This window comes from Miscanthus floridulus, chromosome 3 (genome assembly GCF_019320115.1).
Source record: "Miscanthus floridulus cultivar M001 chromosome 3, ASM1932011v1, whole genome shotgun sequence".
In the NCBI taxonomy this organism is placed as follows: Eukaryota; Viridiplantae; Streptophyta; class Magnoliopsida; order Poales; family Poaceae; genus Miscanthus; species Miscanthus floridulus.
In genome coordinates, this window is record NC_089582.1 from 107,752,521 (window position 1) to 107,824,609 (window position 72,089).

The 72,089-nt window shown below is 46.6% G+C and overlaps 1 protein-coding gene and 3 pseudogenes across 1 annotated transcript; 3 read left to right on the plus strand and 1 right to left on the minus strand.

Moving 5' to 3' along the window:
* LOC136544188 (protein MAIN-LIKE 1-like) overlaps positions 1–2,476 on the plus strand; it is a 6,209-nt pseudogene extending 3,733 nt beyond the window's left edge.
* Positions 2,477–5,678: 3,202 nt separating this feature from the next.
* Positions 5,679–8,275, plus strand: LOC136546394 (protein DETOXIFICATION 27-like). Its single transcript, XM_066538379.1, has 8 exons — positions 5,679–5,932; positions 6,102–6,643; positions 6,864–6,950; positions 7,077–7,133; positions 7,224–7,462; positions 7,612–7,730; positions 7,807–7,893; positions 8,027–8,275. The coding sequence occupies exons 1-8, from the start codon at positions 5,681–5,683 to the stop codon at positions 8,057–8,059; spliced, it is 1,416 nt and encodes a 471-aa protein (XP_066394476.1). The 5' UTR covers positions 5,679–5,680; the 3' UTR covers positions 8,060–8,275.
* Positions 8,276–35,726: 27,451 nt separating this feature from the next.
* On the minus strand, positions 35,727–36,706 carry LOC136544189 (uncharacterized; annotated as a pseudogene).
* Positions 36,707–55,115: 18,409 nt separating this feature from the next.
* LOC136544190 (protein DETOXIFICATION 27-like) lies at positions 55,116–59,756 on the plus strand (annotated as a pseudogene).
* The last annotated feature ends 12,333 nt before the right edge of the window (positions 59,757–72,089 follow it).

A 72,089-nucleotide genomic window follows, 5' to 3' on the forward strand; every position in this document is an offset into this window, starting at 1 on the left:
CCACTACCTGCATTGCATAACAAAAAAGAAAGCACAATCAAAATGATTTCAGATAGCAGATAGTTTCAAATACCACACAGTTCTATTTTGTATCCTGTTTCCTGCAGTGAGTATCCACACAATACCTGTTCGGAGTATCCACACAAGAATCTACAGTTGTGGTACATTCTCAACTGTCTTTTTTCCAGGACATTTAAAACGGCAAAGCACTATAAAAATTTAACATGGTTGCTGTTAATAAAAATCTGCAGTTGTGAATGCAGCACAACTGTGTGCATATAGCATCTTGGTTAAAAAAGCTTTCCCCACCAATTACTTGATTAAAAAAATAAAAAAGCTTAAAGCTGTGCCGACTAATATAATTAGAGTAAATCTTGGTTAAAAAAAAGCTTTCCCCACCTGTTACTTGATTAAAAAAATAAAAAAGCTTGAAGTTTATAGTTTGCAATTTCATTTCTGTCACCCTACAGGATCGATCGTCGGAAACAAAAGAAGGAGACGGATTTTAAGACCTTGCACCGTAAGACCACTGGGATCACTTTCATGAGAACTTATATGAGAATGACCGGCCCCACAAGAACGAGAACTTTAGAGCGTACCTATCTTGGTACAGACGGGCAACAAGGACCAAGCTGAAGGTGCAATGGACCCAAACAGACTATGCCAACATTGAGTTCTCCGACGATGAACAAACGTCTTACAACCTTGCTACGAGGGCCGGGACACAGGTGGAGCCTGCGCCGATCCTGGACCGAGTGGTAATGTCAACTATAACCCCATCTTATTTATTTCAGCTGGGAATGCTCTTGAGTCTTCACCTCTATCTGCAACATATTATGTTGGGGCTAATTATCTGAAATACATGTGTGAATTCTTGTACCACACAAACTGAATGATCCATGCCAATGTACCGTACACGTATTTTCATCATGGTTCCATCCTTATATTCTGTGATTCCCATGCCTTTTTACCTAGCTTTACATGGTTAGCTAATTATAGTTTAAGCAAACAAATTTATAAAATGTCACTTAATGCAAGCTGGATTAGCATGCACGCATGATTTACAAGATAGTTGGCTTCAATGCATGGTTAGCTAATTTTGATTAAGTGTTCAATTTATGTACACCTCCACTGCTTGCTCTGTACTGTTCGGTTGTCCATCTACCATTACCCAGCTAATTGCCTGAGCTATCCCCGTCCCTGCAGCTAAGCCTGTAGCAATATAGAACAGGCTTATAGCTAAGCAAGCTCTGAGTTAATCGACACAGTCAAGCAGCATATATATAAAAAAAACAATCTGAGCTCAGTCATGTACTTTTCAGTTTTCATGACTAGTCAGTTCATCGACGGCTTCCTGGGCCTGTACTTGTCAATGAGCCTACAAATCATTTAGATATACATGGGAAAACAAAGTTCTGCGAATTAATTACTGCATGTTTTTCATTATCATATTACTGCATGTTTTTTTTTTCTGAAAACAGATCTGAAGTGATCTGAAGTAGCAGCGATCTTATTTTGCTTAGACACTGGTAGTAACAGTGATCTTATTTTCTTATTGTTGTCAATCAATACACCTCTTCTAGTGAATGTTGACGAGAACAAAATGGTTAGGACTGAGAAGCGGATTATGTGGCTGATTTGGCAAGCTGCTACTTTTCTGAAATTTCAGTCATTGTCAAAGGACACCGGTTACTATTGTTATCTGAAAACTGATTTTGCAAGCTGCTACTTTTCTGAAATTTCAGTCACTGTTATTTGAATTAGTTTGGTGATGACTATATCATTTATCTTAGCATTTCGCTTTTGCATGTGTTATTTCGTTTCTTCTCAGTTTGTATTTTGAAATAGTAATTTCAATATCAAAATTTCAGTAAGATTCTAATTTCAGATTTTAAGCGCATTAATATTTGTTTATTTTTTTGCAGGGCAACGCGCTGAAGCAATCTGTGATTGAGATCGAACGGTTTCTAAGGACAGGCGTGGACGAGCACACACTAGATAGCTTTCCAGGAGTAAGTCGACACTAGCCCTCTTGTTGTTTTATGCTTAAGTAAGTTGTTTGAGCTAGTGGTTTACTACTTAATATCTTTGCATCTTTGCATGACAGAGGCTAGCACGTAGGCCGCGACGTGCTGTAGCTCGTTGTGGTTGTGGTACTAGCGCTGCGATGGACGTACACGGGCCACACGCACGACAATGGGACACACCTGTAGACCTCGGTTCTTCTTCTCACAGAGGTACTAGCGCTACGACTGTGAACACTTTCCAAGGCCACGGAGACGAGGACGACAAGGAAGGTGATGAGGAGGCCAAGGAGCGTTGTTACGATGAGCTTGGCGAGTCTCAGCTCTAGGACCCTCCTTCGACTCACCCTATGCAGGTTGTAGGAACGAGAAGACGTCGTTCGCCTTGCACGTACACTCCAGGCACCGACGCTCTTGGCCACAAGGGCAAGGGTAAGACTAGGAGACAATGACGACGACTTGTAGGTTAAGACTATGGTAACAACTTAGATCCGATGCCACAAATTATTTGGGCTGCATGGACTTTGCTTATTTTGCATGTGTGGAGATTTGGAAAGTATGTAGTTACTTTCCTATAACTAGTTGGGACTGTATGGATATTGTGTATTATTTGGACTATGCAGGACATGTTATGTTGATTGTGATGTTCGATATAGTTGTATTGTGGTCTTTGGATGATTAAATGTTTGGATTATATAATAATATCTCTGCTTGTAACCGTGGATGCTCCTGAAATAAGGGAAACTTTTATGAATTTTTTCCGTGAATCATTAATTATACTACACTGCTACAAAGGCACAAATGTAGTACACAGATTAAATGTTAATTTATTAGAACGTGTATAGTCCAATCGTATCATACAGATGCTATGCAGATGAATCTAGCCTTTTCAGTAACCGTGAACGAATCTAGGCTTTTCAGACAATAGTACACCCATAGGTACGAAGGCATGCAAGGAAGCACAACTCCACTCTATCTCCACCATCCATCTTATTACTGTTTGATCCAAGGGCTGAGGTGAAGAGACACACGGATCGCTGACATGGCACATTGAGAGGCCTCCATTCCTCCTCTCAACCTATAAATAACCCCTCACTTTCTCTCATTCAAACACACAACAAGGAGAAAGAGCACTCCTCAGCATTTTTTCGTTGCAGTACCAATGTCTAGAGGGTCGTCCAGAGGGAGAGGAAAGGGGAAGGGAACTACCATTAGGTGGGAGGGTCCTCTTGGTCCCGATTTCTTTGAGGAAGCTCTTTATGAGAGGTCTCCAGTTGAGAGTAAAAGTGATTTCATCAAAGAGGCACCACTGAGAGGATACGGTGAATGAAAAGAAGAGTGGCCAAAATGCATGCATGGTGAGGACTGTCTAGTGCAGATGTTCACCGAGGGAATAGATGGAGGCCGATGTTTCTTCAAATGCCCGCGAGCATGGGTAATTGCTATTACTATTTGTTTCTTCAATATGTTTCTCTTCTATACAACTTACATGATATACTTATTGCAGTCTTCCTTGTCCGAAGAAAACTGTGGGTTCACTAGGTGGGTCGATCCTCGATCTATTTATCCGCATGCAGAGTACATCTACTACCTACAGGACCGTATCTTCGATCCAGAGAGGGAAGTTAGCAGTGGTTACAAGAACGACGAATAGGAAGATGACAACAATGGTGCTAGTTCACAGGAGGCACTCTACAATGATCCATATTGCACCTACCCTAATCACAGGAACAAGGGTCCTCCACAGCCACCACCACCAACAATAGGAGGATACTTTGGAGAAGGTGCAACACAATTTTCTATATGGCCACACTACTAGGACAAACCAATCTTTTTAACGGGCGACATCCATGTGTTTGTTTTTTTGCTTTAATCATCTAAGGCATGTTAGGGTTAGTCAAAGGAAATATGTACCCTTGTTTGGCACATGTTCTCACATGCCATTTCATGTGCTTGTTGTTTGTTTCAGTTATCTAAGGCATGTTAGGTTTAGTCCATGACCTCTGTACTCTAGTTTGGTACATGTTATCACATGCCATTTCATGTGTTGTGTGCGTTGAATTAGGTAATCCACTATTTTGTTACGTTTTATTTGCACTATGCGATCTCATTTCACTACCTATGTAATATTAAACTCAATATTATGACAACAAATAATGAAACCAACGGCACTATGAAAGGTCCAATAATAGAGCACATTAATCAACATAACAACATTTGAAGTATATGACAACAAACTAAAAGTGCATTACATAACAACACAATGCAAAGCCCAAGATTAGACAACATTGTTCGTGAATATACCATAAAACTAGCAAGTTATGAAGACTACTGAGTGAAACGAGGCCACTTTCCTTTTCTCTGGACATCGGGATTCACATCCATCGCTACCTTTGCTCGCTGCGCATGCTCAAGCTTTCTCTCCCTCTCCTTCCTATGCGAAGCAACACGCCTCCTTTGCTCCTCTTTCTTGTGCTCCTTTTCTAGAGCCTCCTCTCTGCGCCTCTTCTCCATCATCTCTTGTCCTCTGCCTCCCACCATAACAGTTCGGCATCCACTTCTTGTCTTTCGGCTTGATCTCAGTGTCGATCCACTGCTCAAAATCACAGAGTGGTGGAGGGGTCTGCAACAAATGCAATTGTTACAAAACAAATAAATCATGTAAGACTTCATTTGACACAAAATAAATATTAAACAATATTAATTCCTCACCATCTTGTTAATGAGGCGCTGACGAAGTGTAGGCTCAAATGCAAAATTGGCACGCATCCAATATCTCTGCATATGCGTGTCCTCTTTATCGGACTTGGCTACCTTGCAAGGATCGTCGCAAAAGCACATGGGCACTGGAACACCACTAGGTAGAGGCAACGGGTCGAAGGCATTTCCGGTCATCCGGCCATAACTACAATTGAATCAAATTTATTCTAAGAACCGCAAGCAATGAACATTAAACCCTAAACCTAGGGTTTTTCTATTTGTTGCACATAGATGAAAATATAATATAACACGATGATAAGAGATTACCTTTGGTTAATAGCTTTACCATGCCTTGGCATCCTACCGTTACATAATACAAAAAATAAAAAAATCACTTCAAACATTAGGTCATAACGTATCTAGGGTTGCAAAATAGACGTAATATATACCAAATCAATGCGTAAAATTTGATAAGGGGAGAGAGGATACCTTGCTCGCAAAGATGTATGGATCAAATCCAAGTTTCCAAGGTCAAATTCGTCGATTCAAGAGATTGGACGTGTCAGGGAGAGGAAGAAACCGAGAGGGGGAGGAAGAAATGAGAGCAGCGTCGGCAAGGGAAGCTTGGCTGCGGGTTTTGAATCCATGCTCGGCGCCAAGATCTGTGGCGCCGAGCTCGGCGCCATGTGTTCTTGCGCCAAGGTACCTGCTACGTGAACGCCACCTTGGATGCCTTGCTATGCACGGTAGGCACCTTAGTGCCAAAATATGTGGCGCCGAGACGTGTTATCTCAGCACCATGAGTCCTAGCGCCGACCCAGAGTTCAAAGGTGAGTTTAAGTCTCCCAGAGGCTAAGCGTAAATTTTTTTTAAAAAGGGGCCAAATTGTAAAAAATACTGATCCCTCAATTTTGCTCTACTACAGTGCCATTTGTGAAGCATGAATAATCGGAGCGATGTCCTGCTCATCTCCGACTCCGAGCTGCCGGACAGGAGGGGAGGAGGTAGGATCCCCGAACTTGCGAAGGAGGTATGGGGAGAGTCCAAGAAGCTGTGGGTGGTCGCCGGCCCGGCCGCATTTCACGAGGCTGACATTCTATGGCATGACCGTGGTCAGCCAGGCCTTTGCCGGGCACATTGGTGACCTCGAGCTCGCCGCCTTCTCCATCGCCACCACCGTCATCTCCGGTCTCAGCTTTGGTTTCTTTGTAAGTACACTTCTTATCTGCTATCCAATTTGGGTTCGTTTACATACACATGAGTTTAAATCGAGCCAAATTTGAATAAAGAAAATTGGGGAGGAATGGGGCTTGCCGGTGTGGAGGTATGTGTACAATTGTGCAATAGTGGATGAATTCGGATACATTTCGCATGCAGGTTGGCATGGCGAGTGCAATGGAGACGCTCTGCGGCCAAGCCTACGGTGCAAAGCAGTACCACATGATGGGCATCTACCTGCAGCGCTCGTGGCTCATCCTCCTCAGCTTCGCCGTGCTCCTTACTCCGACGTACATCTTCAGCGGGCAGCTGCTCACCGCGTTGGGCCAGCCCGCCGAGCTGTCGCGCCGGGCGGGCGTGGTCAGCCTGTACATGCTCCCGCTGCACTTTGTCTACGCCATCATCCTGCCGCTCAACAAGTTCCTGCAGTGCCAGCGCAAGAACTGGGTCGCCGCGGTCACCACGGCCGCGGCGTTCCCCGTGCACGTCGTCGCCACCTGGCTGTTGGTGCACTACTTCCGGCTCGGGGTCTTTGGAGCCGCGATGGCGCTCACCTTGTCCTGGGCACTCGCAACGGTGGGTCTCCTCTCGTATGCCTTCGGCGGCGGGTGCCCGGAGACGTGGAGGGGATTCTCAGCTTCAGCGTTCGTGGACTTGAAGGACTTCATCAAGTTGTCCGCGGCGTCTGGTGTCATGCTCTGGTAAGACTAATACCCCGTTTCGTGGATGATGTCCACGGACCACAGTCCACATTTTACTTACCTTATGGATGATGTCCACATTTTACTTAGCTTATTACATGCATCGCTCATGACTACATGAAGAGGAGGATTGAGGAAGGTGATCTAGCTGCAAAAACGAATAAGTTGTTTACACAAAAATTTTACATCTTTGTATGGCATTTTTGCTTCTGTTTTGCAGCTTGGAAAATTGGTACTACCGGATCTTGGTTTTCCTGACGGGCTATGTGAAGAAGGCTGAACTGGCTGTCGATGCACTGTCCATCTGGTAGAACCACCATTTTCTGGGATTCTTTTACCATACAGGAAATCTCAAATTGGACAATAAACTAAGGAATATAGTAATCTCATGAAGTCACACTATTCTATTGTTTTCTCCCTCCTTAATGAACAGTATAAGTTATGCTGGATGGGAGATGATGATTCATTTGGGATTCTTAGCAGGCACCGGGTAAGCAACCGAACGGCATAATTATTCTTCTACTTACTCTTTATAGTAGTACTGTCCAGAAAGACTTAACAGTCCTCCTAATGTTACAAGGGTGAGGGTGGCTAATGAGCTCGGTGCAGCCAACGGAATAGGAGCGAGATTTGCGACAATTGTGTTGATGACGACATCCTTTCTGATCAGCCTATTCATTAGTTTGCTCATCCTGATTTTCCATGACAAACTCAGAATGGTCTTCTCGTCGAGTCAGGCGGTGATCGAGGCAGTAGACAACATTTCCTTTCTGCTAGCCCTCACCATCCTCCTCAATGGAATCCAACCTGTGCTCTCTGGTATGCCTGTCCAATCCTCCAAAATACCGCATATGTTGTAAGCTTTGTAATGCAATATGGTGGCCAATTTCTTCACTAGTAGGTCTGCCCGTTGTTATTTTTTTTCCTGAAGAAAACAATAGTGACATCTTTGGTTACTGTAATCGCAGGAGTTGCTGTTGGTTCAGGGTGGCAGGCATTGGTTGCTTATGTCAACATTGGGAGCTATTACTTGATTGGTGTTCCTTTCGGTTTTCTGCTAGGATGGGGCTTGCATTATGGGGTTCAAGTATAAGTTGTCATAATGCACTTCTAGCTTGACATTTGTATGCATTCCGCACTTACTTAGCTTGTCGTTTTTGTAGGGAATTTGGGTCGGAATGATCGTTGGCACAATGGTGCAAACTCTAATACTGGCATATATCATTCTACGGTGTGATTGGAATGAGGAGGTTCGATTTTATTCATAACATTGAGCTACAAAATCTCTTTCCTTTTTGCAAACTGAAAATCATAGATCATTCCATGCTTTTTGCCGGTTTTCTAGACTGTGCCACACGTACTGAATTGTTTTGTTTTCTTCAGGCATTGAAAGCTAGTACCCAAATGCGGAGATGAAGCAACTCCAAGTGAGTTAGCCTTCATCCATATGTGGAAGGAGAAGCAAGAAGTGCGGACATAGCTATAAGAGTATCTCTAAAGTATTTCTTAGCTCACTCTCTACATCATTATTTAGAGAGAGCTATTTAAATAAAAATCACTCTCTGTGTGTCTTTTCACACTCTAACAACTTCTCTATATATGCGTATTCTAGAGTTAGATCCACTCTTCATCTTTGGCTAGAGAGAAATCCGAAATACAGGATGACAATATTTGAAGATCCAACTAAAGAAGATGTTTGGGTATATTTTTTTTACCAAGACCTATATTTCTATCAATAAAGAAGGATATAAAGAGGCTCTCGGAGTTGCTCTCAACTATATTAACTAGATGAATTCTCTGTGCGTTGTCGTGGATCTAGAGGTGACTTTCATATATATCTATTATTACATCTATGATTGTAGATATAATCAAAGGGGTGTCATGGCCTGGTCATGTCAGCTTGATTACTATAAGCATCATGAGCATTACATGCATTTTAAGTTTAAGTTTCAAAACTTGCACTTTTCTAGGTTTTGTTGTCGTCTATCGGATAGTCCAATGGTCACCGTCGGACAGTCCAATGGTCACCGTGAACTCCGGTTTTGGACCTTGTTCAGTCTGCCCAGCATGGCACATATCAGACGATCCGATGGTTCCTACCAAACGGTCTGATTGATCACATGACCTGAGACCATGACGGAAGCTTGCAAGCCCGGCGTGGAAAGGGGAAGCAACGTGTTGGCTTCCTTGGTTAGTCAATAAGATAAAGAGAATGTTTTTGGTCGACTCCAACTATAGTCAACTGAAAAGATGTCATCCCCCAAGTCGTCTCCCACATCGTGACAGGGCCGCGACCTCGACCCACCTCCATGGCCGCACCCTCCCTGGCTGACCACACGGCTCCATCCTAAGGTCGGGTCCGCGCGTAAGGAGGCAGGAGGAGTGCGCCCACCACCAGTCAGTGAGAGAAGGGCAAGTTCCATCGCTAAGTCTAGGTATATGCTAGGCGACTCCGTGGTTGAGGAGGACGAGGTAGTCATCGAGTTTTTTGTCCGGTTATGGGCAATCGACTCTCCGCCGCCGCCAGGCAAGCCTAGGGTTCTACCTGCCGCCAAATCCACTACAGACTCCGGCTAGCTATTCTGGATCCGGAAGGATCTCGTTGAGCGGAAGGATTTTACACCAGCCGACTGCTTTCCGGTGCGTCGATCAGATCGGATCGATAAGCAGCAGGTGAAAGTCAGCTTCGAGGAGATTTGGAGCAAACGGGAAGCAAGGAGGACCAACATAGAGGTGCTTAAGCGATCCATGGAGGAGGGAGGGCGATGGGTGTGGCAACCGGAGCCGCGACACCCGCCTCCATCAAGGCCTCAGAGACCCAACCAGCAGAATCCACCGAGGTATCCTCCTCCACAGCCCCAACAACACCAGGGATGGCAGGATTTGGGTCAGCGAGGTCAGGGTGCTCTTCGCCCCCAACCTCAGCAACCTTGGCAGTAGCCCCCACCTCGACAAGAACCACGTCAACAACCACCGCCCAGGCAGCAACCTCCACCTCAACCTAGGAGAGGAGCTTAGCAGGGGAGAAGTCAAGGTATGGAGAATGTTGACCCCCACAATTTGTCATCTATCCTCGTTATAGGATGCTTACATGCTACAACTATGGAGAGTAGGGTCATTTTGTGGGTAACTCCACAAAACCTAAAATTTGTTTCCTCTATGGGATTCCTGGCCACCACATGAATGTTTTCCCAACTTGGAAGAGTGACCATCCTGTAGCAGCGTATGTTGGCAGTGCTAGTCTAGGGTTAGGTTTTTATCATGTTGAAATTCTAGATGTTCAGTCCACTCAGTGGCTCAATCTGAAGAATTGTGGTGTGGTGAGAGTTAAGTCAGGAATTATCACTATGGCAGAGCTTGAGGTTGAACTATCTGAGATATATGATAAGGATTGGCCATAGCAGATTAGAGAGCTAGAGAAGGGGAACTTTCTGGTGAGATTCCCACCAAACAAGAAGGTTGCAAATATCAAGAATTACCCATCTTTCAATCTAAGGAAAGAGGGGGTTCAGGTTGAGGTGCTTGAATGGATTGGAGATTTAAAGCCTTATGGTGAATTTGCAAGAGGTTTGGATACAGATGCATGAGATTCCTCCTAGGTGGTGCCACTGGAAAGTGTTTGCCCAGATTGTCTCAAGGTTTGGCCTTATGATAGAGGTGGACTGGTCCACTCTCTTCAAATATTTCTATGAAACAGTGAGGGTTAAGGTGGCCTATAAGAATTACACAAAAATCTCCCATGAAAGGCTTTATGAGATGAACAAAAAGCTTCATATAGTGAATTTCACAGTTGAAGCAGAAAATGAGGAACCCAAAGGAAAGCAAAATGATGGTGGAGATGATGGAGGTGATAATGATCACAAGGGTGATGAGGAGGAGGTTGATGATTTATATGACACTGGTGATGATGTTATGCCAAAGAAAGACCCTTCCTCCAGTACCAACTCAAGCATGAAGACTCCAATCACTAAACCAAATAGTACATCTGGTTGTAAGACAGTCAAGGTGATGGTTGAAAGCATCTAGGCCCCTAGTTAGGTTTCGATAATTAATGACAATACGTGATTACTATGACTAACGTGTGTTTTGCAGAGGCAATTAAGTTAGGTCACGGTAATGGAGATCGATTGGGCAATCATGGTGGTCATACCCCTACGATGGAAATCGTTTTAGTTTTCACAGGATGGACGATAAGGTTAAGAATGGACTAGTTCTAAGTGTCGTTTGGAGTTGAAGAGACACTTAGAGTAGTTTAGGACTTTATTTTTTTTTCTTTGGCCATACTATTAAGGGGGGTATGGACGGGTAGCTTGACCTAGGTGAGTCTAGTGAGTTAGGTGTGGTACACACTTGCTAAATCTAGCACTAGGTAGCTCCAAAATAGCCCTTAGATCTAATGGAGCAAACTTAATTCATGTATGATCGAGAGTTGGAAGTGAATGGAGGGTCAAATACTGACCGGACGCTGGCTTCGGTGTGACCGGATGCTGGCTTAGGGTCCGGTCAGTTCATTTGACCGAGGTGTTTTCGTCTGGTGCGACCAGACACTAAGAGGTCAAGTGACTGGACGCTGAGGGCCAGCGTCCGGTCGACTCCAGTAAGGTTCTAGAGAGGGAAAATCTCGACCGGACGCGTCCGATTAGTGCTGATCGGACGTTGGCCAGCGTTCAGTCACACTATAAACACTGGAGTTTGGGGTGAACTGACCGGTGCGTCTGGTCAACATGACTGGAGCGTCCGATCACTCCGTAGAGGCACATAATGGTTCATTTTTCAGCCCATGTTATAAATACTTCCTCCATTCGTGTGTGGGGGTACTTTTGCTCATTTCAACAGCTGAGAAACACCTTTGAGAGTGCCAAGAAGAGCAAGGTCCTAGTGAGGTGATTGAGATTTGAGAATCCCAAAGAGAGCCCTCATTAGTGAGATCAAGAGTAGTAAAGTGTGCATCCATCCTTCTCATTAGGTTTGTCGTGGTCAAGTGAGAGTTCATGCTTGTTACTCTTGGTGATCGCCATCACCTAGACGGCTTGGTGGTGATTGGAGAGCTTGGTGATCATCTGGCAGAGCTTGTGGATGACCCAACTCAAGTTGTGAGCGGTTGTGGGTGATTCACCGCGACGGAGTGTCGAAGAATCAACCCATAGAGAGCACTTGATCCTTGCGTGGATTAAGGGGGAGCTACACCCTTGCGCGGGTGCTCCAACGAGGACTAGTTGGGAGTGGCGACTCTCCGATACCTCGGTAAAACATCGTCGCGTTCCTCCTTCTCTCTTTACTTTGAGCAATTAAATTCTTGTCATTTATATTCCTAGAATTGCCATGCTAGAGTAGGATTAGAACTTAGGGTGCTAAACTTTTGTGCGTTAGATCAATAGAAACACTTTCTAGGCACAAGGGGTTAATTGGGCTAACCGTAGAGTTTAATTATTGCAAAAAAATTTAGAATTAGCCCAATTCACCCCCCCTATTAGGCATCTTGATCCTTTAAATTGGTATCAGAGCCTCATGCTCATGTATTTAGACTTAACCGCCTAGAGCAAGATGTCTCATGAGGATGGACCTCCTCCTATCTTTGAGGAGGATGATTTTCCATATTGGAAAATTCGCATGGAGGCGTACTTAGAAGCTCTAGATGTTGGAATACTTAGAGCCACCTCACAAGGCTTCCCAAAACCTCAGGATGCTGCTAACCTACAAGGCAATGAGTTGAATTATGAAAAATGGAATGCAAAGGCTAGAAACACCATATTTAGAGGCCTTTATAAAGATGTGTTCAACCGGATGAGGAACCACAAAGACGCCCATGCACTATGGTCGGACGTTTGTGCGCTCCATGAGGGAACAAAGAGTGAGCATGAGGAATGCTATCATCTTGTCATGAAAAAGCTTAACTCTTTTGAAATGCTTCCTAAAGAATGTGCTGATCAAATATGTTCACGTTTGAATGTTCTTGTAGAGGAAGACAATGGGCTTGGACTAACTCAAATGCAACCATCCGATGTTGTAAGAAAGATCTTGAGTGTCCTCCCCATTGACAAATATAGGCATATTGTGACCATGCTTCATCAAGGTGATCTTTTCACCGCTACACCGACACAAATTTTGGGAAAGATCAATGCTCATGAGATGTACATGCACATCACACCTCAAGATGGCTCATCCTCTAACAAGAAGAAAGAAAAGGACTTAGCATTCAAAGCTAGTCAAGAGAAGGGCAAAGCAAGGCTTGAGTATGAGAGCTCAAGTGATGATGAAGTTGATGATGCAAGCCTTGCTCTCATGGTGATAAAAACCACCAAGATGCTAAAGAAGCTCAACAAGAGTGGCATCAAGTTTGATGGCAAGAAGAAGTTCTTCACTAGCTCTAGAAGGAAGCCAATCTCCGAGATGGATTGCTACAATTGTGGAGAACTTGGTCATCTAGCTCACCAATGCACAAAGCCCAAGAAAGACAAGTTCAAGAACAAGAATAAGGGCAAGAAAGATGACCCAAGTGATGAAGATGAGAAGAAGAAAGACAAGCCATACAAGAAGAGAGATGGCAAAAAGAAGGACTTCCACAAGAAGAAGAGTGGAAAGGCATACATCATCGGTGATTGGCTCATGGACATTGATTTATCTAGTGGCTCATCCGATGATGATAGTGACAACGAGAAGGTGGCCGCCATTGTTATTGACTCTTCATCATCTTCACCGCCACCATCATCATCCTCTACACACCTATGCCTTATGGCCAAGGGTGAACGCAAGGTATCAAATGATGATGAGAGTAGTGGTGATGAACATGCTAGTAATGATGATCGCGATAGTGATGATGAATATGAATCACCTTCTTATGATGATCTTGTTAAATTGCTAAATAAATACTCCAAGATCATTATAAAGACTAGAGCTAAGAATGACAAGCTAGAAGCTAAAAATGATTCTTTTTTAGCTAAATGTGATATAGCCGAAAAGGCTAGTGTTGAGCTTAGAGAAGCAAATGAAGCTATGTCATCCAAACTCAAAGAGCTCAAATCTTCTAAGAAAGAGCTTAAAGATAAACATGATAAACTTGAGAGGATGCATAAAGAGCTCATCACTAGCCATAATATGCTAAAAGGTGAATATACTACTCTTAAGATTAATCATGATAATCTAGTTATTGCTCAAGAATATTTATTCAATGAGCCACATGACGCTACTAACAATGTTGTTAAGATTGATATAGCTATATCATGTGATGATTTGATCATTGAGAGCATTGAGCAAAGTTCTAGTAGCAAGGGCAAGCAAGTGGTTGAGGCCGATGATTATGATGAGTTTGTCAAGCTCAAGAATGACAATGAAAAGCTCAAGAAAGATCTTGAAGAACTCAAAACCACCAAGTCCATTGTGCTAGAAACTCTTGATCATGATGGTGAGTTGGTGCTTGAGAATGAGAAGCTCAAAGAAGAAAATAAGAAGCTCAAGGAAGAGAAAAATAATGATGCTCTGAAGGAAGAAAATAAGAAGCTTAAGTTGGAGAAAGAGCATCTCAAGATTGGATTGAGCAAGTTCACTAGAGGCAAGTATCTTCAAAGTGAGTTACTAATGAACACCATCATGAAGATGGATAGAAGTGGCATTGGGTACATGGCAAACAAAGAGAAGAAGGCTTAAGCTCAACAACAATAAAAGCCAAAGCCAAAGAAGTGTTTTGAGTGTGGACAAGAAGGCCACTTTGCTCATGAGTGCCAAACTCCACCACCACAACCCTTGCCCAAGTATGCTAGACCTTTTGCCTTCAATGCTCACTACATGCTTAGAAAGAATTCTAGTGGAAAGATGAAAGTCATGTTCTTAGGACCTCCCAACAAGAATAGGCCTAAGAAAATTTGGGTTGCTAAGTCACTTGTTGAGAAGGTGAAGGGCCCTCAACAAGTTTTGGTTCCTAAAGCTTGATCACTTGTGTGTAGGTGAACTACAAGACCGGTGGAAGTCATTGGGTTATTAATAGTAGTTGCACACAACATATGACTGGTAATCCTCGTATGTTCACCTCACTAGATGAAGAAGTAGATGGACAAGAAAGAATCACATTTGGAGATAACTCAAAGGGCAAGGTTAAAGGATTGGGCAAAGTGGCAATATCAAATGATCATTCTATCTCAAATGTGCTATATGTTGCTTCATTGAGCTTCAACTTGCTATCCGTCGAACAATTGTGTGATCTTGGCTTCCAATGCTTGTTTATTGAGAAGGAAGTTGTTGTATCTAAGAAGGATGATGATCATGTGATATTCAAAGGATTTAGATACAACAACCTATATCTAGTGGACTTCACCTCTGAAGATGCAAATTTGAAGACTTGCCTATTCACCAAAACAACACTTGGGTGGCTATGGCATAGAAGACTTGCTCATGTTGGGATGAGCTCACTCAAGAAGCTAATGAAGAATGACTTAGTGAGAGGGTTGAAGGATGTGAAGTTTGAAAAGGACAAGCTTTGTAGTGCATGTCAAGCTAGCAAGCAAGTTGTAAATACTCATCCAACCAAAGCTTTCATGTCAACCACAAGAGTGCTAGATCTCCTTCACATGGACTTATTTGGGCCAACAACATACAAGAGTTTGGGAGGAAATCTTTATTGTCTTGTGATTATTGATGACTATTCAAGATATAAATGGGTATTCTTCCATCATGACAAATCCGAAGTTGCATCTTGCTTGAAGAAGTTTGCCAAGAGAGCACAAAATGAATTTGAAGTAAAGCTCAAGAAGATAAGAAGTGACAATGGGAAGGAATTTTACAACACAAACATAGAAGCCTATTGTGATGAAGTTGGAATCAAACATGAGGTCTCCACAACATATACTCCTAAACAAAATGGTGTAGTTGAGAGGAAGAACCGGACATTGATTACTCTTTTGTCTCTTGCTATGAGCCTACCAAGGTAGAAGAAGCTCTTCAAGATCTCGATTGGATAAATGCCATGCATGAAGAGTTGAACAATTTCACCCGCAATGAAGTTTAGACTCTTGAAGAGCGATTAAAAGGAGCAAGAGTCATTGGAACAAAATGGGTGTTCCGCAACAAGCAAGATGATCAAGGCGTAGTTGTGAGGAACAAGGTAAGACTAGTTGCAAAGGGGTTCTCTTAAGTTGAAGGATTGGATTTTGGAGAGACCTTTGCGCCGGTTGCAAGACTAGAAGCCATTCGTATCCTCCTTGCATATGCATCACATCATGAAATAAAACTATATCAAATGGATGTGAAAAGTGCATTTTTAAATGGCTTTATTAATGAACTAGTCTATATTGATCAATCTCCTAGGTTTAAAGACCCTAGATATCCTAATCATGTTTATAGGTTGTCCAAGGCATTATATGGGCTTAAGCAAGCCCCAAGAGCTTGGTATAAGCGCCTTTGGGACTTCCTTATTGAGAAGGGCTTCACCATCAGGAAGGGCGACACCACACTATTCACCAAGAAGCTTGATGAGCACATCTTTATTTGTCAAGTGTATGTTGATGATATCATTTTTGGATCATCAAATGAAGATTCTTGTAAAGAGTTTGGTGAATTGATGTCAAAGAAGTTCGAGATGTCAATGATTGGAGAGCTTACATTCTTTCTTGCTTTTCAAGTCAAACAAATTAGAGAAGGGATTTTCATCTCTCAGGAGAAATATACAAATGATCTTCTCAAGAGATTCAAGATGGATGAATATAAGCCAATCAAAACACCAATGCCAACTAATGGACATCTCGACCTAGATGAGGGAGGTAACACGGTTGATCAAACTCTCTACCGCTCTGTGATCGGTAGCTTGCTATATTTAACCGCATCTAGTCCTAACATCATGTTTAGTGTGTGTATGTGTGCTAGATTTTAAGCTAATCCTAAGGAAACTCATTTAATTGCCGTAAAAAGAATCCTTAGGTATCTTAAGCACACACCAAGCATTGGCCTTTGGTATCCCAAAGGAGCTATATTTGAGTTAGTTGGCTATTCCGATTCGGATTATGCCGGTTGCAAAGTTGATAGAAAAAGCACATCCGGAGGGTGCCATTTGCTTGGTAGATCACTTATGTCTTGTCCTCCAAGACGCAAAATAGTGTGGCTTTGTCCACCGCCAAAGCAGAATACATTACCGCGGGTGCTTGTTGTGCACAAATACTTTATATGAAACAAACTTTGCTAGACTATGGTGTAGTTCTAGATAAAGTACCTCTTTTGTGTGACAATGAAAGTGTGGTAAAATTTACAAATAATCCGGTTCAACACTCTCGCACCAAGCACATAGATATCTGCCATCACTTTCTTAGAGATCATTTGCTAAAAATGATATATCATTAGGAGGTGTAAGGACCGAGGATCAATTGGCGTATATCTTCACTAAACCGCTAGATGAGACAACATTTTGTAGATTTTGGAATGAGCTCAATGTTCTTGATTTTAGGATCAATTGACGGATATCTTCACTAAACCGCTAGATGAGACAACATTTTGTAGATTACAGAATGAGCTCAATGTTCTTGATTTTAGCAACTTTACTAAAAGATGAGCTTGTGTTGTCCCTTGCATTGTATTGTAATATACAACATGTTTAATTTTTGGTAATGCATATAGGGCTTGTCTAACATGGTTAAGATAATCGCCGTAAAGTGTGTGAAGAAGCTTAACCTTGGATCAAACTTGATAAGCAACTAGATTTACTTTCAAGTATTGCATTGCATATGTATGAATGTTGTTTTGTTGTTTATCTTCAATCACCTGCTTATTGCCTATTTTCTTAAAAAGAATTATAGCCTAAGGCAAAATATTTTTGAAAAATTTCAGGGTTTGAGAGAGGTCACTCACATCAGTCCCAATTGGTGTTTATTTAGATCTTATTGGAGTTGGAACTTGATTGGGAATAGGCAGCATGAAGGACTTTGAAGATTTGCTAGAAAAAGAGTGACCAGACGCTACACCGAACTCTGAATGTCCAGCGTTCGGTTAGTTCACAGGTGGTGAACTACTGCTGCGAAGGAGTGACCGGACGCTAAAACAGTGTTCTCCCAGCGTCCGGTCAGATGGTGGCTCTACGTCCAGTCGATTAAAGACGAAGGAGACAGCTTGCATCGGACTCTGGCTGCGTCTGGTCGGTGTCCACTGGACATATCCGGTCATGATTCCAGGGGTTTTGGACCTTACTGGAATTGACCGGACGCTGGGTGGCAGCATCTGGTCGCTACCACCGGAGCATCCGATCAGTAGAAAACATGCGAGACCCGGATTCTCTCTCTGTTTCCTTTTCTACTCTGCGGGGGACCCCCATATAAGCCATGCGCCGCTTGACCTATTCCCGTACCATGCGCCGACATCGTTGTCCCAAGCTATAGCACCTCTTTTGCTCGAGCCGCCGCCTCTAGTGCTCGCCATGCCCGCACTGCACCTCCCCACTCCAGCGCCGCCATCTCACCGCTATGTCCTACTCCTGCACCACGCCGCCCACGTGCCACCGAGCAGCACCGCCGCGCTCATGCCATAGCTCACTGTTCCCGTGCCCTAGCCATCGCACCACCGCCTCTGCGCCTCCGCACACAGCCGCCGCCTCCGTGCGCCACCGCCTCTGTGCCTCCACGCGCCACCACTCACGCTGCCCATGCCTTTGCGCACTGCCAACACCGCCATCATGTTCAAGCCCCACTCCAACGTCGACACCCATGTCATGCCCTAGCTTGCTTATGCCCTAGCTTGCTCCAGCACTACCAGTGCATCTCCACTACCAATCCAGTGCATCACAAACCCTAACCCTAGCCGATTCGGTGTTTCCCCGCGTGTCGCTTCTCATCTCTTTGGATCACCAGTTCATCAGTGAGTCGGTGCCGTTGAGGTCCTATTTGTAGTTGTCAGTCAACTCGGGGCTAAGCTCATGAGTATGGATCAAGGCCAAGCCTTGGAAGTGACAGTTGGCAGTTGTTTCTTGTCAGCAGCAGTTGCTCTTTTTAGAGCCAACCAATGGTTCATGTCAAGAATATTGGAGGCAGTCCAGGTGATGAGGATCCAAGGCGTCCGCCTTGCTTGCCTATAGATCCAAAAGGCAAGGTGACAAAGAAACTTGAAACAATGAAGCAGAAGTATCCAGATGTAGACACAACTACAGCAGCCACAGCTGTAGAGGCCACAGAGCGTGCCAAGAGAGGAGGTGCTCACAGTGGTATAGTTATTGCAGATCAGCAGCTTCCACCAGCGATAATAGAAGCACTTGAGCAGGTTGAGCACCGTCATGGTGGTCCAGCTAGGACTGTCATGGTAGCAGGATGATGAGTTGTCTTGGATGAGAGTCAGCCTCAGGGAGAGTTACAGCAGGAGCCATAGGCAGTAGAGCTGACTTAGGAGGGACAACAGGCCTAGGAGATAGAGCAGGCACCTCAACCACAGCTTTGCCGCTCTGGTCATACTCGTGCTCTAGGCACACCGACGACAGATACACAGCGGAGGGGTTCTCATCCACCACCCAGACCACAGGGTCTGCCTCTAGTGACTCATCTAGATCTGAAGGCCACCATGGCCAAGCAGGTGCAACAACTCAGATTTGTGGAGTTTGTGCAGTGGTTTCTGCCGAGGCGAGATGAGCGTGCATCAAAGGGCTTCTACACACCACTGCAAGAGGACTTCTACAATGCATATCTCAACAGTGGAGCTGTTTTCATATCTCAGAGGGTGTGCAACATAGAGTCTATTGTTGCAGTAGCTAGAGAGCACATTCGGCCCTACCTTTCTTACCTGCTAGGGTTGACAGACTTACTTGGATGGATAGGATTGTATGTTCCATATTGGATCCGTTAGTTCTATGCTTCTCTCTGGATTCACCCGCAGCACAGATTCATACACTTTGCATTCAGTGGCAGAGATTACAGGCTGACGAGCACTAGGGTCAGAGATATACTCAAGCTTCAGGAGCAACCCGTCCGGCTACATGAGGTTTGCTATGGACAGACAGTGCCCCCCAGACGTCCTCATGGTGGGATGGTGCCCTCTACTGATCTAGTCCGCCACTACTTCACAGAGTCATTCGATGAGGGGTCTAGCAGGACACCTAGGGATCTTACTCCCACTGCTAGAGTACTTGATGCCATTATGAGGAGGACACTTCTTCCAAGGATGGGGTATCATGAGGGCTTGACTCGCATACAGTTGAGGCTACTGAACTATCTGATGCAGCAGACATTGTTTGATATTTGGGATCTCCTTCTATCATAGACGGAGGACACTATTGCTGAGGGGTTCAGAGGTCATCGATAGTTGCCCTATGCCCATTGGATCATGTTTCTAATTCACAGGGCAGTTACAGTGAGGTCGTCTGAGATGCTAGCTGAGTACAGTGGTGCTACGATAGAGTTCCCTGCATATAACATGACTTAGATGATCCGCCATAGTACACCGACTGCACCTAGCCAGCCACGCTGTTGTCTAGAGGTGCTAGAGACTATAGCCCAATAGGATGATACTATCAGAGGCATAGCAGCTATAGAGGAGGAGCAGTTGGATGCTCAATAGGAGGGGATGGTCGAGAGCGACCCCAGTGATAGCTCAGATGAGGACTACCACGATATTCCTCAGATGCCTCCACGACGACATGATCATGAGGCCGGTAGCTCTAGTTCAGCTCCATCTGCACTGTAGACAGGCCCCGCTCTACTTGCCATACTTGAGCAGATGAGGCAGGATCAGGCTTGCTAGGCTCAGGAGACTGCCGCTACCTTTGCATAGTTCTAGGCTCGACAGGATGAGTTTCAGCGGCAGCAGCAGGCCATACAGCAGCAGCAGTAGGCCATGCATCAGTAGCAGCTCCTCATGCAACAGTAGCTCCTTGGATTTATGCAGCATGTAGTGACATCTATTGGGGTTCCACCGCCATAGTCTTTACCCCAGCTTGGTCAGCCTGCCACCACTTCTATGACTCCAGCGTTACAACCCAGTGGGCTTCGGAGTCAGGGATAGCCACTAGCACAGTTTGCTTCACCTACAGAGTAGGTGTCCCAGTGGTTTGCTTCACTCATGATAGCCCCATAGTTCACACCTCTCCAGACGGGCTTTACACCGGCTCAGACTTCTTTGCTGCTAGTGCCAGAGACTACAGTGTCCAAGAGCCTTGGTGCATCCTTCAGTGAGTTGACAGGGTAGCCTACTCCGCCATATTTGCATGTCCCAGGTCCTTCTATAGTTGCACCTATTACCGGGACTACAAAGATGCTTCCTTCGTCAGTGGCATCATCAGAGCCAGTTGCTCTAGTCATACCTGCATAGTCTATAGCAGCTCCAGTTGTTGATCCGACCCAGACCGCTTCAGCGTTGCTTCTAGCTATAGAGGGTCCAACAACTCAGAGCTCTGGTTCAGATGATGATGGCACTCAGTTTCAGCTTGCTCCTCGTACCTTAGCACCTGACTCGTCCGCTGCAGCCCCGCCGATCGACCCTTAGGTTTTGGTGTTTGACGCCAAAGGGGGAGAGGGATCGAGTATGCTAGACTTAGGGGGAGCGACTTTGGGGGAGCTTAGTTTACTTAGACTATCTATTATATTTGGTTTTTATGTGTGATACACTATTATGCATTCGTCGTGTGTTTACTTTTATGCATTAAACTATTTATGTGATAGTGATATCTATGTGATCGTGATATATGACATGTGTGCTCTCTACTTTAAATTAGTTATATGTCATATCACTTGTGCCATGCTCATTTGCTTTGCTTCCATGTTTCACTCCAATGCAAATGAGTTTCATTACTTGTACTCAAGCTTATTTCATATCTTTTGAGTACATCATGTTGGCTTGGCTCATATAAGCTTGCCTAACACTTTTGTTCTTATTGCCAAAAGCTTATATGAACCAAGCATGTTAAAAACCTCATATCTTTCACATACTCGAGGTGGTATTGTCATCAATCACCAAAAAGGGGAGATTGAAAGCATCTAGGCCCCTAGTTGGGTTTTGGTGATTAATGACAATACGTGATTACTGTGACTAACGTGTGTTTTGTAGAGGAAATTAAGTTAGGTCACGATAATGGAGATCAATTGGGCAATCATGGTGGTCATGCCCCTACGATGGAAATCGTTTTGGTTTTTAAAGGATGGATGACAAGGTTAAGGATGGACTAGTTCTAAGTGTTGTTTGGAGTTGAAGAGACACTTAGAGTAGTTTAGGACTTTGTTTTTTCCTTTGGCCATACTATTAAGGGGGTATGGACGGGTAGCTTGACCTAGGTGAGTCTAGTGAGTTAGGTGTGGTGCACACTTGCTAAATCTAGCACTAGGTAGCTCCAAAATAGCCCTTAGATTCAATGGAGCAAACTTCATTCACGTATGATCGAGAGTTGGAAGTGAATGGAGGGTCAAATACTGACCGGACGCTAGCTTTGGTGTTACCGGACATTGGCTTAGGGTTCGGTCAGTTCATTTGACCGAGGTGCTTTCATCTGGTGCGACCAGATGCTGAGAGGTCAAGTGACCGGACGCTGAGGGCCAGCGTCCGGTCGACTCTAGTAAGGTTCCAGAGAGGGAAAATCTCGACTGGACGCTGGCTAGCATCTGGTCACATTGTAAACACTGGAGTTCGGGGTGAACTGACCGGCGCATCCGGTCAACATGACCGGAGCGTCCGGTCACCCCACAGAGGCACATAACGGTTTATGTTTTAGCCCATGTTATAAATACTTCCTCCATTCATGTGTGGGGGTACTTTTGCTCATTCCAACAGCTGAGAAACACCTTTGAGAGTGCTAAGTAGAGCAAAGTCCTAGTGAGGTGATTGAGATTTGAGAATCCCAAAGAGAGCCCCATTAGTGAGATCAAGAGTAGCAAAGTGTGCATCCATCCTTCTCATTAGGCTTGTCGTGGTCAAGTGAGAGCTCATGCTTGTTACTCTTGGTGATTGCCATCACCTAGATGACTTGGTGGTGATTGGAGAGCTTGGTGATCATCCAGCGGAGCTTGTGGATGACCCAACTCAAGTTGTGAGTGGTTGTGGGTGATTCACCATGACGGAGTGTCGAAGAATCAACCCACAGAGAGCACTTGATCCTTGCGTGGATCAAGGGGGAGCTACACACTTGCACGGGTGCTCCAACGAGGACTAGTGGGGAGTGGCGACTCTTAGATACCTCGGCAAAACATCGCCGCATTCCTCCTTCTCTCTTTACTTTGAGCATTTACTTTGAGCAATTCAATTCTTGTCATTGACATTCCTAGAATTGCCATGCTAGAGTAGGATTGGAACTTAGGGTGCTAAACTTTTGTGCGTTAGATCAATAGAAACACTTTCTAGGCACAAGGGGTTAATTGGGCTAACCGTAGAGTTTAACTATTGCAAAGAAATTTAGAATTAGCCTAATTCACCCCCCCCTCTTGGGCATCTTGATCCTTTCAATGGTGTTGGAAGACCCTTTTGATCTAGAACAATAGTTAAGGGACATCATGGGTAAGTCAGTACCACCAACTGACAATGTCTGTGGAGAACTTGATCTGAATTAGGAAGCTGTAGTCTCAACAGGAAGGATATGTTACAAGCTGTTGATCAGGAACAACAGGAGAAGGAAGAACCAATATTTCTAATTGACAAAGTCAATGGAGATCCTGGAGATACCAATCAGACTAGTAGTGATACCTCTCTGACTCCTAAAGCTTTAGCTTTAACAGGAAAAAGGCATGATACAGGGGCTTGAGCTCCTTACTAAAGAGGTGTGCTATGAAAACAACATGGTTATTGATAATTATGCTGGAATCTCTCTGTAAGGATGTAATGAGAAGGATGTTTGGGTTACCCTAGATTGTCTGTTACACAAAGACTCCCATTGCTTCATAGTTGCCAACAAAATTGTAGAGCTTTTTTACCGAAGAATCACAACACTTAAAGTGGGAAGAATTCAGGAAACTTGCTAAGGCTGATACTGCAAATGAGGAATGTTCTCAACTTCTCAGAAGAATGGAACTTTAGGACTCAGATAATGAAGAAGAGGAGTTACTGGAAGATGTGAACACTACAGATAAGGTGGAAATGGATGCTGCTGAGTTTGAGGAAAATCAGGGTAGGAGGAATCAAAAAAGGTAGATTCAATGGGGGCCTATTCAGAGGGTAGCAAGGCTGAGAAGGTACGCTGAAGATGGCAAAACTATGATGCAGAGGGCGGGAGAACTAAAGGAATACAAGAACTTATGCAAAGGTACTAAGCCTACTCTCTCTCATGCTTCTGAAAGCAATGAGATGTTTATTGCTAAGTCAAAATGTGTTAATATTTCTTTGGGTTCTAATACTAAGATGATTGATAACAATGTAGACCTTATTAGTCTCCCTATAGATTTAACTATTGAGATAAACATGACAGATTTCCCCAATTTGGTACAGACATCTAGCACAGTTATATCTTCCCCTTTAAAGGGTGATGATGCTAGCCAAGAGAACTCTTGGGTTCAAGTTACTAGTAAGGGTCTTAAGCCCTCTACATCAAAAATAGTTGAAAATGATAATAGCAACCTGGAATGTTAGAGGCCTCAATAAAAGAGGCAAACTACAATGCATCACTGATTTTGTGGTAAAAAACAAGTTAGATTTTGTTGATTTTCAGGAGACCAAAAAAGATAACTTTGACGATGCTTTTCTGAACCAAGTGCACAGAGATTTTATTTGGCATTTCTTGCCAGCTGATGGGACAGCAGGGGGAATTTTAGTTGGTTTGAATAATAACAAGTTTGAGGTAATTGCCCAGAGAAACACTAACTCCTATGTGGCTATCATGATTAGGAATGTTGTTGATAAGTTTGTTTGGAGGTTTGTGTTGGTCTATGGTTCCTCTTATGAGGAAGAGAAAGCTGAGTTCATTCAAGAACTGGATGAAATTTTGGATAATAAGAAGAATACCCCGCGCGTTGCTGTGGGAATTGCGGATTAGTGGATTGCGTGGCATGATGATGTGGACAAACAAAATACTTATGTGTCTTGCTGATGTGGATATTACAATTGTATGGGCTAGTGGATTTTAATTGTGTGTGATAGTGCATTGCCTAGTTGGATAGCTTGCATGTTGAGAGAAATAGGTGACTTGCTGACGTGGTCATTACAATTGTATGTGCTAGTGGATTTTTAATTGTGTGTGATAGTGGATTGCCTAGTTGGACAACTTGCATGTTGATAGAAATAGGTAGTGGGGTTTGGCTTTATAAGAGTATAAGATTGGTCTGGTCCTGCCCTTCGAGGAGGAGATTTTAATCTTGTAGCTAATCTGAAAGAGAAAAATAATGGCATAGCGAACCAAAAGTGGGTGGACCTTTTCAAGGACTGGATTAATTGTCATGGTCTAGTAGAATTAAAAATTTCCTCTAGCTCTTTTACATGGACCAATAATCAAGAACAGCCTATTATGGCTGCAATTGATAAGTTTCTGTGTAATAATAGCTTTGAGCAAAAATACCCTTTGGCTTTTGTAACTTCGAAGTCCAGAGCAGGGAGTGATCATGTACCTCTAGTTTTAAATCTAGGGGTTGATGAACCAAAGAAACCTAGCCTTTTTAGATTTGAAAAATGGTGGTTAAACCATCCTGATTTTAAGGCTTTTGTTACAAAGACTTGGCAAACTGAATGCATTTTTACTGAACCAATTGAGATTTGGCAATTTAAAATTAGGTTACCTAGGAAGAAAGTTAAAGGATGGGCTAGGAATGTGAATGCTGAGATTAGAAAGCTTAAAAGTGACCTTTTGAAAGAGTATGAGTCTTTAGATATTTAGTATGAGCTGGGTTGCCTGTTGTTAGGCTAGAAAGATAGGATGGATGCATGCCATTCTTCTTGAGTTAGAAGTGATTTGGAATATGGAAGAAGTAAAAGCGAGACAGAGATCTAGGGATAGGAACATTAGAGGAGATAAGAACACTGCCTACTTTCAGGCAGTGGCAAATCAAAGGAATAGAAAGAAGACGATTACCTGTCTTGAGACAGATGAAGGGATAATTGAAGATAATGACCAAATGCTGAACCAATCAATAGATTATTATAAAAATCTTTTTGGGCCAGAACCAGTGAGTGGAGTGAGACTTGATGCTGATTTCTAGGATGATGATGATGATAAAATCTCTATACAATAGAATGAGCTGTTCGAAGCTCCTTTTCCTAAAAATGAAATTAGAACAGCTGTGTTTGAATCCTATGCTGATGGTGCCCCTGGCCCAGATGGCTTCTCGTTTATGTTTTACCAACACTTTTGGGACCTAATCAAAGATGACTTTTATGAATGTTGTAAGAGACTTTGAAGCTGGTAATTTGAATATAGAAAGACTCAATTATGCTCTAATAACTCTCATACCAAAGGAACCTGAGGCTAAACTTCTTATGAAGTTTAGACCCATTAGTTTACTCAATTGTAGCTTCAAGATTTTTGGCAAAACTTTGAATAATAGACTTATAAAAATTGCTGATAGACTCATTTCCAAGAATCAAATAGCCTTCATAAAAGGTCGTTTTATACTAGAGAGTGTGGTTGGAGCCCATGAAATCATCCATGACATAAATAAAAACAAAGAAAGTGGTGTGATTTTGAAACTATACTATGAAAAAGCCTATGACATGGTTAGTTGGTCCTTTTTAGAGGATATGCTAATAGCTAGAGGCTTTGAAAGAACCTGGGTTAGTTTGATTATGAAATTAGTTATGGGTGGATCCCTGTGTGTGAGGATTAATGATGAAAATAGCACATATTTCAAACCTGGGAAAGGTCTTAGGCAAGGAGACCCTCTCTCCCCTTTGCTCTTTAATCTAGTTGTAGATATTTTCACCAGGATGCCTATTAAAGCTGCTAGTAATAATTTGATATCTGGTTTATTACCACATGTGATAGCTGGAGGTGTGGTGAGTTTGCAATATGCAGATGATACCTTACTCTTTCTAGAAGATGATTTAGATAAAGCTAATAATCTGAAGTGGCTTCTGCTTTGCTATGAACAATTGACTGGAATGAGAATTAATTTTGATAAAAGTGACCTATTGACTATTAGCATTGAAGAAGCTAGAGTGAATGAATACTCAAAAATCTTTTGTTGTAAGAAAGGGGAATTCTCTATCAAATATTTGGGGTGTCTTTGCATTTTACAAATTTGAGAAAGGAAGACTTGCAACCTATTATTGATAAAATCATTAAACGAATTGTTGGTTGGAAAGGGAGATTACTCTCTTATGTAGGTAGGTTGACCCTTTTGAAGACATGTTGATGAGATCCTAACATATGGGTATGTTAAGCCTTAGGATCATTGGTTCTCGACTGAAGGGACCGCTGACCGACGCCTCCAGGATCGCCCGAGGGCTTAGGGGCTATACCCATCGGGTATGCTCACGTGCACCCTCCGACGAAGAAACATGACTGAGCTTGGGCACGATGCAGCCCCTGTAGGCTTGGGGGCTCGCCTAGTCCTTAGGCTCCCTATCAACGATACGCTCGAGCTCGGGCCTTAGCTCCTGCCCGGCTTGCAATGTCAGCCAAGGCTTGGGCACAAGAAGACAAGCCCCGGACCATCAGGGCTCAAGGGCTCCCAGACGCTGTGCCCTCAATGTGGCCATGCCGGCCACTTTCGTGATAGGGTCACGCATGGGGCGTGACACAAGAAGATAAGCTTCCCACGGCCTCTAGGGGCTGGGCAGCTCCTGGGCCTATGTGTCAGTCCCTAGAGCTGACCTCTGCCACCACCAAGAACACTCCAGAAGGTCAACCTAGGGGAGGCCGGTCCAAGCTGACATAGCCTAACATGTAGAGTGTCAAAACAGAGCAGCCGAATGATGCCTAAGGCTTCTTTGGCTCCATGACACCGCCATAGTCCATAGAGCGCTGCTGCAAGAACCTCTTGGCCTCTAGCACATGTAGACTATAGACTCATCTCCCTAAACCACCATGTACCCGACCTATCTCATTATATAAGGGATAAGGTCAGACCTAGAGGGGGGGATCAAACTCAAGACATTCCATTCCATCTGCTCCTACTTAGCACCGAGAGTAGAGCAACCTAGAGAGGGGCACCAAGAGCTCCTCCAACGTATCCCATCGTCTTCCTCCTCTCCAATGAGGGGAAGACTCGATCGGTGGCAAGGCAACCTTAGGATTAGGACTAAGCTTACCCTCTACCAATTCTCTCTCTACACTTTTTGTAAACCCCCGTTTTTGGGTGCTTTTGAGTATAAGGATCATCAGCTGCTGGACATAGGGCATCGATTGGCCCTAACTAGGATAAACTATTGTGTCCTCTCTATGATTCTTATGTTCTTGAGTCCACCCGAGCCACCAGAGACCCATACTCTGACACCGACTCGAACAACTATGCTTGTTGTGGTTCTGACCCTACGACAACTGGCGGTGTCTGCTTCAATAGCGAGTTCTCCGTCACTGCCGGTGCCTTTGCTCTAGTCTAGGTCCTCAACTTTGGGAGCCTGTCCTATGTCACCGACTGCTATGACGAGCTTCATCCACTCCATGGGGCTGTGCCGGTGGGCAACGAGCCCTCAACGTCGCCCCCTCTGCTAGGACTTCTAGGAGCAGATCTCAAGGTCCTGGCCCGATAGATCTAGTGCGGTTTGGGCTAGAACCCCACCGTGTCGGACCACCGCCAGATGTTCTACATGCTGGCCAACATCCACCACCAGATCACCACTAGTGAGGTGCTCCCACCGCCTGGCTACTTCTGGTACAACCTCCTAGACCTTCCCTTTGGGATCAAGAATGTGGCGACATCCTTCTAGATGGAGCTGGAGCACGTCATCAGCCGTGAGGCACCACGTAGCGCCATCCTCTTTGGCATGGCCAGGACTAACGTCCCCTCATTGCGCACCTTCCTCAAGATCCTTTCAAGGTATGACCTAGAGTACGACTATGACGACATCGACTGCTACGCTCCACCTTGTATGTGCTACCACATCGACGGCGAGGTTCTTGCCAAAGAGGCGCCTAGGCTCATGCTATCAAATTAGAGTCCCCGCAGCCACGTGGCCTACCTTCAGGAGAAGAAGGATCGCCTGTGAGCTCGGCAGGTGGACCTAGAGACCACCGAGGCAGAGCTTGAGCACCAAAGGTAGGACCTTGCACTGCAATGAGCTACGCACCCTCTCAGTGATGACGATGACGCCCACACAGGGCTCCCAGCGGCCTCTGCTTTCCCCATGCGGTGTACAACATGGCGGCCACCGCCAACCACCTACAAGACATCTTCGACATGCTGGAGCCAAAGATCAATGAGTGGCTGAATGAGGCGAAGCGGCTCCCCCGCATCGCTCCCGAGCAGCAGGCCGAGAGCTCAGCTTCCTGGTGCTGTGCTATGCTCTACCGACCATCCTAGATGATGGACACTCCCAATGGGAAACCGCTCTAATGCTCACACCCCATAGGTAGAGCGAGCAACGACGACACCTCCGACAACAACTCTGACCAGCCATGGACCTAGGGCGCCAAGCCTCGATAGGAGTGAAGGCATGACCTCTCTCCTTGGTGTCCTCCCACGTGGCACCGGACTAGCGATGACCGTGATGTCTATGACACCATTGAGGCCAAGTGCCACACTCAGGCATAGTCCTGTACCCCTGAGCAATAGGGCAGGAGCACTGCCCTAGATCATTTTAGCCCCCTAGCATTCGAGGTAGAAATTCGGGCGGCTCCCTACCCTAGGCATTTCCAACCACCGACGCATATCTCCAAGTATGATAGCAAAACAAACCTGGGCCATTGGTTAGAGGACTACCACCTTGCCATAAAGGTCAGGGGGTTGGACAACAACTTTGCCATCCAGTACCTTTCCCTGCTCCTATCAACCTCGACCAGAGCTTGGCTTGAGCAGCTCAAGCCTGACAGCATCTGTTGCTGGGGTGATCTCCATTTGGTCTTCATTAGCCACTTTTAGAGTACCTACACCCACCTAGGTAACTCATGGGGACCTCCGCAACTATAGACAGAGGACCAACAAGACCCTTCGGTGATATATCTAGCGCTTCTCCAAGAAGCGCAGTGTGACCCCGGAACAAGCAGCCGACACTCCCGAACACCAAGGAGTGCCTCTGTCAAGTCCAGAGTTAGCCCACTAGGATGTCGAGGTGCATCAGGTTAGAGCTCCCCCTGGTCACCCAGGGCCTCAAAAGACTAGAGAGCTCCTTTCCTCGAGCAGGGGGGGTCCTCCCACTGACATCATCGATGCCCATAGGCTGGTCTGACATGCCAAGAGCTACATAGTCTTCCATGGGCAACTCTATCGCCAGAGCACCTGTGAGGTGCTCCTATGATGCGTCACCCTAGAGGACAGGTAGAAGCTACTCCTTTACATCCACGGTGGCATCTATGGGCACCACACAGCATCGAGGACCCTCATGGGAAAGGCCTTTAGGCATGACTTTCTACTGGCCAACCACCCTCGCCGACACTCGGGACCTCGTCAAGACATGCATGGGCTGCTAGTACTATGCCAAGCAAAGTCACTTGCCCGCCCAAGCGCTCTAGACGATCCCCATCACCTAACCATTCGTGGTCTGGTGCCTCGACATGGTCGAGGAATTCAAGAAGGCTCTCGGAGGCTTCGACCACCTACTGGTCGCCATCGACAAGTTCACTAAGTGGATCGAGGTCCGATCCATCATCAACCTCAAGTCAGAACAGGTGGCCGAGTTCATCCAGGACATTATCCATAGGTTCAAAAATTCCCAATCGCATTATTACTAATAATGGCACTCAGTTCACATGCTGCAAGTTTCTAGATTTCTATGATGCCTGGTGAATCTAAGTGGATTGGGCCTCAGTCTATCACCCCGAGTCCAATGGCCATGTCAAGCACACCAATGGGCTAGTCCTCCAAGCGATCAAAATCTGCATCTACAATGAGCTCAAGATCCACGCTGGCCATTGGGTGGACGAGCTCCCCTCCCTGCTTGAGAGCCTAAGGATGAGCGTGAATCATTCGATGGGGTACACACCTTTCTTCCTCGTCTATGGGGCTGAGGCGGTCATCCCCTCCAACCTCAACTTTGATGCCCCATGCGTCCACTTCTACAATGAGCAATGGGCTAAGGAACAACGCCAGGTGGATGTCGACATGCTCGAGGAGGTGTAGAACACTGTCGTGGTGCGATTTGCACACTACCAATTAGGACTTGGCCGCTATCACGCCAAACGTGTACGTGAGGGTTCCTTTATTGTAGGTGGCCTCATCCTCCAAAGAACCACCCCATCCAAGAAGGGCCAAAAGTTGACTCCACCCTAGGAAGGCCCCTTTCATGTCTCATGGGTGATCTAGCCAGGCGCCTACAAGATCAGCACGATGGCGGGGAAAGAGTACGATAATGCATGGAACATCAAACAACTACGTCGTTTCTATCCATAGCTCGTTACTTCCTGTATTTCAATACCGTACCTCTAACCTCCTAGTAGGATCCTGCCCCTTAGTGGGATGGAAGAGACGCCCCCACCAGAAAGGGGGGGTGCCTCTCGGGGTTCAAGGTCGGCTCATCCGAGCTTCAAGGCCACCATAGGGAAAAGAACTAAAGTGCAAGGGACGCTCGGGAGACGAGCCCACTTGACTATAGCTAGGATGTCTAGAAGCATCTTGACCATCTGGATGAGCGATGTCTGAGTACCGACATTGAGCCGCTTGTGGTGACCTAATGAGGGAGGCAGCGAGCCCCCGAGCATCGATAGATGAGCTCAGGAACTATATGAGTGGCTCGGTCAAGAAGTAGAGAATCTCCCCTCTAGGGGACATGCCCAAGGCATGAAATGACTGTAAACTTGGGGTTCTCATAGACTTACCCGCTAGTAGCACAGGATGACAATCTTGAAGGAATACGAGGTTGGCTACGCTAGCACAAAACAAATTTACTACCGTGTAAAACATGAACACTGCTGTTATAGATCACAGGATTACCATTATATGCATAGATGCGGAAGTTGATGAAGCACGTCAGGGCAATGTAGTCGATCACCACATTGAAGTAGAGTAGTCGATCACCTCCACATCAAACATGCAGCGACGTCCTCCTTGTGTAGCGGCTCATCCAAGTGTTGTAGATGCAACACCTCCAAGGTATCCACACGTGCGGGGAGGAAGCATCGCAAGACGGACTGCTAGATCCACGAGTGCAACTTGGTGAGGACATGGGAGATGGAGCGGCTGCTCCACCAAAAAGATCCCCAAAACCCTAAGCCGCCCCCACCCCTCAATATATAGAGGTCTCTGACAGGTATCTAGGTCCAAGGCCCATTAGTACTCCTAAATCTAGTCCAATTCGGATCAGATCATCATTGGGCTTCCAGCCCCTTAAGTGTGCGACCCTATAGGTTCACATACATATAGACATGACGTGAGTACTTCTACTCAGCCAATAGTTGGTAGCGGCCTCTAGCAAGACATGCCAACTCCTATACACACACAAAGATCATATCAGATGAACCATCACAACATCATGTACATGTTATTCCCTTTGCCTCACGATATTTGGTCTAGCTCCAAGCCGACCTCTCTTTCTCGATCCTATGATTCGAAATCCCTTTCTAGGTTAACTCTTAACCTCACGTAGCATGGCCATGCATTTCCAGATTCAATCACTCGAGGGGCCTCTCCCAAATAGAGAGGGGCAAATTCCATCTTGACTGATCATACCTCACAGCATGCTTCCTAACAAACCCGAAAGCTATCTTTATAACTACCTAGTTATGGAGTAGCGTTTGATAGCCCCTAAGTACGTCGATTCACATCTTGAGTGCATGCAACAATCTCATGTCTAAGGACAAAGCGTACACGTTGTGTAAAGAGAACTATGTAACTACATGTCGTGTTGAGTCTATCTTAGCACATGTCTCTACACGTGCCCACATTATTAGTTTGACATCTCCATGTCCATGACTTGTGAAACATAGTCATCAGCTAATACATGTACTAGTCTAATATTCATGTGTGTCCTCACATGAACTCCGACTAGGGACAACTTTAGAATAACCATACAAGTAAAGAGTTTCACATACAATTCACATAATTGCAAATCAATTCAAGTGGCCTTTAATGGATATTCAAGGAACACAATATGAAATATGGATACAATAGAATATCATCATCTCTATGATTGCCTCTAGGGCATATCTCCAACAGTCTCCCACTTGCACTAGAGTCAATCTAGAAGATATCTAATACCCATAGCTCTTACATGCGCATCATGCTTAGACTACGGGAGAGGCTTTGTCAAAGGATCAGAAATATTCAATTTTGTATGTATTTTGCATATCTTGATCTCACCCTGGTTAACAAAGTCTCAAATGAGATGAAATCGCGCATTACGTGTTTGTTCTTCTAGTGATTCCTTGACTCCCTTTCTTGCACAATAGTTCCATTGTTATCACAGTAGAGATTCAATGGGCTGGACGCATTCAGGAACACACCAAGCTCAATAAGGAAATTCCTTATCCAAACACCCTCCTTCGTGGCTTCTGAAGTCGCGATGTACTTAGCTTCTGTCATAGAATCAGCCACCGTCTCCTGCTTGGAACTCTTCCAGCTAACAGCACCACTGTTTATTGTAAACACAAATCCTGATTGTGACTTTGAATCATCTTTGTCTGATTGGAAACTAGCATCGGTATAACCTGTTACAACAAGCTCCTCATCACCTCCATAGATGAGGAACATTTCTTTAGTCCTTTTGAAATAATTAAGAATGTTTTTCACTGCTGTCCAGTGACTCTCACCCGGATCAAACTGGTGTCTTCTTGTCATACTTAGCGCATATGAAACATCTGGGCGAGTACTTATCATTGCATACATGATAGATCCGATAGCCGAAGCATATGGCACTCTACTCATGCGATCCTGCTCATCAGTTGTCGAAGGACACTGAGTCTTGCTAAGGTGTATGCCATGTGACATAGGCAAGAACCCTTTCTTTGCCTATTCCATGCTGAACCATTTCAACACTTTGTCAAAGTAAGTATCTTGGCTTAATCCTATAAGCCTTCTAGATCTATCTCTATAGATTTTGATGCCTAGAATATATGTTGCTTCCCCTAAGTCCTTCATCGAAAAACTATTTTTCAGTGAGGTCTTGACGGACTCAAGCATAGGAATGTTGTTTCCAATCAGTAATATGCCATCCACATATAAGATTAAAAATACTACAGAGCTCCCACTAACCTTCTTGTAAACACAAGCTCTTCTTCATTCTTAATGAAGCCAAACCCTTTGACCACTTCATCAAAATGAATGTTCCAACTCCTAGATGCTTGCTTCAACCCATAAATGGATTTCTGAAGTTTGCATACCTTTCCAACATTTTTCGGATCGACAAAACCCTCGGGCTGCATCATATACACGTCCTCAGTTAAATTTCCATTCAGGAAAGCTGTCTTGACATCCATCTACCATATCTCATAATCAAAATATGTAGCTATAGCTAGAATAATCCGAATAGATTTAAGCATCACTATGGGCGAGAAGGTCTTGTCGTAGTCAACTCCTTGAACTTGTCGAAAACCTTTTGCGACAAGTCTCGCTTTATAGATGTGAACATTTCCATCCATACCTTTCTTCTTCTTATAGATCCATTTGCACTCTATGGTTTTAACACCATCAGGCGGATCAACCAAGTTCCAAACTTGATTGTCTCCCATGGACTCTCTTTCAGATTGCATGGCACTTTGCCATTTTTCGGAGTCTAGGTCCATCATTGCTTCTGCATATGTCACAGGCTCATCATTGTCCAATAATAATATTTCCTACAATTCATAGAGCCTTGCCAACCTTTGTGGTTGTGGTGGTGCTTCTCTTGCTATGGGTATCTCAACTTGTTCTGCTACGCTAGCATCACTCATTGATTCTTGCCCAATTGGCTCATCCCAAACTTCTTCAAGATGCACTATCTTTCCATTCTTCTCCCCTTTGAGAAACTTTTTCTCTAGGAAAACACTGTTCCGAGCGATAAACACTTTGCCCTCTGATCGGTTATAGAAATAATATCCTAAAGTTTCCTTTGGATATCCCATGAAAATGCATTTATCCGACTTGGGTGTTATCTTGTCCGACTGAAGTCATTTGACAAATACTTTACATCCCTAAATCTTTAGAAAAGATAAACTAGGAGTCTTTCCAGTCCACATCTCATATGGTGTCTTACTATAGATTTAGACGGTACCCTATTAAGTGTGAAAACTATTGTTTCTATAGCATATCTCTAGAATGATAATGGTAGGTCCGACTGGCTCATCATTGATAGAACCCTATCCAACAAGGTTCTATTATGTTGCTCAGATACACCGTTTCTCTGAGGTGTTCTAGGCGGCGTAAGCTGTGGAACAATTCCATAGCTTTTCAGATGATTGCTAAACTCATGGCTTAAATACTCGCCTCCACGATTAGATCGTAAGGCCTTAATTTTCTTGCCACGCTGATTTTCAACTTTATTTTGAAATTCCTTGAACTTTTGAAAGGTTTCAGACTTGTGCCTCATCAAGTAGACATAGCCATATCTACTAAAATCATTAGTAAAAGTTATGAAGTATTGGAACCCTCCTCTAGCTGTCGTGCTCATTGGTCCACATACATCGGTATGTACGAGTTCCAACAAGTCTAATGCTCTCTCAGGAAAGCCTGTGAAAGGCACCTTAGTCATCTTGCCTAGCAAGCAAGCCTCACATGTCTCATATGATTCAAAATCAAATGAAGTTAAAAGTCCATCAGAATGGAGCTTCTTCATGAGCTTTTCACTTATATGACCCAAACGATAATGCCACATGTAGGTAGGACTCAAATCATTAGGCCAAGGCCTTTTAGCACTTATATTATAGATAGGTGAATCATCAAGACTTAAAACATACAATCCATTCACAATGGGTGCAAAAGCCATAAACATATTATTCTTAGAGATCACACAACCAATGTTTTCACTCGAAAATGAATAACCATCCTTCATCAAGCATGAAGGAGACATAATGTTTCAACTTAAACTAGGAACAAAATAACAATTATTCAACTCCATGATAAATCCTAACAGGAGGTGGAGTTGCATCGTCCCGACGGTCAACGCAGCAACCCTTGCATTATTGCCCACGCGGAAATCAACTTCTCCTCTTTCAACGCTTCTACTTTTTATCAGTCCCTGCATCGAATTGCAAATATGAGCAACCGATTTGGTATCAAATACCCAAGAATTAATAATTGTATCAGTGAGAAATATGTTGTTTATAACATTAATAACAAGCGTACCTGAGGTGGAAGTACTCTTACTTCCGCCATTCTTCAATGAAACCAGATACTGCTTGCAATTTCTCTTCCAGTGACCAAGTTCATGACAATAAAAGCACTCTTTGTCTAGAGCAGGTCCAGTTTTAACCTTGGGCGCTAGGTTTGGCTTAGAGTTCACAGCCTTGCCCTTCTTCTTCCAAGAATTGCCCTTCTTCTTAAAGCTAGGCTTGTCCTATATTGCCATCACATGGCTGCTGCCAGCGTTTTTCTTAATGTCACCCTCTGCTGTTTTAAGCATGCCACATAGTTCATTCAAACCCTTCTCTACCCCATGCATATGGTAGTTCGAGATGAAGTTCCCATAGCTAGGCGAAAGAGACGAAAGAATAAAATCAGTGGCCAACTCTTGGCCCAGTGGGAAGCCTAGCTTCTCCAACCATTGAACGTAACCAACCATCTTGATTACGTGTGGCCCTACTGCTGCGCCTTCTGCTAGCTTGCTTTCCACAAAAGCCTTAGACACATTGAACCTTTCAGTCCTAGCCTATGTCTGGAACATGTCTCTAAGTGCCATGATCATATCGTATGCCTCATGATTTGTTTCAAACTGCATCTACAGTTCGGGTTCCATGCAAGCAAGCATAAGGCAGCTTACTTCGTGATTAGCATCACATGCTTTCTTGTAAGCATTCTTAACGGCAGTAGGTGCATCATCAGCAGGTTCTTCTAGTAATGGGGTGTCCAGAACATCTTCCTTTTTATCAGCCCTGAGAACAATTCTCAGGTTACAGATCCAATCCGTGTAGTTTGTCCCATTCAGCTTGTCCTTCTCAAGGACTAAACGCAAAGCAAACGGTGTGGTGTTGCTAGGTGCCATTTATCTACAACAAATAATAATGCAAAATACTAAGACAAAAGTATCCATGATAGAGTAAATCACATTAAACTTTTAACAGACTCTACTCCCACTAAAATCAATATCCCTCTATTGATACTTAGTGATTCAGGATCCACAACAAACAAGTCTACTAGTGAGCTTAAGCATCACCGCTAGCAGTCAAGGTAGATTGGTAAGCAACTCCTTGCTAATCATATCACATATGACTCCTATTGTTGGGTAACATCTCCATGTCTCGGCACCCAACCTTCATGCCCCAAAGTCCTTAACCATTAAGATGACCTTGTTAAGCAAACTAACCCTTATGCGTGTAAATATCCGATACAAACCCGTCTAGTCAAGGAAAACTAGTGATACTCTAATTTCATAGACCCACCACCAATCGTACAAGACATGGGATGGTGCAAGTTTTAGTTGGGAGGGCATACTAACTTAAAATTTGCGAGGGATCATTCTACTTCTAACATCACATCATGTAGAGTAAAACAAAAGAATAGCATTCACATAGTTGTGACATAGTATGGCCTGATTTCTAGTGGTGATCTCCATCTCCATAGAACCTGTTCACCATGATGATCTCGATCTCCATGATCCATGTGCGCCATCCTCCTAGAGATGAGTCCTCTAAGAACTAGTACAAGCACTTACATCTAATCAGCTAGTAAAGAAGGTTACACAATTGCTTGGATCATCACAGAATGACACGCAGGTCATCAATTACATTAATTTGACAATACATATGTAGGGGCCATACTGATCACAAAATCCTACAAAACAGAGTTAGGCGTTCTAACATCCAAACTTAAAAGGCCCAAAACTCCATCTTCCAAGCTGATTTTGGGAAATCTAATTTCACCAAAAACACCAAAGGGTTGAATTTCATATGTAACTTTTTCTGTAGATCAATTTTCATATAAAATTCACCTCGATCCGAGATCATACCAAAAAGTTACAGTCGTTTTACCGAAACACATGACCATGGTAAACTATCCGATCCAATAGTGGATCCAATCAACTACTGTGCATCATATGTGTCTGGCGTATGAATCTAGGTTTTGATTCGACCAATCACATTGATCTTCGCTCGCTGCAACTAGCATTACGTGTATCATTTAACTCTGATGGTGGAATTCTGACCGGTAGGAGTATGTCGTTACACGACCATTGCAACAAGATCACAAAACCAGATCATAGATCAATATGAAAACCCACATATCCCCATATGCACACATCCTAAATCCATAACTAAATAGCATCGTCTCTGATACCACTAAAGCAATACGAGGTAGGCTACGCTAGCACAAAACAATACTGCCCCAATCACCCCAACACCTACGATTATAGATCTGATCTTGGAACCACCTCTGAGGTCGTCTTCGCCGATAATTCACTACCCGCTCCCCCGCTACCAGAGGAGGCAAATCAACTACGATGATCTGATTGCATCCATCGATCAGGTTGGCCAGAAGCTCGCTGATTGCCTCTCCATTGTGGAATTGGCTCTAACCACTCTGGTTCAGCGTCGAGCACCCTCCGGTTTAGATCTATCAGAGGAAACTCCAAGGGTTACGGCCCTACCCTTTGGGCTCACCAACATCGCCACTACCTACCAAGATGCCCTAAGGGGCAAGTTTGTCAACCAAGTTAGAGATGTCCATCCTCCCATCAACCAGATCGTCGACCAGCTCCCACCAGCTTTTAACATGCTACACATCGACCGATGCCCTGGAGCATACCTCCAAACCATCCTAGAGGAGAATCCAAACTCCAAGACCTAGGGCTCTATGGAGATTATCACTAAAACCACCGCCGAGCAACCTCCCTTCCCTCCCTTCCATGGAGGCACAATCTTCAACGTCAGCGTCGATAGCCCCCCACGATAAGGGGAAACCGAGGAGGACCACACCGCCCGCATTAACAAGAATGTCAACCGTGCTCAGCACCAAGCAAATGAGGCTACCCTTATGGTAGCCAAGGCTTAGCTTAACTCACAAGGAAGGCCACCAACTCCAACACAACCTTGATGATGAATTTGTCAATGTTGACGGCCATGATGTCTACAAGACCCCAAGCGTCAACTTGGTCGTGGCCACCAACGAGCTCACCCGGCTCCCGTAGACATCGAAGGTCACCAGGGTCGTCACCATGCTCAAAGCAGTGCACTGCCAGGTCAATGAGATCCGAAAGGATCAGAGACCTTCCTATTCGACAAGCTTAATTCGCCGATCAGCCGTGCCAAGATCTAATCACCGCCCTAGCCAAAGTTGTTTTGCCGACCAGCACCACGACGATGGACAATCCCTCTAGGGGGAGCTAGGGGCAACCGCATCAAACACCCTCACCAACACGACCAGGAGGTCAACTAGGACATCCGAGCGCACCTCAACAATCTTTGAGACACACGACGCCATATCGACGAGCGTTGTTTCAGTCGCCATGAAGAAAAAGTGTGCCACCATTATGAATACGCCGTATCGACGAGCGCCATTTCAAAATCACTAGGGTTGAGCCCTATGAGGGATAGATGAACCCTAGAAAGTGGCTACAAGCTTATGCTACTGCTGTGCGCACCGTCGGGGGAGATACCAGTGTCATGGCAAACTATCTTCCCATCATGCTCACACCAACCGCGATGAACTGGTTCACAAGTCTTGCCCCAGGCTCCATTGGATCCTAGGAAGAGTTGGAGAAGGTCTTCACCAAAAACTACATGGCTACATGTACTCGGTCGGGCACAAAGCATGATCTAAACCGCATCTACTAGAAGTCATCCAAGCTCCTCCGTACCTACATGAGATGATTTTCCGAGATGAGGAATTTTATTCCCAACATCACGAAAGCAGAGGTCATCACCACCTTCGTCCGAGGACTCCATCACCATGACCTCCACTCCAAGTTTAATTGTAAACCACCCATGGGGATTGGTGAGATGATTACAACCGCCAACCAGAATGCTGATGCAAAGAAGCCAAAGTATGCCTCAACGAGGGCATGGGCACTCATCGCCCAACTCAACGCAATGACGAGCGACCCAATGATCGATGCCATAGCAGCCGCCACTACGATGACTGTAGTCACCATCAGGACAGCGGTCGTGATCCACTGGAAGGATCCAGATCTGGTCAATATCGCCGCTGCTGACCAGACCACATTATCGCCATCGTTGATGAACCTCGCGCTAAGCACAACTATGATGAGCACTACAAGAAGATCCTCGAAGGCCCATGCCCTCTCCATAAAAATGCCAAGCATAAGATGAAGGACTGCCTTGGCTTGGCTACGCAGTTCTAGGCCAAAAAGCCGTACAACGACAACAACGACAGAGTTGGAGGCCACCAACCACCTAGGGGCAACAACAACGCCTTCTAGGATCACGACAAAGTGGTCGCCACCATCTTTGGGGGCCTCGCCACCGCCGAGAATAGAAGAGATCAAAAGCTCAATGCCCGCCGAGTGCTCGCCGTCAATGTGAAGACACAATCGCCAACCCCAGCTATCACCCCTGGTCTAAGGTCCCCATCACCTTTAGTAGGGCCAACCAGTGGGCGAACATCCCTTATATAGGGTGTTTCCCTCTCGTCCTTGATGCAACCGTCTAGAAAGTGTTTTTCATAAAAGTGCTCATCGACGGCGGGAGTTCTCTGAACCTCCTCTTCGCTAGAGCCCTAAAGGAGCTAGGCCTCAGGATAGGAGATCTCATACCCTCTGACTCCTCCTTCTAGGGTGTTGTACCTAGCAAGGCATCCAAATCGCTCGAAGAGATCACCCTCCTAGTATAGTTCGGCACGACTAGCAACTACCATGTCAAGCACATCAACTTCTACGTTGCTGACTTCAACACTGCCTACCACGCCATACTTGGTCGGCTAGCTTTGGACAAGTTCATGGACGTACCACACTATGCCCATCTAGTGCTAAAGATGCCTTCGCCTATAGGAGTCCTAGCCCTATGGGCCAACCTCTCCATCACCTATGCCTATGAGACAGAGAGTCTTGCTCTTGTCGAAGCCACTGACCTCTCCATCCAGATGGCCAACGTGGTCACTGACGTCAAGACGGTGCCCGCCGATGACCAAGAGATCCCATCACTAGAGCCTCCTCGTGCCTCCACCAAGTCCAAGGAAACCAAGGACATCGGCCTCGACCTCGATGACCCCTCCAAGACCATGAAGATTGGGCCTCACCTCAACCCCAAATAGGAAAGCGTGCTCGTCTCCTTTCTACATGCCAATGTCGACGTGTTTGCTTGGAAACCTACAGACATGCTGGGGGTACCATGGGAGAAGATCGAGCACTCCTTGAATGTCTCACCGGCCGCCAAACCAATCAAGCAGAAACTTTGATGATTCATGCTAGACAAGAAGGAGGCTACTAGGGTAGAAATAAAATGGCTCCTAGCTGCTAGATTTATAAAAGAAGTGTATCATCCTGACCGGTTAGCGAACCCTGTTCTTATTCAAAAAAGAATAAAGAATGGAGAATGTGTGTTGATTACACTGATCTCAACAAACACTATCTGAAAGACCCCTTTGGTTTGCCTTGGATAGATGAGGTTGTAGACTCCACCACCGGCTATGAACTGCTCTCCTTCCTTGATTGTTACTTCGGCTATCTCTAGATATCCCTCAAGGAAGACGACCAGATCAAGATGTTCATCATGCCTTTCGGTGTGTATTGCTATACTACCATGTCCTTTGGACTCAAGAACACTGGGGCGAGCTACCAAAGGGCCATCTAGATGTGCCTCGATCAACAGATAGGCCACAACATTGAAGCTTACATCGATGATGTGGTCGTCAAGTCCAAGACCACCGATAATCTCATCGCCGACCTCGAAGAAACATTCACCAACCTAAAAAGGTACCGTGGAAGTTGAACCCTTCAAAATGCATCTTTGGAGTTCCATCCGGTATACTCTTAGGTTACATCGTCAGGGCCCGTGGCATCGAGCCCAACCCCGACAAGGTATCCACCGTCACCAATATGAAATGGCCAAGGTCCATAAAGGATATACAGAAGCTTATGGGCTACATGGCTACTCTCAACCGCTTTATATCATGCCTTGGCAAAAAGGGACTACCATTCTTCAAACTCTTCAAGGCCTCCGAGCGCTTCTCCTGGTCGGATGAGGTAGACACAGCTTTCAAGCAGCTCAAGTTGTTTCCAACAAAGCCTCTGATCATGATGGTGCCTCGACCAGATAAAACTCTACTAATCTACATCACCGCCACTTCTCGCGTCATTAGCACAGCTATCGTCATTGAACGCGAGGAAGTCAGACACGCCTATAAGGTATAGTGCCCAGTCTACTTCATCAGCGAGGTCCTTAATGAGCCCAAAACTTGTTATCCTCAAGTTCAAAAACTACTATACGCTATACTGATCATGTCATGCAAACTCTATCATTACTTTGAGTATTACAAGATTGCCATGGTCATCGAGTTCCCTTTGGGGGACATTCTCCGCAACAAAGAGGCCAACGGCCATATCATTAAGTGGGCTATTGAGCTCGGCACTTACTCCATCAAATTCAGAAGCAGGCCTACCATCAAGTCATAGGCGCTCACTAACTTCATTGCTGAGTGGACCAAGATCCAAGAGCCCATCCCCGCTACTTGTCCCAAACACTAGGTGATGTACTTTGATAGTGCCCTTAACATCAATGGTGCTAGTGCTGGTATTCTATTCATTACACCAACCAAGGATAAGCTCTGATACATTCTCTAAATACATTTTTCGGCCTCCAACAACACCGCCGAATATGAAGCGTGTCTCCATGGACTTCGTATAGCTATTGAGCTTGGCATCAAACACCTCATGGTATACGAGGATTCCACGCTGGTCATCAACTAGCTCAACAAAGACTTGTCGTGCTCTATGAGAAGATGGACGCATACTGTGCCGAAATTAGGAAACTCAAAGAGAAGTTCTACAGTATCGAGTACCACCACATGGTATGAGATCAAAATCAGCTCGCCGACCACCTATCTAAGATAGGCTCTTCTCGCACCGCAATTTCACTGGGGTCTTCGTTCAAGACCTCTTTACATCGTTTATTAAGGAAGAGAAGGAAGTTCAAGAAATTCCCCCTATCGAGCAGCTGGTACTTATAGTACCTTCGCCGACCGCCAACTGGAGGGAACAGTTCATCAAATACCTCACCAGCACCGACGTACCCGCCAACAAGACTAAAACTGAACGCCTAATCCGTTAAAGCAAGCATTATGTTGTGAAGGATGTCAATTTTTTTGCCAAGCAAATCCATGTGCCGACACAAGAACTGCAGACCATCCTAGCTTCCTGGCCTTTTGCATGCTAGGGACTGGACATGATCAAGCCTTTCAATCTAGCGCCAAGTGGTTTTCGGTACATGTACGTCGCCATCGACAAGTTCTCCAAGTGGATCGAATACAAACCGCTTGTTTTAGCTACTGCAAAGAAGGCAGTTGAGCTATTCAAAGATATCATCCATAGATTCAGTCTCCTGAACAGCATTATCACCGACCTTAGAACTATATTTACTAGTCATCATTTTTGGGACTTCTGCAAAGACCGATGCATCTCTATCAAATACGTCTCTGTTGCCCATCCTTGAGCCAACGACCAGGTTGAATGGGCAAACGACATGATTCTTGATGCCCTCAAGCAGAGGCTATATTAGAAAGAGGAAAAGCATCCGGGCAGATGGCTCAAAAAGCTACTAGCTGTGGTCTAGGGACTGCGCACTCAAGCTAGTCGCAGCACTGGTGTGTCTCCATATTACTTGGTCTACGGCTCTAAAGCCATACTACCAGTGAACATTGCCTTTTGAGCATCTAGGGTGGAACATTATAATGAAGAGCAAGCCATAGTTGTTCAGACCGTGGACGTCGACAAGGCCAAGGAAGAATGCCTGATCACCTATGTCCGCACAGCCAAATATCTAGAAGGCTTGCAGAGATACTACACCTGCAACATCAAAGGTAGTTCATTTGTTGTCAGTGACCTCGTTCTCCATAGAAAACTGAAAACTGAAGGGATGCACAAGCTCTCCTCCCCCTGGGAAGGGCCCTATGTGGTGAAAGAGATTACTCCACCAGGGTCTTATCGGCTATGCGACTTGGACAGACTCGATGTCCCCAATTCATGGCACATCGAGCACCTTATACGTTTCTATCCTTGAAACACTCCAGATATGTATTCTCCACTCCATAATGAATGAAGTTTTGGTCGCCATAATTTGTCTCCATTATGGTTTAATCTCCATTTGTGGTCGCCAACTCTAAGCTACTACTTAACAAACTCCAATACGTGATCTCCATAAATGCTCCGCCATGTTTCTCCATATCTCCAAGATATTTTGCCAACCATCGAGCAGCACATGTTCTGTTCTGTGCTCTATGGAGAAGACCTAGTCTTTGATCTCTCCCTACACGTGCTACGAGCTCCGTGCTCTGCGTTATGGGTGGTCGGCTATGGTTCCTTGGTCACGCCTATTCCTCCTACATGTGCATGGGCTCCGCGCTCAACGTTATGGACTATGGGCTAGCCAAGGCCAAGAGTCTAGTAAAGAACCAACTACTCAGACGCTACTTATACTACGTATATCTCCAAGATTTTTCACCAACCGCCGAGCAGCATGTTTCGCTCTTTGTTCTTTGGAGAAGACCCAGTCTCCGATCTCTCCCTACACGTGCTACGGGCTCCACGCTCTGCGTTATGGGTGGTCGGCTGTGGTTCCTTGGTCACGCCTGTTCCTCCTACACGTGCACAGGCTCCGTGCTCGACGTTATGGACTATGGGCTAGCCAAGACCAAGAGTTCAGTAATGAACTAATTGCTTGGATGCTACTTATACTACGTATAATTGCATTAGGGTTAACACTACAACAATTTTTTCACCGCAATGCTAGCAAACTGCATCAATATGCACATGTCACTTTACAACATTTATACATATACATAAATGTTTATCTGTGCCCTTGCGCATTCTAACTACCCTCTCTAGTTATTACAGAATATTCTCCGAGCAGATCATTAGGCTTTGCCATCACTGTCCATCTTGTCAAATAGGTCAACGTCACTGGCCAGTTTCTTCGCTGTGTCTTCCACCTCATCTTCTAGCTGCTGTTGCTCTATTGCGCCCGTCCCTCTGGTGAATCTGGCCCCTATTGCTTGAAGGTCAATGGCAGGGTAGTGGGACCAAACCTTCGCTAGGGTGTGAGTAACGACAGTGATGGTGGTGTCACGGATGAAGCTTTTGAAGTTCTCCCACACCGCCTTGCACCTATCGATGATGGTGTCTAGATAGGGCGGCCTGCCGTTGGGCTAAGGAGCCACCTCCAGGTCGATGCAGTCGAGCACCAGCTTGATTCCGGCAACTACGACGTCGAGCTTGCTCCTTTAGGTTCTGGCCTCCTGTTCCAGCACATCAAACTGTGCCTTGGTCCTCTAACGATAGTCTATAGGTATCACAAGGATCCATCAAACAAAAGAAATCAATTTAGTAGTAACTCTGACCATGAAGTACTTACCTTTCAGCTCCTCAGCCAGCTTCTCCGCTCACCCAATCGCTTTCTTCTCCTCCTCCTAGAGTTGCCCAACGGTTTGGTGCAGCTGGTCAAGCTCCGCATCTTGCTCTACAAGCATAACAGTTGTTAGCAACAATATGACTATTCAACATTACAAAGCAAAATCGCCGATATGCCATACCTTTTCTCTGCTCGGAGACATTTCTGCGCTGCTTGGACTTCTGCTCCAGCTGCTCAAAAACACTCATCAGCTGCTCGGAGATGGTGGTCAGCTGCTCGAACATGGTCACCAACTGCTTGGACAAAGCCCCCATTTGGTATTCCAGATCCCACGCTTGATACACGGCAAGATCCTGCTCGCGCTAGGCCCTCTGGACGTTTTTCTCCATAAGCTTCATCGCCCCCTTTAGCTTTGTGTTTTCTTAGGCAAGGGGCTCCATCCTCTTGATCAGCTGGCGCCATTGTTCGGCAGTCCAAGCTATCCCCTACAAAAGCACCAAGACTATGAAGAACTCCAATCTCCAACGTTAAAGATGAACATTGATGACGCAATGCTAACCTTGATCTGCTTCATTGCCATCGATAGGGTGGACTCCAGCCTCCTGAGCTCCCTGGTGGTGTCCTCTGCCTCAACAACCACCACTTTGTCGCCCTGCTTGTGGACGATTCAGACAGCTTGGGGTCATGACTCCTCACGTTCAATCTCTTCCACCTCCTCCTCCTCCTCCTTAGCTAGCGGCACCACTAGGGGGCTCCATGGCCGCACAGCGTGTCTGACCACGCCCTTCGACACCTTAGGGAGCGCCGTCAGCTCCTCTGGCACCACAGGCTTCTCTACTTGGGACTCTGACATGGCGTCGGCAACTCTAGCATCTACCTCCAAAGCCCTAGTAGCTTCTGTCATTGCCCTAGGCATCGTCGCCGATCCATCCACCATCGGCGCCAACCGTTCACCACTGCCAAGTCCACCAGTAGTGGCGGTTGACTCCTCCATAGGCTACCAAGCGCCTAGGGACTCTAGGACAGGATCTATCAGCATCGCCTCCATGCTGGGACTAGTCCCTGGTTGCTCGCTGGTCTACACAGACGAATTCAACTCCTCCGTACGCCTCACTCTGCATCAAATCAGCTCATCAATCACCACCGCGATAAGGATCCAACAACAAAATAACTCTAAGGCAAGGATACTTATGTGTCGGCCTATCGGTACACTTTTCTAAACTGGCGCTGCCTACATAAGCCCCTAGGCACGGCCCTAGGGTCGACTCTCGTGCCCTAGGGTGGAGGTCTCATGGTCTTGGCCATCGACCTCTCCTCCGCCTGCCGCTCCAAGACTCCGTTCGCCTACTGCTCGGGGACTCCCTCCCCTCCCTTCGATCGCTCCTCCACGTGCGTGTTACGTAGAGGTGCTGCAGCGCTCGGAGGAGGAGCTACTAGAGCCCCATCATCATCCGACCACTCGAACATCGCCGCACTCTACGTCTAAGTGGTTCGGTCACTGCCAAGTGAGATGCCGCCTGGCTTGTGAGGAGCAACACCCGCTGTCTCCATCTTCTTCTGGGCTGGCTCATCTACCACTGCCTCTTCCCCTAGACTTTCTCCGACACTAGGGGAGGACTCTCCGTCTGACTAGTGTCTGCGCCTCCAGACTCTGATGAGGCACTGACGGCACCTTCCTTAGGTTGAGTTGGTGGGTAGGCGTCTACTGCCTACGGCCAATCACCCCTCGGCACACCCGAGAAGTACATCGCTCGTTCCTATGAATGGATCTTTCCATAAGTGAATCAGTTCATTGCTCGGCAATGGTACAGAATAAAAAAGGATCAGGAACACATAGTTGAGATGTTTACCTGAGGAGGCGGGTTCATGCAGTTAAAGGGCCTTGTTTGCCCTGACATGTTGAACGAGGCAAACAAAGCGAATAGCTCTGCAACCTGCTCTAGCACGTCGTCCCTCGATAGCATCTCTGTCCTCTCTCGGGTGCCGTTGGTGTCCCCTTGAAGTCAAAGCCTGCATGGGCTCTCTCCTTATAGGGCTGAACATGGTGCACTATGAAGCTTGCCACCACCAGTACATCGTTCATCTTTACGCCACTTATCAGGCTAAGGAGCTCCCTCACCTGATCCATATCGGCACTGCTTGGCCTCTCCGACTAGCTTTTCTGGCTCTCCAAGATGTGGTTGGCGTCACAGCGGATGGCAGGATGGCTCTACTTCATGTAGAACCACCTGGCATTCCACCCCTTTAGCGACATGTTCAGTGGTATAGTGAGGCACTCGCCTGCCATTCCATCACAAAGTTGAAGATGCATGCCACCGACCACCTTGGAACCGCTGCCGCCCTTCTTCTTTAGCCAAAACAGGTGACGAAAGAGGTTGAAGTAGGGAAGAATCCTGAGATACACCACATAGAAATGAATGAAAATTGAGATGTGCAAGATGGTATTTGGGTGGAGGTTGCACAGACTGACTCTCTAGAACTCCAGCAGATCCCTCAAGAAAGGATGAACAGGAAATCCTAACCCATGCCAAAAGTAATCCTCAAATACTATAGCTTCATCGATACGAGGCATTGGGTAGGGCTCACCAAGGGCCGGCCGCCATCCGGCGGTGACGAGTTAAGGAAGAACGCCCTCCTCCACCATCCTGTTGAGCTCCGCCTCCCCCATGCGCGATGGTACCCACTCATCATCACGGCTGACTCTAGCGCTCGCTTTCTTCAGGTTTCCAGCTCCCTTCTTCGGTGTCATCTCTCAGATCTAGTTTGGGATTGGCGGTGGAAGTGCATGTGAATTTGGAAGCGCGAGGGCTGAGGAGGAGGATGAAACAACAAAGTGGCAAAGGTGGGAACGCGGGGTGCGGTGGCGTAGTTGTAAAGCACTCCCCTCACCTTTCGCATTTGAGGGTTTTTGGGAAACCGCTGCACGATTTGTGCCTCTCCGCATTCTCCAAAACAGCGTGGTGGGCCGTTACCTGAGCTTTCGCGCAACTGCGGCCCATATCGCCCATTTTATCGCCACAAGTTGTTACTGCTCACCGAATATTCACCGACTTCTCCGCCGTCTGTTACGGCTCAGTAATTACTACTCTACAACCATTACTCTGGTTCTTTATCCATGATTTTTTTCTCCAAATTTTCCACTTGTGGCTCGGGGACTGTGTCATCAATACGACTTGGTTCCTCACATCACTGGGGACTTTCTTCTGTTGACTGTTTCTAACCCTGGCACCACATGACCACATCACCTACTGTCAGGCTCGAGGACTAAGTGGACACACTTTACCTTATGGTGAATGTGCTTTTCTCATTTTGGGGCTACACCCGAGGACTGGCTGCCTGCTCGGCTGGTCTTATGCTTTTCTTTACTTTGGACTCTGGCACAACGTGACTACATCACCTACTGTCGACAGAATATCATCGGCAGTCCTCCGAGGGGTATCCCATGAAGGTAGATTGATCGACAGAGGAGCACGTGATCAAAAACAAGAAGGCAACAGAGACACACGAGTTATACAGGTTCAGGCCATCAGTACGATGTAATACCTTACTCCTATGGTCTGTTGGTTTGTATTAGCTATCATATGATATGCCATGATTTCAGAGAGGGTCCCTGCCCGCCTTATATAGTCTGGGAGACAGGGTTACAAGTCGGTTAGATCTGAGAGATAATCGGAAAGTAATAATTGATTACAGAAATCTTGGGACCATACATATCCTAATAGATCTCGTAGTATCTTCATAATATCTTCCTGATGTCTTGCGAAAGGCGCCGAGTAGAGTCGTGCCCCGCAAGGCTTCTTCTTGTGGGCTAGGCCACCCCTAGGGGCGTAGCCCATGTGGTCTGCCGTGGGTATCTGGGGTCATACACCCCACAGCTAGTCCCTGAGCACCTTGTACCCTTTGTGCAACATCATCTTAAGCTTGTCCGAGCAGGTGCGAACAACGCTGAGCAGTCAAGCTCATGGTCCAACCACCATGCTGAACTGCCAAGTTGTGTGAGCCGTCGCCGAGCAGTGTGAACCGTTGCCGAGCAGCATAACCTATCACCGAGCAGCTTGACCTATCGCCGAGCACCATGAACCATCGCCGAGTAGAGTGATCAAAGTATGGCTTGCCATATGGGTGTAAGAAGCTCAAGTTTAGAATCAAAAATTTCTCCGCAGTGGACCAAGTGTGCCCACTTAGAGTCCGTAGTTGTAGGAGTCAATCTTCCTCTATAAGCATGTAGTCTTCGAGAAAAACCCCGCACACTCACCGCGAGGTGAAGTGTGCCCAATTAGTCCCCGAGCCTAATAGTAGATGATGTAGTCATATGGTGCTCGGGTCAGAAACTTGAAGAATAGTAGAAAATCAGCCGAGCAAGAAGCTAGTCCCCGGGCGTGTCCTAGAAAGAGAGAAAGCACATTCACTGCAAGGTGAAGTGTGCCCACTTAGTCCCCAAGCCTAATAGTAGGTGGCGTAGTCACATGGTGCCAGGGTCAGAAACAAAAAAAACAATCAAAGACCAATGGAACAGACTGCCAGTCCCTGAGCTGCAGGCGGAGTTATCGGAGAAATCAAATCATGGAGGAAAAAACCGGTGTAACAGCTATACAGTGTTAGTTACTTAGCCTCAATAAATGGCAGAGATGTTGGCGATATTTCAGTGAGGAGCAACTAAAGGCGGCGATAAATGAGCGCCATGGGCTATGGTTACGCGGAAGCCTAGGTAACGGGCCATTTACCGCATCGAAGAAATCACAGCAGCGCAGATCGCGGGAACGGTTCCCAAAAAACCCTTGAATGCAGAACTGTGGAGAAGATCCTATATAATAGTGCCACTGCAGACCCCATTCCCACCTTTTCCACTTCATCTTCCTCCTCATCTCTCGCGTCGCCGAATCCGCAACCACAGTTTCCTCCACCGTCAAAAACCTAACCAGATCTGAGAGATGGCGCCAAAGAGAGGAGCTGCGAAACTAAAGAAGACGAGTCCCAAGAAGGCGGACGCCATGGCCTGACGCGATGAGGAGTCAGTGCTATCACAAATAGGAGAAGCTGAGCTGAACCGATTGGTGGAAGCCGACGTTCTCCCCGACCGTGCGACCGTCGGATGGCGACCAGCTTCCGGTGAGTCCTTTCCCACGCATCACACTGATGAAGCAGTAGTATTCGAAGACTATTTCTGGTGCGGGTTAGGGTTTCCTATGCATCCATTTCTGAGGGACCTATTGGAGCTCTAGGGGTTACTCTATGTAATCTCCACCCTAATACCATTCTGCATATCTCTATCTTCATCCACTTTTGTGAGGCATACCTTGGCATCCTACCCCACTTCAATCTTTTCTGTCACCTATTCTGGCTGAAGAAGAGAGGCGGCGCTGGTTCTAAGGTGGTTAGCGAGGTGTATCTCCAGCTTCGGGATGGGATGGCGAGTGAATATCTTACCATACCGCTGAACATGTCACTGAAGGGGTGGAACACCAGATGGTTCTACATGAGACAAAGCCACCCAGCGGTGCGTTGTAACGCTAACCACATCCCAGAAAGCCAGAAGAGTTGGTCGGAGCTACCGAGCAAGGACGACATGGAGCAAGTGAATGAACTCCTCGGCTTGATAAAGGGCGTGAAGACCAATGGCGGATTGGTAGCGGTGAGTTTCATAGTGCGCTGCATACAACCCTGTAAAGAGAGGGCGCACCCAGGCTTTGAATTCAAAGGGGAGACCGACGGGACTCGAGAGAGGCCAGAAATACTATCTAGGAGCGACGTCGAAGAGCGAACTGTCGAGTTGTTCGCTCCACTATCCTCCTTCAGGCTGTCAGGGTACACGAAGCCCTTCAATTGCAAGAATATGCCTCCTCAGGTGAATGTCCTAACTATATGTTTCTGAGAAGTTTATTTATACTATCGAGCAATAAACTAATCCTACTCATGTGAAGATCCATTCGTAGGACAGGGCGGTGTATTTCTCGAGCGTGCCGAGAAACGATTGGCCGTCGTTAGTAGATGCACGGCGACCTATTCAAATTGAAGAAAGCTCTGTCGGTGTCTCCTCAGAATCCGGAGGAATGGACACTGGTCAGACGGAGAGTCCTCCCCCGGTGTTGGCAAAAACTAGGGGAAAGAGGCCGGCAGAAGATGAGCCGGCCTAGAAGAAGAGGAAAACAACCGCGACTGCTCCCCGCAAACCAGGCGGGATCTCTCTGGATGATGACCAGACCAATCGAACACGAAGAACCACAGTGTTCGATTGGTCTGACGACAACGAGATTCTCACGAACCCTCTCCCGAGCATGAAAGAGCCTCCGCGCAACCCACGTGCGGAGCAACAAACCGGGGTAAGCGAAGAAGTTTGTGAGGCTCCAACAAGGAGAGCCCCGAGCATCGAGCGGAGAGAATTGCTGCGCAGCAGACATCAAAAATCTCCGTAGAGTGGGCAACAGGGATCCTGGAGCAACAAATAGCAGCAGCCTCGGAGCAGCAGGCGGAACCAAGGCCGATCGAGGAAGAGCCGAGAATTCCCCCGCCGAGCATACGAGTCGACCCCGCAGCTGCGCCCGGAGGCTCAGGCCGGCACCGTCGGTTCAAGAAATTGAACCGTCACCTACTGTCAAGCTCGGGGACTAAGTGGGCACACTTCACCTCACGGAGAGTGTGTTTGCTTTAATCCGGAAGACTCCGCACATCCCGAAGCTAAAGAAGACTATCTTCCTTTCTCGTGGTCGGACTCTAAGTGGGCACACTTGGTCCACTGCGAGGAAATTTTCAATTTTGAACTTGAGCTCCTTACATCCTTATGGCAAGCCTAACTTGGGATAAGCACCTCGGCGATGGTTCATGCTGCTCGGAGATGGTTCACACTGCTCGGCGATGGTTCACACTGTTCGGTGACAATTCACAACTGCTCGGCAACTCATCACGGTGGTCGGACCATGAGTTTGGCTGCTCGGCTTTGTTCGCACCTGCTCGGACAAGCTCAAGACGGCGTTGCACAACGGATATAAGGTGCTCGAGGACTAGCTGTGGGGGGTACGACCCCATATACCCACGCCAGATCACATGGGTTGCACCCCCAGGGGTGGCCTAGCCCACAAGACTAAGCCTTGCGGAGCACGACGCTGCTCGGCGCGTCCCACAAGACACTAGGAAGATATCCTGAAGATACTAGGAGATCTGTTAGGATACGTATGATCTCATGATTTCTGTAATCTGTTATTACTTTTCAGTTATCTTCTAGATCTAACCGACTTGTAACCCTGCCCCCTAGACTATATAAGGCGGGCAGGGACCCCCTCTAAACTCACGCAATATCATACGATAGCCAATACAATCCAACAGACCACAGGAGTAGGGTATTACGTCATACTGACGGCCTGAACCTGTCTAACTCATGTGTCTCTATTGCCTTCTTGTTCTCAATTACACGCATCTCTGCCGATTAATCTACCTTCATGGGATACCCCTTGGAAGACTGCCGACGATATTCTGTCGACAGTCATGCACGGGGCGTGACATAAGAAGACAAGCTTCCCACGGCCTCTAGGGGCTAGACGGCTCCCGGACCCACACGTTAGCCCCTGGAGCCGACCTCCTTCGCTACCAACAAGACTCCAGAAGGTCCACCTGGGGGAGGCCAGTCCAAGCCGACACAGCTTGACACGCAGAGTGTCAGAACAGAGCAGCTAGACGACGCCCAATGCTTCTTCGGCTCCACGACACCGCCACGGTCCACAGAGCACCGCTGTAAGACCCTCCTGGACCCCGGTGCATGTAGACCGTAGACTTATCTTCCCAAACCGCCATGTACCCGACCTATCTGGTTATATAAGGGATAAGGTTGGACCTAGATGGGGGATCAAACCCAAGACATTCCATTTCATCCGCTCTTGCTCAGCACCGAGAGCAGAGCAACCCAGAGAGGGGCACCGAGAGGTCCTCCACCGCATCACGTCGTCTTCCTCCTTTCCGACAAGGGAAAGACTCGACCAGCGGCGAGGCAACCTTAGGATTAGCACCGAGCTAACCCCCTATCAAATCTCTCTCTACACTCTGTTGTAACCGCCTGATTTTGGGTGCTTTTGAGTATAAGGATCATTAGCTGCTGGACGTAGGGCATCGATTGGCCCGAACCAGGATAAACCGTTGCGCCCTCTCTGTGATTCTTGTGTTCTTGAGTCCACCCGAGCCACCGGAGACCCGTACTTTGACACCGACTCGAACAACAATGCTTGCTGTGGTTCCGACTCCGTGACACCTGTCTTGCTAGTGTACCAATTTATTTGATGTCTATTATAAAATTTTTAAAATGGGTTATTGCCATGATAAATTCACAAATGTCTCATTTCCTATGGAATAATAATGAAGAGAGCCACAAATTGCTCAGTTCATGGATTTTTAGATATGAATCTGATTCCATTTGGACTAAGATTGTAGATCGTAAGTATAGTACTAGCAACCCTAACATTCTCTGATGTGATAATTCTGCAGTTTCTCCTTTTTGGAAAGGAGTTATGTGGGCTTTACAAGCAGGTAGAATGGGGATTAAATGGCTAGTAGGTAATGGAAGAAAAGTTAGATTTTGGGAGGATATTTGGTTTGGTAATTCAAGTCTGACAACTCAATTCTGGCCTTTGTATGTCATTAATGAACAACAAGGCAAGACTATAAGCCAGGTGTGGGATGGTCATGTCTTGAGACTGACTTTTAGACGTTCTTTTTCAGAAAATCTTATGAATATGTGGTATAATATTCTAAGTATAGTTGAGAATCTAAATCTACAGGAGGATGATGACCAAATTATTTGGAGCTTTAGCTCTAATGGAAAATTTTCGGTCCAGTCTTTGTATGCAGTCATCAATCACAGAGGAGTCATTCCTTTATATGTCTCCTCTGTTTGAAAAGTTAAGATCCCACCAAGGGTGCAAATTTTTCTGTGGTTACTCACAAAGAAAAAAATTCTAACTAGGGATAATCTAGCAAAGAGAAGAGAGCTTTCTGACAAAACTTGCTTATTCTGTAATGAACCTGAATCAGTAAACCATTTGTTCTTTGAATGCTGTGTTGCTAAAAGGATTTGACCTGTTATCTCTGAGGTTCTAAGTCTGAGAAGTAATTGGAATTTTGAATATATGGCCACTTTTTGTCTTGCAAATAAGAAACATTTACTGACTAACATCATCAGCTCGGCTATCATATGGTCTTTGTGGAATTTTCGTAACAAGCTGTGCTTTCAGGGTCTGGTCTGGACAGGGGAAAAGGAGGTTCTGCTGGAGAGTGCCAAGATTCTGAGGCGATGGAGACCACTGTACGATCAGGACCTGGTGATCATGGTGGACTCTGTGATTCTGGCGCTGGAGAACAAGGCGAACCGCCTCCAAGAATCTGCTGGGTTGGGGAGACGCAATCAAGATTGGAGACGTGGGTTTCTCAGTCTTCGGATCAAGCCTCCGCCGGTGTGACTCAGTCTGAGTCGGCAAATGAGACAGACGTTTTCAATCATCGTTCGGTTTCTAACTATCCATCCATGGATCCTGGCCTTTAGGCCTGCTGTTTTTTGCTGGAACTTTAGTTCTGTAAACTTGGGCGGGCGCGCCAATACGTTGTGCTAAAACTGGTTTGAATGCTTTATGGTAATAAAGCAGGGGTGACCTTTCGTCTAAAAAAAGAGAGAACGTTTCATAAAAAAAATAAGATAAAGAGAACGAATCATCAATGAATTAGATACTAGGTACCCTTAGTTGTATCCCAATTACATATTGCCCAACGTGCTGCAGGCACGCTGCAAACTAATGTGCAAAAGTCAGCACTGCTTGGTCGTGCACATACATCACTCCAGTATATATCACAGCCTAGCTGGCTGGCTAGCAGCTCGATCCATTCCGTTGCTACTTCTGAAGAATGGAGAGTCAGAGCGCCGTCCCGCTCATTGCGGAGCTGCCGGAGAAGCGAGGCGGCAAAACCCTGCGCCTGGTGGAGGTATGGGAGGAGTCCAAGAAGCTGTGGGAAGTCGCCGGCCCGGCCGCGTTTATGAGGCTGGTACTCAACAGCATGACCATCGTCAGCCAGGCCTTCGCCGGCCACCTTGGCGACCGTGATGTCGCCGCTTTCTCCATGGCCAGCACTGTCATATCTGGCCTTAACTTTGGCATTTTGGTGCGTAATAACTAATAAGCTTCTTTTTCTGCTTCTCTCCGTGAACCGTGATGTCTCAACCTCATCTCCTCATTAGTATACAGACATAGACATAATACGATCAGAGTTTATTTTGTTCTGCACAGAACGTAAGTATTTTGGAATACGCGAAAAAATGTTTTTTTTTAAGATCCAGTTGCCCGGCGTTATATTAATAAGCAAGGAAAAGGATTTGCAATCTCACATACACGAGAGGCGCTCCCTCATACAGCAGACCGCTGCATGAGGTACCCCGTTTCAAACTATGCTAATTCTCATAGAGGTTTGAGCAATCCTTAGGTAACTAAGTACCCGTCCCCCGCTAGAATCCAATCAGAGCACTCATCTCTAATCCTTGTGAACACAGCCTGTTCCGCGCACCTAATTCCATTAAAGACTCTAGAGTTTCTCTCCTTCCAAATATGCCACAAAGAAAGGATGGCAATTGTGTGCGCCGCCTTGGTGCCCTCTGCAGTCATCGCCAAGAACCATTCCTCCATATCGTTTTCCTCAGTCCAGGCTGAAGGTCTCAGATTTGCGCAATTGCTCCACGATGCAACAAGACACCAAACTTTTCTTTATATTTGTATGTTGCATGCACCACAAACGTGGAATGGAGTCGGCAGCAATTATTTTATTTAATTATGCTCTTCAGAATTTTAACTCTAGACATGTGGCCGCATGTACTTTTTTAACCAAAAACTTACCAGGAGCTAGCAGAGATGGCAGAAAGCATCCAATGGAAGCATTGACTTCCCAGCAGCTAGCAGAGTTGGCAGAAAGCATCCACCTCCATTCTATTTGGTGAACCCACAACTTGATAGCCCTATGCAATTTTAGTAACATAAATTATTGGCCATAATAGCAGGTGTGTACTTAGATGTAAATTTAAGTCTAGCTAGTTTTGATCATGTTTCTTATGGCATAGGTGGGTAATATAAATATAAATTCATGGCTTAAGTTATGTTGTTTTACATAGCCAAAGAGCTATGTAATTATTTAGAATATAGAATATATTCAATGTGTATTATTATCAATGATGATTATAGTCTACTGAATTGATGGCCAAATGTTTCTGATTTTTTCTGAGGGTTTTTAAGATTTATTTTTTCTTTGTAGCAGGTTTCATGAGGATTAACGTGGGAACCTTTAGTTAGAAATTTTATGATATGTCTTTTTTCTAGCATGATCTGTATTTAGTTAAAACCTAATCTCTTATTCCTCTAAAAAATCTAATCTCTTATTACATCCCATTATGTGACATCATGAATCTATATTTTAGTCTTAACTTTTAATCTAGTTTGTCGTAGTTTTCTAAATCACGTGTTAAGTTGAAACTCTAGGGCATTATATTTAAAATTTCCACTTTTTATTTTATTAAAAAGAAATTCTAGTTCCTAGGCTATCCTCTTAGGTGTTACAGTGGCACAAATAGTCGCTTTAGCTACCACCATGATACTCAAGATGTTGAATTTATTAATAATTATATGTGTAGTAATATTGGTTTATAAAACATAGAGCGCTTAACTTAAACTACTAATGTTGATAACACATACTATTTTAGTCTAAATGTCTAAACTGATTTAAAATAACAACTTATGAAATTTATTATCATGAAATTTTAATATAACTTAAACTAAATTGTCAATGTTATTAGTATGTGGTTTGTTAACAGAACATTTCCCAGGCTTGATAAGCTATTAAAATAAATATTTATCCTAATGTATATATGATCTATATGGTAGAACATTATATTATGTTTACTTTTAATTTAACAATGGTAGAAGTTTGTAATTTAAAAATATATAGAGAGTACTTCATGGATATTAAATTGTTTTTTTCTAAAATATCTTATACTAGTATTTACTGTAGATTCTATATTGTTTATTTTTTTACAACAACTAAGGTGAATAATTTAGATACAATTTCAAAGATGTCATTTATAATGGCATAAGTAACTAGGTAATTTGGATGCAAACTTAGGAGTTACTTTACATTATCTTTCATAGCGATAGAGGAGGGTAATTTATAAAAAAATATCAGAGGGTGGTCATTTAAAATTATTTTTCATAATGGCTGAGGTGGCTAAATTAGATACAAATTTAGGATGTTGTTTTGAATTATCTTTTATAATGATAGAGGTGGGTAACTTCAATGAAAATTTAGGGGTGATGAGTTATTTTTCATAATAGCAAAGGTTGCTAATTTGATATAAAAAAATTACGGAATTATTTTGAATAATCTTTCATAGTGGCATAGGTTGACAATTTTTTTTATATAAAAGAATAGATCCTATAAATGTTGTTAAGATGATGATTAAAGTATCGAATTAAAGGCTGGATATTTATGATTATTAATGGGAAGTTCTATGGTTTTTTTCTAGTGCATTAGTAATGATAATTAAGGTGGAAGCTCCGTTGGTGGCTCACTGGCTCTAATTAGTAACCGTGAAAATAAGATAACCAATTTGTTAAAAAAGATTAAAAAAACCCCTATTATTGTTTGGTATTATAATCATATTATCAGCTACACAATAGTTTGCAGTCCTATGTTCCTTACATTTGTAATTTCGCAGCTTGGCATGGCGAGTGCGCTGGAGACGCTCTGCGGCCAAGCCTACGGTGCAAAGCAGTACCACATGATGGGCATCTACCTGCAGCGCTCGTGGCTCATCCTCCTCAGCTTCGCCGTGCTCCTTACTCCGACGTACATCTTCAGCGGGCAGCTGCTCATCGTCCTGGGCCAGCCCGCCGAGCTGTCTCGCGAGGCGGGCTTGGTCAGCATATACATGCTCCCGTTGCACTTCCTGTTTGCGATCCTCCTGCCGCTTAGCAAGTTCTTGCAGTGCCAGCGCAAGAACTGGGTCATCGCGCTGTCCTCGGTGGTGGGGTTCCCAGTGCACGTCGGGGCGACCTGGCTGCTGGTGCAGTACTTTCAGCTTGGGGTCTTGGGCGCAGCGATGTCACTCAACCTGTCCTGGGCGCTCATCACGGGCCTGCAGCTCGCGTACGCTATCGGCGGTGGGTGCCCAGAGACGTGGAGGGGGTTCTCGTCGTCGGCATTCATGGGCTTCAAGGACTTCGTCAGGCTGTCCGTGGCGTCGGGTGTCATGATGTGGTATGTCTACTTTGCCATAGCTTTCGTGCATGAGAACGAACAAGGCAACAATTGGTTAATTTTCCATCATCTGCAGCTTGGAGAGTTGGTACTACCGGTTATTGATTTTCCTAACGGCGTACACGAAGAACGCAGAATTAGCTGTGGATGCATTGTCTACCTGCGCCCCCCCCACCCCCCCTCCCCCTCGCTCTAGCAACCTGAAGAAATCTACATTGCTCGAAGAATTCAGGAATACTAAATCTGTGTCTTATTTTTCCATTTCTTATATATCCTCATTATTGGACAGCTTGAGTTTGACTGGATGGGAGATGATGATTCATTTGGGATTCTTAGCAGGCACTGGGTAAGCCACTGAATTACATAGATCCACTCTTGACAGCAACTGACATTCAGAAAGAGTTCAGTTGACTAACTGATTGCTCCTGTATCGTTACAAGGGTGAGGGTTGCCAATGAGCTAGGCGCCAATAATGGACGACCTGCAAGATTTGCGATAATCGTGTCCACGACGACATCATTCCTGATCTGCCTCTTAATTAGTTCACCGCACTCATTTTCCATGACAAACTCGCAATACTGTTCACGTCTAGTGAGGCTGTGGTCGATGCAGTTGACGGTATTTCTGTTCTGCTAGCCCTCACCATCCTCCTCAATGGCATCCAACCCGTGCTCTCCGGTAGTAAAGCAAGATTGAGCATCAATTCTTTAACAGGTCCTTCCTTACCGATTTTCCTGAAGAGAACAAATATGATTTCTTGGTTTGCAGGAGTTGCCATTGGTTCAGGGTGGCAAGCGCTAGTTGCTTATGTGAACATTGGGAGCTACTACATAATCGGTGTTCCTTTCGGTGTTTTGCTAGCATGGGGTTTCCACTACGGGGTCCTCGTATGAATGTTCAAAATGCATGATTGATAGCACATTATCTATAAGCTCTCCACACTTATTCAGGTTGTAAATGCGATTCTGCAGGGCACTTGGGTTGGAATGATCGGTGGCACGATGGTGCAAATTCTAATTCTTTCATTCATCACCTTACGATGCGACTGGAATGAAGAGGTTTGGTTTTCTTCTGTGTTACATTAATCTATCAAAATAGTTTCTCAAAATATGATCTCAGAATGTTGGTAGTATGCCATGAGTGCTCCTCACTTTCCTAAGGGGGTGTTAAATGTGCTGAAAGTCTTTCAATCTTGTATTGCAGGCACTGAAAGATTCTAGCAGAATGCAGACTTGGAGCAGCTCCATGTGAAGCACCAGCTGATCAGCCGCTGTGAATGAATATCAGGGAAGCGCATTGAGTTGCAATAGAATTCAGAGCATTTCCGAAATACATATATTGTATTATTGTACTATTGTGGCCGTTATTTGTAAATTATAACCCCATTGTCAGAAGACTGCTAGCTAGTCTGCTAGTACTTGCTAGTTCTCCTGACACAGCTGTTGGTATGGTTCCTAGTTTCAACATTCCGGTACATCTGTTGATGATACTCCCTCCATTCTGGTTTGAGAGGCGTGTGAGCTCTGGAAAAGTGTTCTGTATTCAGAGGCGCATGAACTCTGACGTCTCGGCTCCAGGAACGCGCGCATGTAAACTCTTGCACGAGTGCAGTCCGGGTTACTCTTTTTTTTTAAACGAACTGCAGTCCGGGTTACTCGCTCTCAGCTTTCCCTCATGCACGCATGCAAAAAAATTATTTTACTTTTTTTCCCCAACGCCAGGGAGTCTCGCAAGCGCATACAGGGCGAGTAGTTACAACATGGGTAGCCAATAGACGGAGAACACAGTTTTTCTTAGGGTTTGATAGCCTAACACTGCTGCACTAGCATGCAATGAAGAACGCTAATGTGCTCTCGTGAGGGCGTCCGGAGGGCCGGACGCGGCTTCCCACTCGCTATCGCGCGTCCGTTTGCTCCCATCCGTGCCCCTTACGAAAAAAAATAATCTCTCTATTGTGCTCCTTCTCCACCGCGCCGCTCGCTTGCACCGTGCATCTGCGCGTCGAGGCCGCCTTGACCGCGTTGCCTGCTCCACGACAGATGCTCCAGCAAGCAGGTGAGGGAGAGGAGCTTCGTGTGACGCCGCCCCGCGCGGCGAGTTGCTCGCGCCGCTGCCGCACCGCTGAGCTCCATGCACTACCACCGACCTCCGTGCCGCCGTCGAGCTCCACAACGACGAGCCTCCATTCGTCCAAGCAGCAAGGTGACGTTACGCTGAAAGTGCATGTTGCAAGAGTATGTTTCAAGTATTTTAGATGTTTTAGAGGTATGTTGCGAGTGTTTCATTTAGATGTTGCAAAAGTAGATCGGGATGTTGCCCATGTTGCAATGGCTATTCACGTTTGTTGCAAATGTATGCTCCAAATGTTTGTTTTTCAGACGTATGTTTGCAAGTGTTTCATCTGGATGTTGCATATGTTACACAGATATGTTGCAAGTGTTTTTATCTAGATGTTGTATGTGTTTTGCAATGACTTTTCAAGTGTTTTTGCAAGTGTTTCATCTAGATATTACATATGTGTCGGTGCAGAAAGTGACCAACAAGTAAATATTTATAGTTTTGCCGTACGTTGTGATCGGAGGTGGCCTAGCACTCAATGACACATGGTTTATACTGTTTTAGGCAATATGCCCTACGTCCAGTTTGAGTCAATCAGTGACTTTATTCATGAGCTCAGATGCTCAAAGTTTGTAGTGGGGTTACAAATGAGAAGGAGAAAGATAGATGGTACAAGAGGTCCGGTCAGAAAGGCTGAGAGCGACAGGAGCTCCGCTATAAGCTAAGTGTTCAAGCGTGTGCTTGTGGTTCGAACCTAGTGGTTCTGTGGTTGTGAACTAGTGAACTTGATCAATCTAATGAATCTGGAATCACTTGAATGTTGGGAGAAAGCACATCTCCTTTTATAGATGAAGGGGATAGCCTTACAAGTGAGAGAAAGAGAGTACGTATGCTTCTAAGTCTTGTTGCTCACGCAGGCGGGTACAGGATGATGGTAGGCGCCCACAACACTGTTGGACATCGGTTGCATGTGCAGCGCCGGTCCTATGATTTTAAGGGCCCTCTGACGATTTCGTCGTAACGGTCCCTTCCGATCATGTATAAAATATTATAATATATAAGCGCTAATTTTGCTTGTAAAACGAAAACAAATTCAATAACATATTTTTAATTTAACATGTCTAATAATTATCGAGGAACAATATAGATTAATGAATATATTTGTAGATGTATGATAATTATCGAGGAATAATGTAGATTAAAAATAATAATATATTCGTTTTCTTTTCTCACCCATAACAAATGTTTCTTAGGTAACATTATAAAATTCTAACATGTAAATTAGAAGAAAAATATGACTATATGGGTACAAAGTACTAGAAGTCTGGAATATTATATAAATAATTAATTTGGATTAAAAATAAAAAGGAAAAAAATACCTTGGGCCTAAACAAATAATCGGTGATCACAATTCATAAGAAGCAAAGAATCAAGATGTCGTCGTCGTGGAGCCCTACCTGGTCGTCGTCCTCGTGCGCCGTGTCCGTGTCTCCGGTAGTCTAGCTCTTCGCGACGGCGCGGCTCGCCAGCTCCGCGCGTGTAAGGCGCACGTCCCAAACTCACGATCAGAGTGTGTTGTGTGCAGCGTGACTCCTCGCTTCCTCTCTACCCGAGGGCCGTGGGAAAAAGAAACTAGGAAAGAAATGTCAATGTTGTCTTTTTGGACCGCCTAACCAGTTCTATGTCTCTTTTCTTATTAGTTTGCTAATGCCTAATGTACTATAGGACCTGAGAGTTTGTATACCTTTTGCTTGGGCCCTCGGCCGACGCACCTCATGGCCTACCCTTAGGGCCGGCACTGTGCATGTGGGAGGTTCCGCCGTTTTGTTCGGGTATGGCAGATGTCGGTACCTGCAATATTGTTGATGCCCAGAGACATGTGAGGAGTTTCACCATGTTCACTCGGTACGATAAATGTCGGCGCCCATAACACTGTTGATGCCCAGAGGCATGTGGGGGGAGCCTTACCGCATGGGAGTTTAATGGCGTCCATAATACTGTAGGGAAAATGTCGGTGCCTACAACATTATGTGTCAGGGAGGTTGCAGAGTGTTGTTTCTGCGGGCGTACAGGATACGGTCCCTGGTATTGTGGTTTGACTTGTGCGCCCTGCCTTTCTTTTTCCGTTCGTTCCCTGTCCTTTCTAAGCGGGCGTCCCTGGTCGGTTGGTTCTAGTCGGCTCTGATTGCGTCAGTCGGAGAAGAACAGCGAGCGGGGTTTTTGCGTACCCTGGTCGGAGACATGGGGTCGGAGTCAGAAGTGGTGTTTTGGCCAGGCCTTTCGGTCAGAGAGACCGTCCAGAGGTGTCTAGAGACCGAAGTGAACGCTTTGGTCGGAGAGGTGGGCCGGAGTCAGAAAACGGGCGCTGCTCCTCCTCGGCCAGACCTTTCGGTCGATAATTGGATCGCCTTTCTGGCCTATTATTTAGATACTTGGGCCAGACCATGAGTTGCGCGATGTCTGCTTTGGGCTGAGCCTTTGCGGGGAAGCCCGTCCGCAAGGGACCCCGGGTTTATGAACCCGACATGAGCCCCCGAGCCCTCGGGCGATTTGGGCAAAATCGTCTCGAGGATTTTTGTTTCGACGGCAGGTGTGCGCGAGCGCACCCGCAAATGTAGCCCCTAAGCCCCCGAGCGGTTCGAACAGAACCGTCTGGGGGGGGTTTCGCATTGCCAGCGGGGGAGGTTTTTGTTTTGTCAGTGGGTGCACGCAAGCGCACCCGTGGTGTAGCCCCCAAGCCCCCGGGTGATTCGGGCATAATCATCTGGGGGGTGTTTGTCAGCGGGCATGCATGCGTGTTTTTAGTCGAGACAGAATTGTCAACCAAAGCGTCATTGTGTAGCCATGGTGTTTTAGTTTTTTAGGGATCGGTTGAGTTGGAGCTTGCTGATCCTAGCGTCGATGTGCGCCGTGGGATCGAGCGAGGTAGTTAGTCAAGGGATCGGAAGAGACAGAGCTCATGGGTCCTGGCGTCAGTGCCCGCCGTGGGATCAGGCGAGTCGGAGTTGTGGATCCTGGCCTTGGTGTTGCCTATGCAGCCTAGGCGGTTAGTTAGTTAGTTTAGGGATCGGTTGAGACAGAGCTCACTGATCCTGGCATCGGTGTGTGCCGTGGGATCGGGCGAGTCAGAGTCATGGATCCTGATGGGGCGAGTTCGAGGTCGCAGACCTAGGTATTTTTTAGTGCAGTCGAAGAGTAGCCGGATGGGGCAAGTTTAGGGTCGTAGACCCAGATAGTTTTGGAGTGTAGTCGAGGCGTAGCCGGATGGGGCGAGTTCGAGGTCACAGACCCAGGTAGTTTTGAAGTGTAATCGAAGCGTAGCCGGATGGGGCGAGTTTGGGGTCACAAACCTAGGCATTTTGTGTTTTGAGCCCCTGAGCCCCGTTGGGCTTTACTAGGGGTCGGTTTGAGTTGTGTACGTTACCTTGTGCTTGATTCCTCACAACCGGAGGGGCTGAGTTTTGTCGCTTGTCCCGATTGCTCGGGCTCAAGTGACGTGCTTGGTGAGTTTGCTAATGGGTATGATCGAGTGGAATCTAGGTCTGTCATTCATGATGGGGTCGGCATAGCCCTCTTGTGACATTCCACTGCTCCTTTACCTGTAACCCGGCAGATGCCTGGGTCGTTCCAGAGATTCTGTGGGTTTGGTAAGAGGTTCAAGATCAAACAAGAAGGTTGAGATAACCCTGTTTGATAGACTGGGTGAGGGCTGCACGGGGCTTATCTGCGTTTTTCTCCCCTGGCTCTATTGTTGCTCATGTCGAATGAGGCAACTGCCACTTCATGACGCAACACAAAGCGTTGTGATGTATTTCGTTGCACGTGCGATGCTTAGTTCTCGAGACCCTAGGTGGTTCAGGGCCCAAATCGTCCAGGAGGCATGGACGTATGGAATGAATGCACATATGGATGTATGAAATGATTATAAAGAAATAGAGGGGGTTGGTAGTGTTACCTTGGTGACTTGAGTGACGGGGTTTGAGGAGCTCTAGTCGGAAATGTCCGACCGAGACTCGCACTCGTCGTTCGTGATAGAGTCAGCATAGCCTACATGGGGCGTCCCTTCACTCTCTACTTGTCTCTCAGTGTGTTTTTCTGAGCCGTTCGATCGACTTATTTAGCATGATGGTTTCTCCCAGCGAAGATCCTATTTTGGGTTTTTAAGTCCCGCCTGGGGAAGTGGAGGGCCGCCAGCGTGCGGTGGTGCTTTGGTTCTTGTGCCCGACGTATGGTAGTGGCTGGCGTACATAGTGGTGGGCCATACTCAGGCCACGTCCCATTTGATCAAGAGCCATTCCATCGGGCAGGGCATGTCTCATCGGTTAGGGCATGTCTTATCTGCATTAAATGGGAAAGAGAGAGGGTTTTTTTGCTCCACCGTTTTGTCTTTCCCGATCAGTGCACCCTCCTCTAACTGTTGTACCCTTTTCCTTAAGTAGGAGATGGGAGAGGGGTTTTTGCCTTGTTCTTTCGCCTATTCCTCATTTGCAGCTTCATTTCCTTATCCTTCTTGTCGAGAGCATTCTTGAGAGCCGCGGTGGTTTCTAGGAGAGAAAGGGAGAGATCGAGGGAGAAGAGAAAAACTCACAAATCCTTTTGCAATCCTGTAGCGAAATGTCAGACTAGAGGTCGTCTACTATGAGGGAGTCGGTGTTGAAGGCCTTCGCCATGAAGGGGTTTCTGCCGCCGAAGGAGGTGGCGCACTGGAGGGCTCCCGAGAGGGAGGGGTTCCCACAACCTCGGCTTGATGAGGTGGTTTCCTTTCTCACCTTCCATAAGCATGGGTTAGGATACATCGCACACTGGTTCCTACGTGGACTCCTCAATGAGTGGGGTCTAGAGCTATAGCACCTTAATTCAATGGGGGTGCTGCACATCTCAGCTTCGTCACCGTCTGTGAGGCTTTCCTTAGGATGGAGCCACATGCAGACTTCTTCCGGTAGCTGTTCTCTAGGAGAGCTTTGACGGCGAGGAATCTGCCTGAGGTCGCACCGGTGGGGGTTTCACCCTATAGAGGAAACCGAGCATGGGAGACTCGTATCCCGCGTACATCCCCTGTGACTCCAATCGGGAGTGGCACGGGGAGTGGTTTTATATTAGGAATCTGGTGGAGGCGCCGTTCCCGACGTTCACCAGTGGGAGACCAGAGAAGAAGGATAGTTGGTCGTGGGGTTGTGCCCGTAAGGAGAAGCATAAGGTGGGGGGCATCAAGGAGGAGCTCCAGAAGCTCGTACGGCATGGCCTTGATGGGGTGCGGGTGTTCCACACCCTCTACCGCTGCCGGGTTGCGCTGTTGGCAGAGAGGACACAGCCAAAGTGGAAGTACAACGGCCCGTCGAACCCAGACCGTGCATCATCGGAGGAGCTATTGGACGACGAGGTCTGGAGTCACCTTGACCAGGTGCTACAGCTGAAGCCCAAAGAGAGGGTCGATGGAAAGCCCATACCTTTCAACTCTGCGATCATGTCCAGACTGGTATACCCCTTCTATTTGGTCTGTGCTTCTTCCTTTGCTTTCCTATTTTTTGATTTTGAGCCACCCGCTCCATAGGGGCTTGGAGTTTACAAGTCCTAGCCGCACCTTCCCAAGGGACCGAAGGGCGTGGCCCAGCAGGCCGCCCAGAAGGAGGCAACAGATGTCAGGAAGAAGAAGAGAACCGGGGAGGTTCGGCGGAAGCAAGAGAAGGAGCAGAAGATCGCCCGACGTGTGAAGGCCAGCAAACATAGGAGCGACGTCGAGTCGGAGCTCACATCAGAGGATCCCATAGATGTGGATGACATGGTTTTCTCCGAGGAGGAGGAAAGTCAGGAGGTCGTTGTGACCTCGGTTGAGCGTCATGACCCTATGGCGATGTCCGCTGGTGATGAGCAGGAGGCAGAGAGGCACGTGATGGGTCCCATGCTGAGGAAGCGTGCGGCGAGCATGGACGTCATCGGCGAATGGGAGGCGAAGACGCTGTCATTGCGCCCCTCAGTGGCATCGCTGGTCTTGTCCTTGCCTACCGTGGATGCTGCCGAGCAACCTAGGTGGTCCGAGGAGCAGACTGGCACCCATGCATCACCAGGACTGGTGTCAGCGCACAACTCATAGCCAGAGGATGCCCCGCCTATCGCTCTGGTCAGGGAGTCCTGAGCCAAGGGTCATGGTGACCCGTATGTCAGGTAGGAGCCGGTTGGGACAACTCTGCCCCTGGCTGAAGTGAGGGGGGGTGGGTCGCAGCCTAGGAGAGGTCCTTGCCCTACAAGCCCATCGACGTCTGGTCTTGCCTTCCGAGTCATGCCGCTTATCTCCCGGTATGTTTTTCTTTGTTTCTTTTTCAATCTTTTGCTATCGAGTCTTTTTGGAGTGTGACTTACCTGCACTTTTTTTTAATGGTCGGGCGATGATGGGGTTGAGCATCGCGCGCAACTCCTGTGCAGGAGACTTGGAGGCCCACCCTACAGCGTGTTGTGATGAGCAGCGGGGGGAACAGGGTGGCCGTGGTGAGTCCTTCCCTTTCGGGGGTGGCACCCCTCGGGTCGGTTGCTGGTACGGTCATAGCGGTGGTGTCGGCGTTGGCGGCGATCCCAGTGCTAACGACGGAGGTCGTGTCGAAGGTGACTCTTGTGGTCCCTCCTCCACCAGCTATGGCAGAGGAGGAGAGGGAGACCAAGCTCCCTGCCTCGTAGGGTGGAGGGCTACATGGCTCGCCCTCGCGGTTGAAGCCAAAGGCATCGAGGGGAGACGTGGCTAGGATAGAGTCAGAATGCCCAGTGGCGGCCCGCGTAATCGAGGTGGTGGATATCCTGTCCGACAATGAAGCTGGTGATATGGTGGAGCTACCGGTGTTGTTGCAGGAGCTATCGGTGGTTAAGTCGAAGGCTGAGCCCTCTGACGGGCTACTAGAGGGTGACCTAGAGTGGCCCAGCCCTGAGGACCCGGCAAAGGTGTGGTTTGTCCTTCAAGATTCCTAGGAATGTCAACTCTAGGACATCCTTAGGGGGAAAGGACTCACCACGGTGTCCAAACTCGCCAACATGTCCGCGAAGCTCGGGGACGCCTAGGAGTGGGTTAAGTCTGCCCAGAGTTAGTCTAAGTCGACCTGCAGCTCACCGCGAAAGGTGAGTTTCCTGTATTTATCCTTGACCTCTGAATCTCTTGTTGGTTGCCTCAGCATGCTTGTTTCCGTAGGGTCTAAAGGAGATGTCATTCCGTAAGTCCTGCTTCCTTTGAATGGAGCATGCTCGAATGGCTGAGCTTGAGCATCAGCTAGAGTCCACCTGCCGCGAGTCCTAGGACCCGGCGGCTGAGGCGACCATGGCGCGAGCGGAGGGGCAGCGTGTAGTAGAGTGGGCGACCACCGCCAAGCAGGGGCTTGAGGCGGCGAAGGCTCACTAGGCAGAGACCGAGGTGGGGTTGTAGACACCAAGGCGGCGCTCCAAGAATCCTTGGTGGCCCTTGAGTCAGAGTGGAGCGCCTTGGTGTCAGAGTGTAGCGCCCTAGAGTTGGCATGAAAGGCCCTAGAGTCAAAGCGAAAGGCCTGGTTGGAGGCAGACCAGGAAGTGCTCGCGCTTCAGGGCTGGGTGATGGGGATGGAGGAGGCGAGCGCCTGGCTATATGAGCAGGTGGCTCAGTAGGCAGAGGAATTCTCCACCCTTGAGAACTTTCACATCGGTACGTACCTTTTCTAGTTTTTGTTGTGGTGGTTTCTTCCTTCAGCCTATTTCTGAGCTTGCCACCCTTCTTTCAGAGCCGAGTGGAAAGGTGAAGGCGTTGGAGCAGAACCTAGAGACAGTCAAGGCGACTTTTAGCCAAAATGCAGAGGAGCTGGCCAAGTCCCATGAAGAGCGACGTGCTCTCGAGGGGGAACTTGACCAGATCCACAACGTTGCCCAGCTTGTCGTCTTAGAGGTCTTTGAGTCGGCGCCAAACACTAGCACGCCCGCCGTCTAGTTGGCGGAGGTCCCAGATGCGGTCCAGGATCTTATCACAAGTGGGTTGTTCTACAAAGTGTCGGGGGTGACGTACCACCCGAACCTATACTTCACCACTATCTACAGTGGGTATGCCGACAGCTTGAGCACGGAGGACATCCAAACGCTCGGGAAGAGCTTGCTGCCGTAGGCAAGGTTGGTGGTAGAGCAAGTCTCTGTGCAATGGGTGATGGATGTCTGCCGTGAAGACATGCCCAGAAGCATGCGTCGGGAGGAAGTTGCCCAGCCTATGGATGGCTGGATCATGGGTCGAAGGTGGACATTGCCTCGGTTTCAACCGAGCCGAATGTCGTCTCGCTAGGGAGTGAGCAGCCTGAGCCTTCGCCAGTCACACTGACAGCAGATGCCACCGAGCCACCCCAATAGCTTGTAAAGTATAAGTAGTTTAGTAAACGTAAAAAGTTTAAGTTCGTGGGGGAGCCCCTGTGTAAATGCTCTTGTGTACTTAATGACTACAATCGGTTTCTTTTTGTGATGGAGTTACTCCATTCGGGGAAGCTTATCCCTTTCGTTCCTTAGTTTTCCCTTAGCATAATTTTGTTTTTTATTCTTTCTTTCTCGTACTTGCCCGATCTTCCTGTAGGCTACAACCTTGGGAGCCCGGGGCATGGCCCGCGAGGCTCAGTTGCTCGTAACCATAGGAAAGGCGGGGTGTGATCGGTCAGAATGTTTTAAAGCAAAGCAACGTAAGGCAAATTAAAGGAACGAACTACCCTTTTATTTGGGTAAGAAGGGGTTTTACCATATGATAGCAAACGAAAAAGAGAGGTAGTAGTGTACCCTTGTGGAGCCCCCGAGCGACCAAGCCAAAAAGTGTTAGGCCGGGGCGCTCTTATAGGAGCAAACGCTAAGTAAACAATGGTAAGACTAAAACTTAGGGGAAGAAAAAATGACATAGCTGTTCCAAGCGTTTGGTAATAATGTCGTCGTTGTCGTCCTTCAGTCGGTAGGTGCCTGATCAAATCACTTCAACCATTAGTCGTCCGGATAATTGTCCGCTACACCCCCTTTCTTGGCCGCTGCTTCTTCGCCTTTTTCTGCTTTTGGCCCATCGGCCTGTCGTAGAAGGCGCTTGAGGAGCTCGCAGTCCTTGTAGAGGTGTTTGACGGGGTAGTCGTGGTTGGTGCACAGGCTCTCCATGAGCTCATGGAAGTGGCTCGAAGGGTCTTGCTAGGATTGCTTATCCGTGTGATCAGCTGTGGCGGCCAACGTGGATGGGCCCTCATCCTGATCCTAGCGCTTGGCCTTACCTTTGCCCCGGACTTCGTTGGAGCGCGGTGGGAGTGGCGATTTCTGGAGGTGTTGGACAAAGGTCCATGGTCTTGGGCCATCAAGGCTAGGACTCCGGTCGCTGCTGCATGTGTCTCGGTTCGGCCTGAGCCATGCGTATATAGGCGGTCGGTGCGGGGTGGTCGTCAAGTCAAGATGAGGCATGGGTGTGACCTCTTGTGCCGCACTTGACAGTTGTAGCGGTGAGCGGGTGGTGTGACTCATCTGCTACATCCTCATTCCCCTGGTGGGGAGAGAGGCCATGAATCGGTGTCGTGATATGGAGCTCTCCGCCTATTGAACAGCGGCGGTCTCCACTAGTGCCCAAAGGTTTCGGTGGATCGCCTGTTCCTGAAGGTCGTTCGGCTTGGGGAGGCCGCGCAGAAGCATTGCTGCGGCGACGATGTTCTGATTGGCCCGAGCAAACTATGGGGGATCCTTCCCCCTATCCATGGTGTTGCGCTGGACCCGGTGACCGCGACCCTAGGCACCGCTCGCTGGTTTATGCGCGTGGGGCGCAGTGTGGTGCGCCGAGCGCACAGGCGCAGTCGGTGGCTAGTGCAACCACTGTTGTCGTAGTTCCTCGTCATGCTCCCATGTGAGCTCGGTGGTCTCTGCACAAGGGTCCAGAGGGGTGTTAGTCTGCAAGGACTCCATTACCACTGGTGGCTGTCCTAGAGCGTCTGCCATAGCGCACTCTCGGGATGGACGGTGGCTAGGCGCCACATCACCGATGCTGGAGCTGTCACTCCCAACATCATCATCCATGATGTAGAGGAAACAGGTGGGAGAGTAGCTCGTCATCCCCATGAATTTGGATGTGAGAGGGGGCAGCGCCGGCATCCTTCAGAGCCCCCAGACATACGCGTCCACAGGAGATGCGAGGTCGTAGGGGAATCGATCGTATGGCGATAGCAGCAGGGACAACGGGGTTCCTCCAGGAGATCGGCGGAAGATAGATAATATCAAGTAAATAACAGCATGTACAATTACTTACAGCGGGGTTTGAGCAGAGAGTTTGCTCAGAATGAAGCGCGGATGCCGCGTCGTCGAAGTCGTGTGTCCTGAAATCGATGGGGGCACCCCTCCGACAGGTGCTAAACGAGTGCCTCCTTGCGGAGGTGTAGTACGCCGAGTCGGTCGGTGACAAAGTCCAGGCTTCCAAAGAGGAAGGCCTGGGATGGCTCAAAAACTAGTGGAACCCGCATCCCAACCGGTGGGAGTGCGGGAAACTTCAGTGAACTGAAGTGAGTCGTATCGCCTGAGCCCGCCATGGCGAAGGTGGTGGAAAAGTGGGTCATCCGATGACCAAAAAATATTGAACGTACATCGTCTTCCCCATGGACGGCGCCAACTGTTGGTGCAGAAAGTTACCAACAAGTAAATATTTATAGTTTTACCGTACGTTGTGATCGAAGGTGGCCTAGCACTCAATGACACAGGGTTTATACTGGTTTAGCCAATGTGCCCTACGTCCAGTTTGAGTCGGTCGGTGACTTTATTCCTAAGCCTAGGTGCTCGAAGTTTGTAGTGGGGTTACAAACGAGAAGGAGAAAGATAGAGGGTACAAGAGGTTCGATGAGACTCCGATCGGAAGGGCTGAGAGCGACAGGACCTCCGCTATGAGCTAAGTGTTCAAACGTGTGCTTATGGTTTAAATCTGATGGTTCTGTAGTTGTGAACTAGTAAACTTGATCGATCTAATGAATCTAAAATCACTTGAATGTTGGGAGAGAGCACATCCCCTTTCATAGATGAAGGGGATGGCCTTACAAGTGAGAGGAAGAGAGTACGTATGCTTCTAAGTCTTGTTGCCCACGTCGGCAGGTACATGATAATGGTAGGCGGCCACAACACTGTTGGACATCGGTTGCATGTGGGAGGTTCCGTCGTTTTGTTTGGGTATGGCAGATGTCGGTACCTGCAATACTATTGATACCCAGAGGCATGTGAGGAGTTTTATCATGTTCACTTTGGTACGATAAATGTCGACGCCCACAACACTGTTGATGCCCAGAGGCATGTGGGGGGAGCCTTACCGTATGGAAGTTTAATGACGCCCATAATACTGTAGGAAAAATATCGGCGCCTACAACACTGTGTGTCAGGGAGGTTGCAGAGTGTTGTTTCTGTGGGCGTACAGGGTACGGTCCCCGGTATCGTGGTTTGACTTGTGCGTCCTGCCTTGCTTTCTCCATTTGTTCCCTGGTCCTTTCCGAGCGGGTGTCCCCGGTCGGTTGGTTTGAGTCGGCTCTGATTGCGTCAGTCGGAGAAGAACAGCGA

What these genes read in the sequence shown, in the direction of transcription:
- LOC136546394 (XM_066538379.1), top strand. Translation starts at nt 5,681, where the DNA reads ATGTCCTGCTCATCTCCGACTCCGAGCTGCCGGACAGGAGGGGAGGAG. An exon ending in GTCTCAGCTTTGGTTTCTTT is followed by an intron (nt 5,933 to 6,101) that starts GTAAGTACACTT and finishes TTTCGCATGCAG; the next exon opens with GTTGGCATGGCGAGTGCAAT. An exon ending in GCGTCTGGTGTCATGCTCTG is followed by an intron (nt 6,644 to 6,863) that starts GTAAGACTAATA and finishes TCTGTTTTGCAG; the next exon opens with CTTGGAAAATTGGTACTACC.